Source organism: Neoarius graeffei, chromosome 14 (genome assembly GCF_027579695.1).
Source record: "Neoarius graeffei isolate fNeoGra1 chromosome 14, fNeoGra1.pri, whole genome shotgun sequence".
NCBI classification, from domain to species: Eukaryota; Metazoa; Chordata; class Actinopteri; order Siluriformes; family Ariidae; genus Neoarius; species Neoarius graeffei.
In genome coordinates, this window is record NC_083582.1 from 27,093,463 (window position 1) to 27,165,551 (window position 72,089).

Below are 72,089 nucleotides of genomic sequence, written 5' to 3' on the forward strand. Positions count from 1 at the left end.
GTGGCAGCGGGGGCATGGTCTAGCATCGGTCTGTGACAGGAGGGCGGAGTCGGGGAAGGTAAGTGGCAGAATCACTAGACCTGTTGTTAATTAATGTATTTGTGTGTCTTCCCAGTGACCGCACCCTATTTAAGGGGAGAGAGCGAGAGCAGAGGGAGCTCTCTCCACAACCAGACGGCTGATGTGTGTATGTGTGTCTGAGTGTGTGGGAATAGAGATAAAACCTGAAAAGCTGAATAAAGAAAAGAGTTTTGTGAAATCAGTTCTGTCCTGCCATCCTTCTGTGCTCCACCCACCTACACGAACTGCTACAATGACCTAAAACAACATCAGATTTTCACACAAGTCCTAAAAGTAGATAAAGAAAGTGTATCATGGCACGAACAAAGGAGATTTCTGAGGACCTCAGAAAAAGTGTTACTGATGCTCATCAGGCTGGAAAACGTTACAAAACCATCTCTAAAGAGCTTGGACTCCACCAATCCACAGACAGACAGACTGTGTACAAATGGAGGAAACTCAAGACCATTGTTACCCTCCCCAGGAGTGGGCGACCAACAAAGATCACTCCAAGAGCAAGGCGTGTAATAGTCAGCGAGGTCACAAAGGACCCCAGGGTAACTTCTAAGCAACTGAAGGCCTCTCTCACATTGGCTAATGTTCATGAGTCCACCATCAGGAAAACACTGAACAACAATGGTGTGCATGGCAGGGTCGCAAGAGAAAGCCACTGCTCTCCAAAATGAACATTGCTGCTCATCTGCAGTTTGCTAAAGATCACGTGGACAAGCCAGAAAGCTATTGGAAAAATATTTTGTTGACGGATGAGACCAAAATAGAACTTTTTGGTTTAAATGAGAAGCATTATGTTTGGAGAAAGGAAAACACTGCATTCCAGCATAAGAACCTTATCCCATCTGTGAAACATGGTGGTGGTATTATCATGGTTTGGGCCTGTTTTGCTGCATCTGGGCCAGGACGGCTTGCCATCATTGATGGAACAATGAATTCTATATTATACCAGTGAATTCTAAAGGAAAATGTCAGGGCATCTGTCCATGAACTCAATCTACAGGGAAGGTGGGTCATGCAGCAAAACAACAACCATAAGCACACAATTCGCTCTACCAAAGAATGGTTAAAGAAGAATAAAGTTAAATGTTTTGAAATGGCCAAGTCAAACTCCTGATCTTATTCCAATCGAAATGTTGTGGAAGGACCTGAAGCGAGCAGTTCACGTGAGGAAACCCACCAACATCCCAGAGATGAAGCTGTTCTATACAGAGGAATGGGCTAAAATTCCTCCAAGCTGGTGTGCAGGACTGATCAACAGTTATTGGAAATGTTTAGTTGCAGTTATTGCTGCACAAGGGGGTCACACCAGATACTGAAAGCAAAGGTTCACATACTTTTGCCACTCACAGATATGTAATATTGGATCATTTTCCTCAATAAATAAATGACCAATTATAATATTTTTGTCTCATTTGTTTAACTGGGTTCTCTTTATCTACTTTTAGGACTTGTGTGAAAAGCTGATGATGTTTTTGGTCATATTTATGCAGAAATATAGAAAATTCTAAAGGGTTCACAAACTTTCAAGCACCACTGTACCTGTACACCTACAGATTCATGCAATTAAACAGCCAATGGTGTGGCAGTAGTGCAATGCATAAAGTCATGTTGCCACGGTCCAGCAGCTTTGGGTATTTTTCACATCGACCATCAGAAGGGATAAATAAATGTAATTTCAGTGATTTTGACCGTTTCATGATTTTTGGTGCTCGAAATCTGGTTTAAGTATTTCTATAAAGCCTGCATCACAACTGGCCGTACGGGCTTCTACGAACGGTCTACGGGCAAAAAATTGGTAAAATTTTGAACAATTGCACGATGCACGCAGGTGATTCGTACGAAATTTCGATGTCGTAGGTAGGACGCAAAGGCCGTAGAGTGAAATTGGTCCGACCAATTCTTTTCTACGACCACTCTGTGTTTCACAGCCCGTGGCGAGCGCGCAATGAACACGTACAAACCCCACAATTGGGGAGTAGGAATGACGTGGATTACTTGCACGGCTCGAAACAGCCGCCAGCGGAAAAATGTGCGCTAGACTCGTAGGCAGTACGGACGAAAGACGCACGTGGGATTCACTCCACAGTTACGTGTGTCTTGAGTGCGACGTGCGTGGCAGGCGTGTTTGGGATCAGGGTTGAACAGTGGCATGAGCCACGCGTGTGACCTACATTACTCGTACGTGTCAATCAAGGCGCATGTGCTTCCTAATTACGGGCCAAACCCAAAGCATGTGCGTTGTCACGTGCACCTGAAGCTGGGGTAGTTATAAAAAGGTGGCCGCAAAAAGAATTTATAGCAAATTCTTGGAGTTTCTACAAAGGCGCCGAAATGTTAGATTTTCAAGTTTTAATATTATGGCGGGTAACAGAGGAAAAGGCAAGGCCCAGCGCGGGGCAAAGTCTCAGCGTGGGGCGAAGTGCAAAACTATTGCACCAAGAGATGTATCAGGGAAAGCTTCTCGCTCAATAGAAGAAGAGAGAGAAGATGGAGAGGAGAAGGAAGAACTGTCGGCCATGGAGGATGATGCATAGGACAGCGATGGCAGCACCAGTACAACAGCCAGTAATGCAACGGGGAAAAGACAAACTCAAGGCTCGTACAACTTTCAATCCAGTGTCGAACAGAGGTTCGTGGAATTCTTTGAGGCTCACGACTGCTTTTATAATAAAGCATCAGAGCAGTATTCAAACAGCATGTTCAAGAACAGGCTGCTGAAGGATCTGGCCAAGGACTGCAATACTGATGGTAATTACTATTTTTTATTCATCATTACATTTAATTACTATTATTCAATGAAATTTATTTGGAACAAGGTATACTTCCATTAGCCTTAAAATATATTTTACATCAGAATAAACATACCTGTGAAATTCATATTTGTGAAAAAAATTAGCACATAATCATATATATTTTATGCTACATTGACTTACATACTTTTATATTGGTTTAAATTTAATGTTTCTTAATTTCAGCACAAAAGATCCTTGGTTGGTTTAAAAACCAACGGACTGCAGTAGGAAAACTTTTGAAAACGAAGTCTGGTCAGGCAGCGGATACTCTCACAAGTCGCAAGAGGTGGCAGTTATCAAGCTTCAATTTCCTAAAGACATATATCGTGCCAAGATCCTACACCCAGGACACTGCAGAGGTAATAAGGGTTCATAACCTTAATTAATATTATTGCCATATCAGTTGATGATCTGCCAGTCAAAATTATTGCATAACTATTCCCATACCTTTTACAAATTATTACAGCTGCCTGTTGGCGAGAAGGAGGAGGAGGAGGAGGAAGAAGAGGTAGAGGGAGGGGGAGAGGGAGACCCCGAGGAAGCGGAGGCAGGAAGCAGTGCATCCACCCATAAAACAGTGTCGGTTGCCTCCGTTAAAACGTCTGCAAGAGGCTTAAAGAGGTGCCGGACCCCAAAACTCGACGAGGCCCTCATAAAGTTCTTGTCCAAACCCAGAGATTCCGAAACGGTAGCCAAAAAGGTATGTGACCCACAAAATTCGAATGATATTATTCAAAAAACCCATACACTTTTAAGACCCACATGTAACGATCGTTACCTTTTATTTCGTATTTAGAATTAAGAACCGTGGGCGCATTGATGTTAATTATACAGCATGTAGTTGTGTTTGGTTAAAATATCTTATCATTTTCTGATCCTTCCTTCTTTTTGATTAAAGATCCAGGATCTGGACGACGACGGCGATGAACGCCACGCCTTTGGCAAATGGATGTGCTCCCGCTTCAACAAGGTTCCCGAAGACCGCTGGGACGACTTCCAAGAAGAAGCCTTTTCGCTCATCAACAGATACACTCGTCCATTCCGTCCACCCACTTGCACCTCCGCATGCAACATATCATCGGGAAGAACTTCCACCTCAGCTTCTACAACCATCCCTTCAGAATCTGTCCCACAGCCAAAACCATCAGAATTGCATCCACATGAGCAGTTAGCTCAGCAATTTTTGTGGTTCCATCCACAGGTTTTGCAACAGCATCAGACGCAGTTGACATTGCAAGAACCCCAGCAGCAGCAGTTGTACTTGCAACAACCCCTGCAGCCACAGCAGTCTTGGTCCTTGGGGCAACCCTTGCACTCACAGCATTTGGCCAAACAGTATGGACCAGAGTTCGTGCAACAAGCGTCGAATCCCTCAATGCTGCCAATCAACACAAAGCAGCCTTCATCACACCAACAATTGCAACAATCGACAATATCTCGCTCAGCTTCCACGGGACAGTTCCATCAGCTTCATAACAATCAGCCAGATGCGGACAGTAATGCACCGAGGTCAAACAGTACTCCAATACTTCCGGGGAATGACTTGGTAAATATAATTTCCTTTGGTATGTTATTTGTTATTAAAAAGTACTACACATTATTGTTTGTTAATACATTCAAAACGCATCAATAACACCGGCGATAGGGTCTGTCAGTCTGTGTCCATCCGTCCGTCCGTCCGTCCGTCTGTCTGTCTATGTTAAGAAGTAACTAAGAAAACCCAGAGTTTCTACAAAGGAAGGTACGAAAGTGTTGCACCTAATGTTATAAGTGTATAATGTTTAAATTTCTTTTTCTGTGTAAGGTGCACCAACCACTTGGATCTTTAAGCTTGTGGGCTGGAGACTTCTCGTTGCCAACAGGAAGTGACGTGTCGACGTGTTCACAGAGCCAGAAAGCGCAAGAAAGAAATCAGACAGAGGAAACCAAGCTTTCCACACCCACCCGCCAACCCGCAGATTGTGATTTGAATTAGAGACTTTTTTATAATAAATAATAATATATATAATATATTTGAGACTTAATGTATAATATATTAGAGACTTCTTTCTTTATTATTAATGTACAATTACATAGCATCAATATACTACACTGTGGATTTTCGTTTATATATAATGATTTATTATGCCTGAGCATCTATGTGTCTGGGAGCATGTCATGTTAATATTAAATATTACATCCATGGCGACTAGCTCAATGTTCGGAAAACAGTTGTTATATGGTGGAATACAGTCTTGTTTTTCCATAATTATTTGATTGGTTATTATTATGTGCTATTGTCAATAAAGTTTAATACTGTTTTACATTTTGCTTATAATATGAATTGTGTTTTTTATTAATCCAATATTTTTTAATTGAATGTTATTCACCACAAATTGTATATTTCCTAATTAACTTTATATTTGACATTGCTAATTTTGTTATTAAATTTTTATAAATGTTATATCCCTATTCACATATTGACAATTCGGTCCTGCCATGGAAGCCGGCCCACGTCACTATTGTAATAGTCTGAAAGGTAGTTTCGCTGCCTTTTGCCCTCAAAGTTTGGACGCCCTGCACCACCATGTTGAGTGTATGTCAGTTGAACATTCTCTCGCCAAGCACCAGGAACTAGGTTTCCATCTCCGTCCTCTCGATCCACATCGTTGGCTCGGAGTCCAGGGTTACGTGTCCTAAGCCAGTTGTGTAGCATTAAAGTCCCCTTTACCACTTTATTGACATTGCATGGCTGCAGCTGCAGGCATGTCAACAGACATCGCCATCGATTAGCTAGGATCCCGAACGCATTTTCAACCACTCGACGTGCCCTGGACAACCTATAGTTGAACACCCTTTGCATGTGTGTGATATCTTTCCCACCATAAGGCTTCATCAACCATGTGCGCAGAGGGAAAGCATCATCTCCTATCAGGAAATAGGGAGTTTCCTGGTCGTCACGTGTTAGGGGATCCGGATCTGGCAATGGAAGTCTTCCTTCTTCGAGGGCTGGTCGTAGACGAATTCCATTGAAGACACCAGCATCTGATGCAGACCCTGGTGCACCAACACTGCACCAAATAAACTTGTAATCTGCGTCAGCTACTGCCAGAAGGACGATCGAGAAGTATCCCTTGTAGTTGTAATACAAGGACCCACTCTTCTTTGGCTTCTTCATCTCTATATGTTTGCCGTCGATAGCCCCCAAACAGTGTTGAAAGTTCCATTTGTCTGAAAACTTTGCTGCAACTTGACGCCATTCATCTTGGTCTTGAGGCAAGGTGAAGTGTTCATCCTTGTACTCTTCAAAAATGGCAGTACATACCTCTGGCACCAGAACCGATATTGTGTTGTGCGCAACTCTGAAGCTAAATTCCAGTGATTGGTAACTGTTGCCAGTGGCTAGGAATCTCAGCGTGATGACAAGTTTCAAACCGGGTTCCAAAGGTCGTCTGCTCCTTAAAATTAAGAAACACAGAAAAAACTCGCATGAAAACATTTTTCATCAATATAAACACATTCATAACAATTCAATATTGCTTTTAATCTCTCTCTCAAAACATTTTAATTGCTACTTACTTTGGACCTTTAGTGATGCGGGGTGCCACACGGTGTAGTAGCTCAGCGAACAGGTTCCGATCCATGCGTATAAATGACATGTAATCCCCATCAGATTCTCGGTCAAGTTCCTGAAACAGTGTGTCATATTGGCTGAAAAGTGCCCGCCTCTGAAGCCATGGCCTGACCCAATAACGTCTGCGTCTATGATCTCGCTCTTCCTCCACACGATTGTGAGCCACAAGGGCCACTATGGCATCACGCTCTTCTTCTTCTTCCTCCTGCATAAGAAGATGTAGAAGACGAAGCCGCATCTTCTTGGCATTGTCATCCTGCCTCACGTGGCTCAGATTGATGTATACGATGTGTTTGATCACGGATAATATTTTTCGCTTAAATGCAGAGGATGAAATAGACCACAAGGCGTACTTTCCCTGCACGGTGCAGGTACGTTCATTTTGCTTCAACCATACTTTGGACGTGAGTGTGATGAAAGTGGCTCTTACGTTTTCAAAAGACGCATGTTGCAATTGCATTGAACGTACGTGTACCTCATTGAATATGCACGAAGTGCGTACAAGTTGTAGTTCAATCGTACGTCGCACTTCCCTCAAATCAGCTTGCTAACGCCTTGCGTGACGCACGTTATTCACGAGATAAACTTGTTCCTTTCTTGCAAAGCCCTTGGAAATACGCTACTACTTCCACTTCCTCTGCGAACTGTCTACGTCCTTTCGAGTTTGAAAAAAACGCAGAAGTAGTGCGTCCTAAAAATCGTACGACCAGTTGTGACGCAGGCTTAAATGCTGATCTCCTGGGATTTTCACTTACATCAGTCAGGAGAGTTTACAAACAATGCTGTGATAAAGAAAAAAACATCCAGTAAGCAGCAGTTCTGCAGACAGAAATGCCTTGTTAATGAAACAGCTTAATGGAGACTGGCCAGACTGGTTCGTGCTGACAGAAATGTTCTGTACAGAGGAATGGGCTCAAATTCCTCCAAGCTGGTGTACAGGACTGATCAACAGTTACCGGAAACGTTTAGTTGCAGTTATTGCTGCACAAGGGGGTCACACCAGATACTGAAAGCAAGGGTTCACATACTTTTGCCACTCACAGATATGTAATATTGGATCATTTTCCTCAATAAATAAATGACCAAGTATCATATTTTTGTCTCAATTTTTTAACTGGGTTTTCTTTATCTACTTTTCGGACTTGTGTGAAAATCTGATGATGTTTTAGGTCATATTTATGCAGAAATATAGAAAATTCTAAAGGGTTCACAACTTTCAAGCACCACTGTATGGTGCCATATTCATTCCATTTTGCTATCTCCATGGGATATTCAAAGTTTGGGATTTTTTTTTTTTAAATCATCCAACCCTGATCCATACTTCTCCATAGCTTTGTCTCTGGACTGTTTGGAGTGCTCCTTGGTTTTTATGTTGCTTGCTTCATAGTGTTGTAGAATCAGGGTCCTTCCAGAACAGGTTGCTTTATACAGACATCATGTGACAGATCATGTGACACTTTGATTGCATACAGGGGGATCTTAATCAAATAATTATATGTGACTTAATAATTGTGACGTGAATTGGTTGGACCAGCTCTTATTTAGGAGTTTCATATGAAAGGGGGTGAATACCTATGTGCACTCCAGATTTCTGTTTTTCATCTTAATTATTGTTTGTGTCACAATAAAACAACGATGTGCACCTTTAAAGTTGTCGGCATGTTGTGCAAATCAAATAGTGCTAACCCTCCAAAAGTCCATTTTAATTCCAGCTTGTAATGTGACAAAACAGAACAAATACCAAGGGGGATGAATACTTTTGCAAGGTATGACAAGGTTATGTTAATGGTTTATTAAGTAGTGCGTCACTGGTCCTGACAACCTTATGAAAGTAAAGAGAGGCATTACTGCTCAAGATAACCTTAGAGAGCAGAGAGCAGATGTCCAAGCGAAGATAAATTTCAAGAATTTCATTAGAACTAGCCAAAACAAGTAACAATCAGACCAGCCAGTCAGTTTCAAACATGCCAAACAGATACGTCAATCAATGCCCTCTTATGGCCCTTTTCCACTACCCTTTTTCAGCTCACTTCAGCTCGCTTCAGCTCACTTCAGCCCGACATGGCTCGCGTTTCGACTACCAAAGAACAGCACGACTCAGCTCGCTTCAGCCCTGCTTAGCCCCTAAAACTCGCATGGTTTTGGAGTGGGGCTGACGCGAGCCAAACCGAGCCGAGTGAGGCTGGGGGCGTGAGCAGACACTCCCCTGTGCACTGATTGGTGAGGAGGAGTGTCCTCACATGCCCACACATGCCCCGCGAGCACGCTGGGATCTGTAAACACCGTTGTAGCGCGTATCGAGTGTGGGTGGAGCACAGAGGACGGCAGGACAATGTTTGGAGGCAGACAAGGCGATTTATTTTTATAACTTTTCAGTTTCAGTAATCTCATTCATTCATTCTCACACACACACACACTCGCCTGGTCCCGGGTTGCGCTCCCTCTCCTCTCTCTCTGCCTCCTTAAATAGGGAGCGGTTACTGGGCAAACACACACACAAACACAGGTTAATTATCCTCAGGTGTCGCGATTCTGCCACTCACCTTCCCCGGCTCCACCCTCCTGTCACAGACCGGCGCTTGACCACGCCCCCGCTGCCACATACCCCCACCGCCCGACTCAGGCCGGGCGCTCGTCCGGCCCGCAGCCAACTCCCCCCTCCCCCCCCCCCCCCTTGACGGGAGAGGAAGTCCGCCACGACCATCTGCGCCCCCGGCCTGTGGACCACCTTGAAGTTGAAGGGTTGGAGTGCCAGATACCAACGGGTGATCCGCGCGTTGGCATCCTTCATGTGGTGGAGCCACTGGAGGGGCGCGTGGTCCGAACAGAGAGTGAAAGAGCGCCCCAGCAGGTAGTAACAGAGGGCGAGGACCGCCCACTTAATCGCCAGGCACTCTTTTTCAATTGTGCTGTAGCGCCCCTCATGCACTGACAGCTTCCGGCTGATGTACAGGACTGGGCGGTCCTCCCCCTCCACCTGCTGGGACAAAACGGCCCCCAGCCCTCTGTCCGACGCATCGGTCTGCAACACAAAAGGGAGAGAGAAGTCAGGGGAGTGTAAAAGTGGCCCCCCACACAGTGCAGCCTTTACCTCAGAGAAAGCCCGCTGGCACTGCTCCGTCCACTGGACCGGATCTGGCGCCCCCTTTTTAGTGAGGTCAGTCAGCGGGCTGGTGACGTCCGAATAATTAGGTATAAACCTACGATAGTAGCCAGCCAGCCCCAGGAACTGCCTCACCCCCTTTTTGGTCTTGGGCCTCGGGCAGGCCGCAATCGCTGCTGTCTTATTAATTTGGGGACGCACCTGCCCGTTGCCCAAGTGGAAGCCCAGATACCGTACTTCCACCCACCCAATTGCACACCTCTTCGGGTTGGCAGTGAGTCCCGCCCGCCTCAGCGACCTAAGGACGGCCCTCAGGTGTTGTAGGTGCCGCTGCCAATCATTACTATAAATGATGATATCATCTAGGTAAGCGGCTGCATAGGTGGCGTGGGGCCGGAGGACCTGGTCCATCAGCCGCTGAAACATAGCAGGCACCCCAAACAGCCCAAAAGGAAGTGTGACGAACTAGTGTAAGCCAAACGGTGTGGAAAAGGCCGTTTTTTTCCCGGGATAATGGAGTCAAGGGGATCTGCCAATATCCCTTCGTCAAATCCAGTGTCGAGTAAAAGCGAGCCGTGCCTAGTCGATCGAGCAGCTCATCAATACGAGGCATTGGGTACGCGTCAAATTTAGACACCACGTTGACTTTTCGATAGTCTACACAGAACCGGACCGATCCGTCGGCCTTGGGAACCAAGACCACTGGGCTGCTCCAGTCACTGTGGGACTCCTCGACGATGCCCATTTCGAGCATGGCCTGAAGTTCTTCCCGAACCACCTTTTTTTGGTGTTCGGGTAATCTATAAGGACGGCTCCGCACTACCACCCCCGGGGGCGTCTCTATGTGGTGTTCTATGAGGTTAGTGCGACCAGGCAGGGGCGAGAACACATCCGAAAACTCGGCCTGCAACTGGGTGACCTCCGTGAGTTGGGTCGGGGAGAGGTGGTCTCCACAGGGGACCGGAGAGGTACGTGATGCCAATGACCCTTTTTGGACCTCCGGCCCCAGCTCCGCCTTCTCCGGAACTACCAACACCAACGCCACAGGGACCTCCTCTTTCCAGAGTTTCAGCAGATTGAGGTGGTAGATCTGTAGCGCCCCCTCCCTGTCCTTTCGCCTAACCTCATAGTCGACATCCCCGACTCGCCGTGTGACCTCAAAGGGTCCTTGCCACTTGGCGATTAATTTGGAGCTCGAAGTGGGCAACAGGACGAGTACCTTATCTCCCGGACTGAACTCTCTAAGGCGCGTGCCCTTGTTGTACAGGCAGGCTTGCCGTTCCTGGGCCTGCCGCAAATTCTCCTGAGTTAGGTGGGTGAGCGTGTGGAGTTTTGCGTGCAGATCCATAACGTACTGAATTTCGTTTTTGCTCGGTGAAGGTCCCTCCTCCCAATTTTCCCGCAGTACATCTAAGATGCCGCGCGGCTTACGCCCATATAATAATTCAAATGGGGAGAACCCCATGGAGGCTTGGGGGACCTCTCGCACTGCAAACAACAAGGGTTCGAGCCACTTATCCCAGTTACGTGCGTCCTCACTTACGAATTTTTTGATAATATTCTTGAGGGTGCGGTTGAACCGTTCAACTAAACCGTCTGTCTGTGGGTGATAAATGCTGGTGCGGATCGGCTTAATACCCAGTAGCCCATACAGTTCGCTCAGTGTTTGTGACATAAACGAGGTGCCTTGGTCAGTCAGAATCTCTTTCGGGATTCCAACCCGGGAGATGACATGGAAGAGGGCCTCCGCAATACTGTGTGCTGAGATATTGCGAATAGGCACCGCTTCCGGGTATCGCGTTGCATAGTCCACCAGAACCAATATAAAGCGGTACCCTCGTGTTGACCGATCTAATGGCCTGACGAGATCCATCCCAATTCTTTCGACCAGGGTCTCGATTAATGGTAGGGGGCGCAAGGGCGCTTTTGGAATGGCCGCTGGATTTACTAACTGGCATTCGCGGCACGCCGTACACCACTTACGGACGTCGCCGGGAATCCCCGGCCAATAGAATCGGGCCATTATCCGGGCGAGTGTCTTATCCTGCCCGAGGTGTCCAGCCATGGGATTAAAGTGAGCCGCCTGAAATATCAATTCCCGGCGGCTCTTTGGAATTAGCAATTGGGTGACTCGCTCTTTCGTCTGAGTGTCCTGCGTCACTCGGTATAACCTATCCTTCAAAATGGAAAAATAGGGGAAGGACGGGGTGACGCCTGGCTGGAGTGTCTGACCATCGATTACTCTCACTTGTTCAAACGCGTGTCGCAGAGTCTCGTCTCGCGATTGTTCCAGTGGGAAATCCGCGAGGGATTCCCCAATAGAAAGAGGAGGGGCCGGTGGCTCCTCACTCTGTCGCGGAGATGACGTAGACGGCTCTGCGACCGCAGCTCCAGCCAAAGCGACGCCGGGACCCTCCCCTGTTAACCGGCAGGACCCACTCTTTATTAGGCGTGCCATTAAACCCTGAAATCCCGGCCAATCAGTCCCCAAGATCAAAGAGTGGGTAAGGCGAGGATTAACCGCCACCTTCACTATCGATTTCTCCCCTCTGAAATGTATGTGGACCGACACCAACGGGTAGCTGTGAATATCCCCGTGCACACACAACACCTTCACCCCTTGTGCTCCCCCCAATGCCTCGTCTTGCACCAGGCTTTGGCGGATCGAGGTCTGATTGCAACCTGAATCCACCAACGCCTGATATGCAGCCCCTTGTACACTTACCGGTATGCGATACGCTCCGGCCCGATCGAGGGCAGCCTCTGGCGCGTCGGGGATCCGCACCACCGCTCCCACTTCCATCGCTGCACACTGTTGCTGCAGGTGGCCCGGTTCCCCGCAGCGCCAGCAAACCGGCCCGGGCCTTCCCTCTGCAGCTGTGTTCTGGGGCTCACTCACCTGAGGGGGGGAAGAGACAGACACAGAAGGGAGAAACGGGAGGGCACCACGGGTGCGGTGGGCTGGCTGGGGTGGAGCCGTCCCCCGCCTCCGCAGTGGGGGAATGGGGCAAGGACGGGACACAGGAGGAGGGGGGGAGAAAGAGAGAGAGAAGAGGAGAAAGAAGATGCTGTCGTCCGCTGTCCTGCTGCTGGAACAGCTGCCAGATGATCCTCCGCCAGTCCCATGGCCTGATCCAGCGACGCCAGGCGGTGGCACTGGACCCACTCCGCGGTTCCAGCTGGTAAGCGGGCGATGAACTGTTCCAGCGCCACCTGGTCGATGATTCCCTCGGCGTCGCGATCTTCGGCCCTCAGCCACCGCCAGCAGGCGTCCCGGAGCTGCTGGCCGAACGCGAACGGGCTGCCGACTTCCTCCATCCGCAGCGCGCGGAAGCGCTGGCGCTGCTGCTCCGGCGTGCACCCCACGCGTTGGAGGACAGCCCGGCGAAGGTCGGCGTAGGCCAGCCTGCGGTCGGCGGGGAGCTGTAGTGCGGCCAGCTGCGCCTCTCCCGTCAGGAGGGGGAGGAGGCGCGCCGCGCGCTGCTCCATTGGCCACCCCGAGGCTTCGGCGACCTGCTTGAACAATGTGATGTAGTGATGATATAGTGCCCTATATAGTGAGTAGGGAGCAATTTCGGACACAGGGCAACATCTGTCAATGTTGTCAAAAGACATGAGTGCCCTCTTTCGAATGCTGATGTAATCAAGCTGGAAGTTTTGTTTGTTTTGCAGTTTTCAAAATGGCGGCACTGACACCTGGCTGACACTTCATGTTTCGAAGTCTCGCACAAGTCTCATGATGATCGTGTGGATAAGCGACGCCTGACATGGACCAAACGAACAACATTCAACATGGCTAAAAACCGAATAGGCCGATAAGTATAATATTTAATTGCAATTAGTTGCCAATACGAGTCACGATATAAGGTTACTAAAACCAAAAACGTAATTGAATAACACAATTAAGAAATAAAGCAAGTTTAAAAATGACTTCAGTTCCCCTTTAAGTAGTTGCTTCATCCATCCACCCATTATCTGGAGCCGCTTATCCTGTTCTACAGGGTCACAGGCAAGCTGGAGCCTATCCCAGCTGACTATGGGCGAGAGGCGGGGTACACCCTGGACAACACCCTGGACAAGTCGCCAGGTTATCACAGGGCTGACACAGAGACAAACAACCATTTGCACCTACAGTCAATTTAGAGCTACCAATTAACCTAACCTGTATGTCTTTGGACTGTGGGGGAAAGCGGATTACCCGGAGGAAACCCACGCAGACACAGGAAGAACATGCAAACTCCACACAGAAAAGCCCTCGCTGGCCGCTGGGCTCGAACCCAGGACCTTCTTGTCGTGAGGCGACAGTGCTAACCACTACAAAACCGTGCTGCACCTAGTTGCTTAATAAGAGTCTTAAATGTATCAGATCGCTTGCATTGCATCGAGATGTGTACCACATTGACATCAGTTTGTTTAAAATGGTGCACAGGTAATTGTGACATAACTGATTTAATTCCAATGCCTGCTGCATGCAGGTACCAGTAGCCCACTGTACTGTAGAGGTCTGCGCGGGTCGGATTTTTCAGTCCCTCTCCCGCCCTCGTCCGCATTGTGCAGTCCCACTCCCACCCGCGCCCGCAAAGAATTATGATTTTTCAGTCCCGCTCCCGTCCGCGCCCACAAAGAATTATGATTTTCAGTCCCTCTCCCGCCCGCGCCTTCCATATTTTGTCCTGCTCCCGCCCGCAAATCCCGCATGATGCAGACGTTCGCGTTATTTCTCAGGAAAGTTCTTGTCTTGACACAGCGTGATGATGCCCCGCCCCCTACTTTGAGTAGATTTGAGCATAAATATCTACAGCTCACATTCACATTTGTTATTATTTACCTTGTTTCTGAATCCAGTATGTAGTGTCTCTAATAATAATAATTAGTGCTAGTTTTTGTTTTTTTTCTTTTTTATCAGACATCTAATTTTTGGGTTTGTTTACCTGACATGTTTCGACGTACAACTTCCGTCTTCCTCAGAGTGTCACCGGATGTTATTGGTGACGCATCTTTTATCAGCTGCTGTTTCTGAAGGCGTGGCCTTCCTGTCTGGTTTGACAGGTCGGTCACGCCTTCTACTGTCTGTTCGTCCCCTGCAAGATGTCACTCCAGGTATGGGAGAGCATGTATGCTCCCTCATCCCGGTTGATGGTCCTCGGGCTTCGCTTACGGATCTCCATGGCCTCCCTGATCCAGCGCTGATGTTTGTTATCTTCTGTGCGGATGACTCTGGCATTCCCCCAGTCCATAATGTGATTTTCCCTTTTGCAATGATCTGTTATAGCTGACTTATAATTTTCCTGTTGTGCCTTTTCTTTTATTGTTCGGGTTTGTCTTGTAGCTGTCTCCTTTTCGCACTCTTTCTTATGTTCATTTTTTCTTGTGTTGAAACTCCTTCCTGTCTCCCCAATATAAGTTTTATTGCATAATTGACATGGAATCTCATATATGGTGTTGCATCTATTGTCCGGATGTATTCTGTCTTTGGGATGAACCAGGATCTGACGGAGTGTTGTGTATGGTTTGACAGGTGTGTTAATGTTGTGTTTCCTCATTACTCTTTGAATGCGTTCAGTTATTCCCCTGATGTATGGTAATGTAACTACTCCCCTGTGTTCTTGTTTGTTAGTTTGTTTTTTCTCTTTCTTCTGTGTTTTGTTGTTCTTAACCTGTTCCGCCCCTTTGGATATTGCCCATTGTGGATATTGACATGCCTTCAGTGCGTGTTGTATATGTTGTTCCTCCTGTTCTTTGTCCTGTGGATCTGTAATTATTGCTGTGCGTTCATGTAATGTTCTAACTACGGATATTTTGTGCATTATGGGGTGTTCGGAAGTCCAGTTTAAATATTGGTCGGTATGTGTGGGTTTTCTGTGTACTTTTATTTTGATGTCCCCATCTTCTGTGTGATGTATTTTTAAATCCAAAAATGCTATTGACTGCTCTGTTTCTTCTTCATGTGTGAATTTTATATTGCCGGTATTGTCTATGGTGTTGAGATGGTCGGTGAGATGTTGAGTGTGTCCCCTCTTTACTTTTTCCAATATGTCGTCCACATACCGTTTCCAGAGTGTTGGTCTGTATTCCGCTGGTATTGTAGTGAGTGCTTTTTGCTCCAGATCCTCCATGAAAAAGCCGCACATGATGGCTGATAGTGGGTCTCCCATGGCAAAACCTTCCTTCTGTCTGTAAATTGTATTCCTGAACTGAAAGTATGTGGATGTGGCGATGAATTGAAGGAGCTGAGTGATGTCTTGTACAGTGAGGTTTGTGCGTTTCTTGAGCGTCCTGTCTGTTTTTAATTTGTCTTGTACTATCTGTATGGTGGCTTCCGTGGGTGTTCTGGTGAAAAGAGATATGACATCATGTGAAATGAAAACTTTGTCTTGCTGCATTTTGATGTTTTTTAGTTCTTCTGCCAGATGTTTTGAGTTTTTGCAGTGTTGGTCTGTGAGTCCTAGTAATGGTTTAATTATTTCGGTGAGTGCTTTTGATAAGTTGTATGTGACTGAACCAATGCTATCTACTATGGGGCGTAATGGTGTTCCTGGTTTATGTATTTTTGGTGTGCCGTAAATCCTGGGGATGACATTGGCTGTGGGTACTAAATGATTGTAATCCTGCTTATCTATTTTATTTTCATCAAGTAGTGGTTTTAGTAGTGCTTTAAGTTTCATTTTCTTGTCTTCTGTTGGGTCTTTTTTTAATATTTCAAATGCGTTGTCGCTGAGTAAATCATTCATTTTTCGTTCATATTCATCAGTGTCCATAATAACTGTTGTTCTGCCTTTATCTGCTGGGAGGATTGTGATATCTTTATTTTTAGCTAATGTTCTCATGGCTTTGGCTTCCTGTTTCGTGATGTTGCTAGGTGGTGGTTTGGCCGTTTTCAGTATACCAGCTATTGCGTTTCTTAGTGCTGCTTTTTGTCCCTGATCCTGTATTTTCTCACATGCTAATTCAGTTGCCAGAATGAATTCATCGTGTGGTATATTGTTCGGTGTGACAGCGTAGTTGAGTCCTTTTGCTAATATACTGCGTTCTGCTTGTGAGAGTTTGTACCTTGATAAGTTATGAATCCATTTGTCGTTGATGTGTGCGTGCTCCGGTTCTGCCTTCTTTTTCTGTGCGATGAGTTTGTCCAGTTTTCGTATTTGTCGGGTTTTTGTCTCTGTGAATTCCTGTTCGTGTATGTCTGCCAAGTGTCCGTGTATTGCCATTTCCATTTCCTTGTTTTGGGGAAACCGGCGTTTGAAAGTTTCCGTCTCCCTGTGTAGTTCGCTGTTGATATTATTTAGTTTATCCGTTGTGCACCGTATCCGTTCTTTTACCAGAGTCATCCGCACTTTCCTGATCATCTTTTCCGCGTTTCTGGTTGGAATCGGGTTCTTGATGTTCAGGCTGGCCGGTACGACTTCCTCATCCCGGCAGCGCAGATTGAATCTCAGGTGATTCCTGTAGCGTGCCCGTTTCCGTGTCAATCGCTCTAGGCGGCGAAACTCCTTGATGCTTTCGTCTCCGTAACTAATTCTTAATCTTTCGATTACGTTCATTATGTCTTATATTAAATATAGTTAGTTTTTGTTTTTTTTCTTTTTTATCAGACATCTAATTTTTGGGTTTGTTTACCTGACATGTTTCGACGTACAACTTCCGTCTTCCTCAGAGTGTCACCGGATGTTATTGGTGACGCATCTTTTATCAGCTGCTGTTTCTGAAGGCGTGGCCTTCCTGTCTGGTTTGACAGGTCGGTCACGCCTTCTACTGTCTGTTCGTCCCCTGCAAGATGTCACTCCAGGTATGGGAGAGCATGTATGCTCCCTCATCCCGGTTGATGGTCCTCGGGCTTCGCTTACGGATCTCCATGGCCTCCCTGCACTCTCCCATTCAAACTCCAATAAAAGTTGAATTTTTAACTTCTGAATTCATATAAAGTGTTACATTTCTAAAAACACAATGAGGTCTAAGGATTCAGAAAAATGTTGGTTGAGTGAATTTGGTTCAAAAATAAGGAAGTTATCACAGAAAAACAACCCGGCAAGGTTTCGTCAAACAGACTATAGGCCTAGAAATAGGATGCTATCATTTTATCATATAATTAAATTTTTTTTATCATTAGGCCTATTATTAATAATAATATTAATAAATCGTTTGCTATCGCCTGATTGCTATGATAAAAACATATTTTTATTTTATAATGAATGCGACATGTGCAGCTAGGCTTATTTTCTTACCAAAATCCAAGACTTTAGCTGGTGCTGTCTCTCCATTCCAAGGCACATCATAGATGTTCCCGACTGCTGACTGAAGCTTCTTTCCAAGGGCCATTAACTTTAACTCGGCACCACACTTTCCCACTTCTATTACATCCCATTGTGGTGGATCTTCAATCCATTGTAAGAGTAACCATGTTGTGGTAGACGATGCCATTCTCTCGGATCCACTTGATTTCCCACTGGGCACTGTATTATCACACTTTTCAAAAGATTCTTTAGAATATTTGTAATGCGCGCTTTTACCTTCCTGAGCTATTGACACACGTGGTGGTCAAACCAGTTATAACCGGATATAGCCAGCAGTGGTTCTTAGTCCTGATTGGTGCTTATTTACAATAACAGTGTATAAAGTGTCTAGTATTGTTATAGAAAATACAAATATCTATGAGGGACATTATTTTAATGTTATAAGCTATCTTGATTTGTCAAACTCAATCAGTATTCGAGTTATTTATTTTCTGCATTTCCGGTCCTGCATTCCAAGATGGCAGCCGCTATCCCATGTCCCACGCTACACTGAGGAGTATCTAATCAATAAGTACTGCGAAGAAATAACCAGTTTGAAGTTCATATAGTGATAATCAGAAGAGGAAATGAGCAAAAGGAAAAGGTACCACTCTAGTTTTGAGTCTTTAGATTTCGCTAAAATGTCAGGAAATGCCGATGAATGTGGCCATGATGGACGCGGTGGTGATTGTATTAGTAATCATGGTGCATCATCGTCTCTTTCTAATGAAAGTAGTAAGTCATCATTGTTCATGGACACAAGTTTTTCGTCTGACTGCAATGACGGTATAAGCGAAAGGACTGGCTCAGTGGTATCATCGCAAACATCTCTGACATCAAACGACAGTGAGTACTCTTTTGGACAGGATGATGAACTTCTAGGCTTACCCCAACACGACCGTGTCCGTGATGTGGAAAATAAAGTCAAAGATGGAGATGAAGTTGTTCCCAAAAATAATGTAGTGTTAAGAGGTAAGCACTAACATAATCAGAGTCAGTTGGATTGTGAAATTCACCAATTTCTCCCACCCAGTATTTAGATATCTTGTGTCTGATCAAAATAATAAAAGAGTAATAATAAATATTTCATTGCAGGTGAAGAGGGCAATGGATCGACAGACGGTGAAAGTCAAAGTGAAGTGTCTCTCTCTTCTACCAGTCATTCAACCCCTGAGGTGAGTTGCATTTTCCTATGGTTCTTGAAATAGAGATAAGTTAATATGACAAAAATCAGCTTGTTACTTTTGGTATTTTTGGAGAGGATACATGTAGGGTAAAAAGTTGGAGGATTGGCTTCTTAAGATGCTAAACCCATTTTGAATAGATATTAAGAGCCCAAATAGAAAATAGACATACCCGTACTAAAGTTGTTTATTAATTATTTAGAAATGAAAATAAATTAAACAGTTCACTGGATTGTATAGTTTTTATCCACGACGTTTCAAGCGATATCCATCACTTCATCAGGTGAAAGTTTGTATGATACTGGAAATATTCAGTTGCGTCATCCATATGACGTCATTGATTGCGTAGACCTGTCCTGGGTAATCCTATCTTATGTTGCAGTGCTGTATCCCATGTTCTAGATAATTTAAACCTTAAACCTCCATTCCGATTCAGTTTCGGGCAAAGTGCTCTTTCATAAACTGCTTCTTTTACTCCCCTTTCAAACCATCGTGACTCCCTGTCTAGTATGGAAATATTTTTTAATGTAAACGAATGTCCTGTAATGTCTGTGTGATTCGAAAACTGCTGAATTTTGTCCTGAGGAGTTGTAGCTCTTATGTTGTCGCTTGAAACGTCGTGGACTTAAAACTACAATCCAGTGAACTGTTTAATTTATTTTCATTTCTATATATTTAACCTGGATGTCTGATAATATTCATAAATTTATTAATTATTGTTTACAGAATCTTGAAAATGGTGAACTCGATCAATATGAAAGATATAATGATGAAGAACTGGCTGAGAGACTTAATGATTTGGTGAGTACAAAAATGTAAAATGAGTTGAGGACTTCCGATTGGGTCGTCCCGGTCTATGGATTGAAATTTGTGAGTGACATAATTAAGGATATTTCATTGTAGGAATTAAACTAATGATTTGTCAAGACTCGGCTGGTGGTGATTTGGGCCAATTAACAATTTATTTCCTCTTCTGCAGTAGTGGTGAACCAGTTGTATAATGATAATATCACGCTGCATGATTTGACCCCTTCACAAATTTTAAGTCAAATCTTGAAGGAATTATGGTAGACAGACTGAATGGCCAAAAAACAATATGTACATACAGATTTGCTCACACCGTATATTATTTTATATCTTCAGGATCAGAACCTCTATGATGGGTGCCAAATAACAAGGCGAGAGAGTATTCTACTCATAATGGGACACATCATAAGGAATCATGTGAGTGGAACAGCTCTGCAGAGCCTACTGACAGTCTTGGAGGCACATTTACCAGCTGGAACTGTATTCCCTGCTTCCCAATATCTTTTTATGAAGAACTTTAAAAACAGTGACATCACTCTAAGATTTCACTCATACTGCCCTTCTTGTATAACCTACATTGGAAGTAATGATATGTGGTGTGAAAATTGTGACACAAATGTGTCTGTAAGTGACTGCATAGATAATGGCAATTATTTTATAACATTTGATGTTAAAGATCAATTGTTATCTATGCTACAGAATGAAGATATTTGTAAACACCTACAAATTGGGGCAAAAAGGGGACTTTGTGATTCCTATGGAGGTCGATTATATCGTAAACTCCCTCTCGAGAATGATGACATTACTGTTTCATTCAACACAGATGGCGTTCAAGTATTTGTTTCATCAAGGTATTCAATATGGCCATTGCAGGTAATGGTTAATGAGTTACCTTATGCTATAAGAAGGAAAAACATTTTTCTTGGTGGCTTATGGTTTGGTGACTCTAAACCTGACATGAATACCTTCCTCAAACCTTTTGTCACTGAAATGAATACACTATCAGATACTGGCTTTAAGTGGGGTACAGAAAATGACAGCCACACCAGTAGGGTGTTTGTAACAACATGCTCTTGTGACTCAGTAGCTCGCTGTCTTGTACAAAATGTGACACAGTTCAATGGTTGGTGTGGGTGTAATTGGTGTTTGTCACAAGGTGAAGTAGTTTCAGTTGGTAGAGGGCATGCAAGGGTTTATAGTATGGAGAACCAACTACCAGTTAAGAGGAATAAAACTTCTCACATAGAACATGCGAGAACAGCTGTTCAGCAGGACAAACCTTGTATGGGTGTCAAAGGTCCATCAATCTTGTTTCTTTTAATGTATTTTGACATTGTAAACAATTTTGTTGTTGACTATATGCATTCTGTATGTTTGGGTGTTGCACGCCAGGTAGCAGGTCTATGGCTTGACAGTTCAAATCATGCCAAAAATTTCTACATTGGTAACTCCATAAAACACCTTAGTGACTGCCTTCAATGTATAAGACCACCAAAGGAAATCACACGTATTCCTGGTGCCTTGCAACACAGAAAAAGTTGGAAAGCTAGTGAATGGAGGGCATGGCTTCTCCATTATTCCTGTGTTGTGACAGTTGGGTTCCTAGGTAAACAATACCATGATCATTGGATGACACTTGTAACAGCTATGCATTTGTTGCTTGCAGACAAACTAGATGATGAATCTTTTCACCTATGTGAATCATTACTCATAGATTTTGTAGTTAAATTTCAACAGCTTTATGGAAAAGAGTGTATGACTTACAATGTCCATCAGTTGCTCCATGTAATGGATTGTGTGAAAAACTGGGGACAGCTCTGGGTGTATTCAACTTTTCCTTTTGAGAGCATGAATGGAAAGCTCACAAAAATGTTTCATGGCACAACTTGTGTGCATAAGCAGATATCAGAAAAGTTTATGTTGATTAAGTCATTACCATCATTATCAATTGGGGCCTTTACCAATAGCCCTAACCTTTTAAGCTTTTTCCAAAAAAATGTGTATGGTTTTGCTAAGGGTATTAAAGAGGCATATAATGAGACTGTATGTATTTTAGGCCTGCCTGTCAGACTTGCCCTCAACTTTGAACAGCTATGTTCATTGAATAATATTGGTGTAACATTAAAAGATAGAACTGTCCAGGCATACCCACGATTAGTTCTTCAGAATGGTTTATATTTCGTATCTGAACAGTTAAAGCATAAGAAACAAGAAAGAAATAATTCCTGCTTTCACTTAAGAGATGGTCAGATTGGGACCCTGCAGTTAGTGGTTGCAGTGTGTAAAAATGAATGTGAAGATGATATATGTAACTGTAAAAAAGAATTGTACTGTATATTTCGACGTTTAACATCTACTCGAATAATGTTTCAGTTAAATACAGGTATATATAAAGTTAACGGGCATCAAATTAGAGAGGTTGAACTCACTAATGAATTGATAGCATGTAATTTATCTGATATAGCAAATAAGTATATTTACATGAAAATACAAAGAAAGACGTTTGTTTCACTTCTTCCAAATGCCATTGAGCTTGACTGAAAATTAATGTATAGCGTATATCAGCGTTTATTTTGGAAGTACATTTATTAAATTGTCTTAAACTGTAATTTACATTTGGATCAATTGAGTTGTTGATCAGAAGTGTTATTATGTGAGATAAATAAAATAAAGAACATTTTTACTGGAGATAAGTACTGAAGTTGTTCTTTGGATGCAAGGCCTTTTGTCTCAGACTGGAATTTCTGTAGGGTCTTTAAAATCCACCAAATTGTGTTTTTATGGAAATAACCATTATGAAATGTATAAAATTCTGTTGGCCCTAATAAAGTACAGCTTCTATAGAACTCTGTATCAATTCTATAGAAATCATTTTCTATAGACTACTATTTATATAGAATTCTGTTGAGACTCTATAGAAGCTGTTTTCTATAGAGTACAACTTCTATAGAATTTATACTATTTCTATACAACTTCTATTGAAACTATTTTCTATAGAGTATTAGTTCTATAGCGTTCTATAGAGATTGTATAGAAAGAGGGGTTTATATAGGATTTTCTATAGAGTTTCTATAGAATTCTAAAAAACATTTTGACAAGGGATGTTCTATTCTGAATAAAATATGGAATTTTGAAACTTCCACATCATTGCATTCCATTTTTATTTACAATTTGTACTTTGTCCCAACTTTTTTGGAATCGGGATTGTATACTGGGAAATATGCCATTCATATTTTTCATATGAACTACATCCGGGACATGGAGAACTACATCCGTGACATATTTCTATTATATGTCACTCATGAGGATATCGATGAATTGTTTTGATAAATTTATGTGCCTTTTGATTGTAAATGTGTCTAAATAATAAAAAGAACATCACACATTGGCTTGAAGATATGAAGTTTATCTTCTCATGTTGAAAAACTCACATTTTTCATATGAAATACATCTCAGACCTGAGTGACATATTTAAATAATATTGGCTGCCATTGAGTGGTATATCAGATATATTCCATTCAGGTAGCATGATATTGAATTCGTTGAAGATGAATTCAGTATCATGCTAGCACATTTTATGTACACATTCCTTTCGGGTGTTCAACGCATCTTTCAAAATTCTCTCAAAAGCTTGTGTCAAAATATTGTCAAAACGTGGTGCTGTATTATCTGTCATTTCATTAACATTTTATTAATTCATTATGCATTAAATGGACCAATCTGAAGATGATGCAGACTACTGGGCCAGTGATTCCTGGGTCCTTGGATGATCAGATCTACATCAATTCAAGATGCAATGTTTTGAAATAAGTGAAATGTAGAAGGTGTGGTTATGTGTCATGTTGCCTAATGAAACTGGAGAAAGAACTGTTTAAAATCAATGAAATTCTAATTTGTATTGTTATATTCTGCAGTTTGATTTCTGTGAATCTTGATAATAAATGTGATGATTTCATAAATAGTGCATTATTTGTCATTAACTTATTTTGTGTCAAATACCACTTTTTTGTGTAGGGTTTTAGGCATTTTTTAACACAATATGTTTAGCCAAAGACAGCACATGATGTGTTAATATTACACATTTACACATCTTCATGTTAACCTTTCTGATACATACAGTGTGTTAAAATCATTTACACAGTGAATGAGTCAAAATTAACACAACAAGCGTTGTCCCAAAACACACCCATTGATGTGTAAGAATTTGGTATAGTTTGTGTAAATTATAACACATCCTTTCTAAGAGTGTGATCAGTTTTGATAATGGATGGTTGGATGTTTGCAGATGTTTGGATTCTGGTGCAGATTTGTTTGTTTATGCTGTAATGTCTTTATTTTTCTGAGGAGTTCAAGGCTCTGTGCCATGCTTATGTCACAGGGGGATGTTGCAATCATTAGCACAGTTATAGTGATGTTTAACAGGAGACATTTTGAACAAATTCAAGCACAAGATGTAACAGACAGGTTTCACTGTTTGCTTCTGAAAACAAAAGCAAAATCTTATTCTTTGACTCACCAGTTTTCAATGACATTACAAACTACTACTACTACTACTAATAATAAAACAAGTGAAGATATAGTGGAGACATCTAGAGCAAATCCTTGTGTCTACAGTATAACCCATTTCACAGTGCTGATATTGTGAGCATGGTGATTTGACATCACTCTGTAATCTGGGAAAGAACTAGGACTACCACAAGTTGATGAATAGGACTTCCAAATTGCAGGAATTGTTGTAAACCAAGACTAATATTGCATTCATGTTGCCTTGTGGTAATTTTTAATTTGAAATAATGTCATTTCCCACTTTGGGGAAGTGGAGCAGCAGGTAGTCGTATAGCATTGTGGGTAATGTAGGAAACATGAATATAGAAATATTTAAGCTAAAAAAAAGTAAATTCAGAATTTCATTACAAAATAAATCTTGGATATGAATCATATATTAATTATAAAGATTAATATATGCAAGCATTCACAGTGGATTTTTCCTTTAACATTGTATCTCCTGGCCACTGTGTCCAGTTGTTTCATAAATGTAGTGCTAGGCACTTTCTTTCTCACAAAGGAGAAAGAAAGCCCTGTGACAATGGAGTAAATGCAACAGAAACTGAGTTGGCAATACTAAATGTAGCAGTCAGAATAGTCCTGGGTATGACTTTAAACTGCAACCATTGGTGAGTTTAAGGTCCAGGAAGACTTGAGTATTGGGGAAAGTGGAGTTACACCTTAATCACCATTGCTCCCAGGTCCGCTCTGACCTAGCACCTGCCTGGGTTCCAGCTATGGGTTAAATAGTACATCAACAATAAGCCGCTGGCAGCAGGGTGCTTTTCGGTGCAATGTGGCAGATGAACCCAACAGGGTCAATGGCACACCACCTGATGACATGTGGAAGAGCCACTCAAGTGGCCAACAGATGGCGTCACTTGGCAAGTCAGTTGTCACTGCGGGACAACTTCCATACCTGTCAGGTCTGTGGCACTTTTGTGCACCACTTGGCATCAGGTCTGGCGGTCCAGAGAGACAACACGATGGGCCCATGACATAATTACAGACAGAAGGAAGGTTTTGCCATGGGAGACCCACTATCAGCCATCATGTGCGGCTTTTTCATGGAGGATCTGGAGCAAAAAGCACTCACTACAATACCAGCGGAATACAGACCAACACTCTGGAAACGGTATGTGGACGACATATTGGAAAAAGTAAAGAGGGGACACACTCAACATCTCACCGACCATCTCAACACCATAGACAATACCGGCAATATAAAATTCACACATGAAGAAGAAACAGAGCAGTCAATAGCATTTTTGGATTTAAAAATACATCACACAGAAGATGGGGACATCAAAATAAAAGTACACAGAAAACCCACACATACCGACCAATATTTAAACTGGACTTCCGAACACCCCATAATGCACAAAATATCCGTAGTTAGAACATTACATGAACGCACAGCAATAATTACAGATCCACAGGACAAAGAACAGGAGGAACAACATATACAACACGCACTGAAGGCATGTCAATATCCACAATGGGCAATATCCAAAGGGGCGGAACAGGTTAAGAACAACAAAACACAGAAGAAAGAGAAAAAACAAACTAACAAACAAGAACACAGGGGAGTAGTTACATTACCATACATCAGGGGAATAACTGAACGCATTCAAAGAGTAATGAGGAAACACAACATTAACACACCTGTCAAACCATACACAACACTCCGTCAGATCCTGGTTCATCCCAAAGACAGAATACATCCGGACAATAGATGCAACACCATATATGAGATTCCATGTCAATTATGCAATAAAACTTATATTGGGGAGACAGGAAGGAGTTTCAACACAAGAAAAAATGAACATAAGAAAGAGTGCGAAAAGGAGACAGCTACAAGACAAACCCGAACAATAAAAGAAAAGGCACAACAGGAAAATTATAAGTCAGCTATAACAGATCATTGCAAAAGGGAAAATCACATTATGGACTGGGGGAATGCCAGAGTCATCCGCACAGAAGATAACAAACATCAGCGCTGGATCAGGGAGGCCATGGAGATCCGTAAGCGAAGCCCGAGGACCATCAACCGGGATGAGGGAGCATACATGCTCTCCCATACCTGGAGTGACATCTTGCAGGGGACGAACAGACAGTAGAAGGCGTGACCGACCTGTCAAACCAGACAGGAAGGCCACGCCTTCAGAAACAGCAGCTGATAAAAGATGCGTCACCAATAACATCCGGTGACACTCTGAGGAAGACGGAAGTTGTACGTCGAAACATGTCAGGTAAACAAACCCAAAAATTAGATATCTGATAAAAAAGAAAAAAAACAAAAACTAACTATATTTAATATAAGACATAATGAACGTAATCAAAAGAATAATTAGTGCTGTCAAGCAATTAAAATATTTAATCATGAATCGCACATTTTTATCACATGAGAAACCATTGTAAGTCTCTGATCAGCATAAAAAAGTGAATGGGCTTGCTTTGTACCATGAGTGTAGTGATTTACTGCTTGAGTTAGTCTACAACTTTAATCAGAGAGACAGGTTACACAGTGACGGTAGGCTTGACTCAATGCTATCCCAGAAATCCTTCCTGTAATATGCAAATTTGGCCGCCTCTGATTGGACAGCCAAATTTGCATATTACAGGAAGGATTTCTGGGATAGCATTGAGTCAAGCCTACCGTCACTGTGTAACCTGTTTAAAACACGTTTTTAGTTAGCGGGACTGCAGCTTATCACCGCTCCCACCCGCGCCTCCATATGTGCACTCTCGCTCCCGCCCGTGCCTGCATATGTGCACTTCCGGTCCCGCCCGTGCCCACAATGAGCTTTCAAAATTTGTCCCGCGCCGCACTGCTTTGCGGCGAGTCCTGCGGGAGTGCAGGGCTCTACTGTACTGTTGCACAATGGCTGACTGCTGCTAACTGCATAGGTTACGGTATGCAATGACCAACTGATGCTGCGGTTGCAATCACATTCACATTTTCATGTGGAAATGCATATCTAATTTTATTCTAAGCTTTTTTATTCTAACAGGGAAAACTGTTTACTTGATTAAAACACAAAATGTGATGATGTAATGAATGATACTATAAATGGATTCGAATTTCTAGTGCTTTTTAAAGGTCTGGTAAATACTGTATTTCCAAACATCATGAAGAATTTGCTATAAACCTTGGCTGCTTTTTACTTCTGCCAATATTGTTGGAGGAGGTTATATTTTCACCTCTGTAATATTCTCTGTTAGTGACATTAAATTGTCTTAAACTACACAGAAAACCAGCAGGCTCATTCCAGCTTATCTAGGCACTGCCATCTTTATTCTTCACATGTACCACCTAGTGGCGCTCCTGATAGATGTCATCAATCAAAATATTTGCAGGATATTACATCCTCCTTCTTTTGAAAAACAAAACGTGGGCATAACCATTTGAAAAGTAGCTGACTCTAACCTTTATGAACTATGGCATTCTTATGAATAAAGTAAATGCATCTCATGTGTACCATATTCCTAAGGGACAGTTTGAGATTATCTTACCAAAATAAACATTTCTGTAACATATAACCCAATATGATGTAGAACATCACTTCTTAATCAAATATCAAGTTTCACATGAACTGCCAAGTATGATTAAAGCATCATATGCTGGTCTGACCTAACTCAGCTGTATTGCCTTCAGCTATGTGAACATAACCATTTCATGGCCTGTAACATAAACATTTTCATTTTCAACATTCCATTAGTAAGGTAAGTATTACAAACCCTTTTTTTTTTACATTTTCTTTTTTTTTTTACATTCTTTTTTCTTTCTCTTTTTTTTTTCTTTCGCATCTCTTAAGTTCAATATCGCTCTTGGTCGTACAGTGCGACCTGATCTCGTGGTAGTGCTGGGTGATGACCCTGTGGGGCCTGGTTGTGTTCCTTGTGTGAATTCTGTGTTATGCTGCAAAGTCTCAGGCTCAGTGTTTCCAGGTTCTAGTCCATGACCATTTGGTGGATCTTCTGGGCTGGTGTCACCTTCAGGAGACTGGAGGAGGTGACACCGGTTGTGCCTGAGCATTTGACTTTCATCAGTGCAAATGTTGTATGATCTCTGAGTACCTGCAGGTTCGACGATGGTTGCAGGTTTCCACATCCCAGCTGGAAGCTGGTAGCGGATGGTGGCACCCATTGGTAAGGCAGGCAGTGTCTTGGCTGTTCTGTTGTAGTACTGCTTTTGCCGGCATTGGCACAGCTGTCACCTGTTGCGGACTGTGCTGCAGTAGGCAAGTCCTGGTCGCAGTTGCTGTTCAGTGGCCGGGAGAATTGAGCGCAAATGCCTGCTCATCAACAGCTGCACTGGCGACTTCAGTCCATCAACTGGGGTGTTCCTGTACTCCAATAAACTGAGGTAAGGATCCGTTCTCTGTGTATGTGCTTTGTCCATGAGGGCTTTGGCTGTTTGGACAGTTCTTTCAGCCAGCCCATTACTCTGTGGGTACAGTGGGCTGCTTGAAGTGTGCTCAAAGTCCCATGCATGAGCGAATGCTCGGAACTCCTGTGAACTGTAACAAGGTCCATTGTCGCTGACCACACACTGGGGTATTCCAAGCCTAGCAAACCTGGCTTTCAGCTTTTGGATGACAGTTGAAGATGTGGGGCTAGTGATCTTTTCTACCTCAGAGTATCTGCTGTAGTAGTCAACTACCACTATATAGTCAGTGTTGTTCCTTGTGAACAGGTCTGTAGCTATTATCTGCCAGGGACATTTGGGAATCAGGTGTGAGAGCATTGGCTCCTTCTGGGTAGAGTTGCGTCGTTCAAGGCAGATGCTGCATGATCCTACTAGTGCCTCTATCTGCTTACCCATTCCAGGCCAGAATAACACATCTCTCACTCATTGTTTACACTTTTCCATCACTAAATGTCCTGAATGTATGTCTGTGAGCATTTTGGCCCTGAGTGTGTGTGGAATGATGATTTTCTCACTTTTTAGCAGGATACCCCCTGTCTCTGAGATCTTGTCTCGATGATTCCAATACTCTGTGATAGCAGGTGGGCAGTTTTTTTTCTTGACTCGGGCCATCCTGACAAGTTGACCTGTCTCAGCACTGAGAGCTGATCATCTTGGGTTGTTGCAGCTCAGCTCTCTTCCATTTTTCAGTCACTCATCAGGCCACTGCTGATCACGGTGTGTTTGTGAGTCCATACCTTCACTCAGTGACATGTCTGAGCATTCAATTGGCTTTCTCGACAGAGTGTCCGTGACTGGGATCTGTTTTCCAGGCTTGTGTATAATGTTGATGTCATACCACTGTAGCTGCAGTATCATCCATTGCAGCCTGGGCAGTGCAGCTGCCAGTGGCTTTTGCATGATTGCCTCTAGTGGCTTGTGGTCCGAATCGACTATCACCTGTTGACCATACAGGTACTGATGGAACCTTTTACATCCATAAAGCACTGCATAGAGTTCCTTCTCGATTTGTGCATAGTTCTTTGCAGTCTCATTTAGTGCCTTGGAGGCGTATGTGACTGGTTTCTCTTCCTGGAGTAAGACTGCTCCTAAGCCACATTTAGATGTGTCAACCTGTAGTTTCACTTCTTTGGTGTGGTCAAAGTAAGTGAGGACTGGTCCCAGCTCCTGTGTGAGGAGGTCTTTCACTTGCTGGAATGTGATGTTGAGGTTTGAGTCTCACACAAACTCAGTGTCCTCTTTCAACAGCTGTCAGAGTGGGTCAGTGGTCTCTGAAAGCTTGGGGGCAAATCTGGAGAGGTAAGTGACCATGCCCAATATGGTCTCCAGCTCTGCTTTGTTGCATGGGGGAGCCATTTCTTTTATGGCCTTGAGCTTGTTGGGGTCAGGTGTGATGCCTTCTTGTGTCAGCTTATACCCAAAATAGCTCACCTCCAGTACACAGATGATGCGTTTGTCTTTGTTCAATTTAATGCCTCTCTCTTGTTCTCTCCAGCATGGCCCATAGGTTGGCATCGTGCTCCTGTTTAGTGTGGCTGTACACAAGGATGTTGTCCACAATGGCGGCAACACCTGCCAGTCCCTCATATGCCTCATCCACTCTTCTCTGGAACTTGTTTTGGGCTGAAATTATCCCAAAGGGCAGCCTCTTGAACCGGTATCTTCCATAGATAGTGTTAAAAGTGGTTAGCATGTATGACTCATGGCTGAGCTTTATTGCCCAATACCCAGACCTGGCATCTAAGATGCTGAAGAACTGGGCACTGGCTAGTCTAGGCATGATGTCATCCAGAGTGGAAAGTAGGTAGTGAGGTCTCTGAATGGCTTTGTTCAGCAGGCAGGGGTCTAAGCACACTCTCAGCTTACCTGTCTTTGGCTTTTCTACCACTACAATGCATTAACCCACTCAGTAGGTTCTGTAACTTTCTAAAGAATGTCCATTTTTTCCATTTTGTTCAATTCATCTTTGAGGCGGCTGCGCAGGGCGACTGGGATGCAGCGAGGTGGACACACCACTGGTGTTATGGAGGGTTTGAGATGAAAGGTACAGTCCCCAGGAAACAGTCCAATGCCTTCGAACATGTTGGCAAACTCCTCTATGATGCTGGTGTTTGGCTGTGCATTGACCATGTGTACCAGCTTGACCATGTTCAAATCGAGACATGCTCGCAGGCCCAAAACAGGAGGTACATTTTTTACACATACTATGTCAAAGTCCAGCTTAATTATTTTTCCTTTGAACCTGCATGTGAGCCTGCAGGAGCCTTCCATTGTGAGCCTCTGTCCACCATATCCCAAAATGTTTCAGTCTGGTGGGCTCAGCACAATGTTCCCGAATAGCTTATGGAATTTATCGGTTGGGATTATGTTGGCCTGGGCACCTCTGTCTATCTTAAACTTTAATTTGTGCCTCATTTTCCCTAATTCTACCTCTGCAAAAGCCTGTTCTCTAACTATGTTTTCGTGCAGTTTTGTCTCATCTCATTATCTCTAGCCGCTTTATCCTGTTCTACAGGGTCGCAGGCAAGCTGGAGCCTATCCCAGCTGACTATGGGCGAAAGGCGGGGTACACCCTGGACAAGTCGCCAGGTCATCACAGGGCTGACACATAGACATGGACAACCATTCACACTCACATTCACACCTACGGTCAATTTAGAGTCACCAGTTAGCCTAACCTGCATGTCTTTGGACTGTGGGGGAAACCGGAGCACCCGGAGGAAACCCACGCAGACACGGGGAGAACATGCAAACTCCGCACAGAAAGGCCCTCGCCGGCCACGGGGCTCGAACCTGGACCGTCTTGCTGTGAGGCGACAGCGCTAACCACTACACCACCGTGCCGCCCCGTGCAGTTTTGTGATCGTGTCAATAAACAGTTCATCTTGTGACTGCTCTGCACTTTCTGAAATAGAATGCACTGTCTTTGGCTTATATTTTGTCTTGTGCTGTTGTGTTTGAGTCCTGCACATCTTAGCAAAATGATTTGGTTTCTTACATTGGTTGCAGAAACGTCCTTTTGCTGGGCAGTCCTCTGTGCGTCCATGTTCTCCCCTGCATGCTCCACATTCTTTGTTCCATGTAGCGTTTTTACTGTCTGTACTGCTTGTTGTACGTCCGTGGCGTGTTTGCTCTGTTCTGAATGGTTTTCTGCTAACTGCATGAGCAGACTGATTAGCAGAGCTTGCTGTGGGGCTAATAATAGTCTTTAGCTGCTGTTGAGACAGCTCATATGTCCGTGCAACATCGATAGCATTCTCTAACATCAAACCTGGACCGTGACAAAGTAGCTTCTCACACACTATCAGGGAATTTGTGCCAAAAACAATTCTATCTCTTATCATTTCATCACTGTTAGGAAAATTACAGTCCTTAACTAGCAGCCTTAGCTCTGTTGCAAACTGGTCAAAGCTTTCGTTTTCCCCCTGTGTTTTCTGATTAAATTTGTACCGCACAAAAATGAGGTTTGCTTTGGGTTTTACATACGCTTCAAACTTATCATAATATGTCTTCAGAGCCTTTCTTTCACCTTCAGTGAGTGTCCAGCTGCTGCAGATATCCCTGCCTTTTTCGCCGATCCATAGTAGTAGATAGCTGCACTATTCCTCCTCCCCTTTGGAGTTCAGTGGTCTGGAGAACATCAGTTCAACGTGCTGGCGAAATTTCATCCATGCGTTGGGGAGGTTTGATGAATCCCAGTCCATCCGTGGCATGGGGACACCTGTGTGCTCCATCTTCCGTCGTCAGGTCGATGCTTAACACTAATCTGACACCATGTAATATTCTCTGTTAATGACATTAAAGTGTCTTAAACTAAACAGAAAACCAGCAGGCTCATTCCAGCTTATCTAGGCACTGCCATCTTTATTCTGTACATGTACCACATGGTGGTGCTCCTGATAGATGTCATCAATGAAAACATTTGCAGGATATTACAACCTCCATTTGTTTTTGTTTTTTTTGTTTGTTCGCCTTTTCCCAACATAACTAAAAAAAGTAGTGAATGGATTTGGATGAAATTTTGAGTAAAGGTGGGCCATGGGCCAAGGCACAATTGATTAAATTTTGATGCAAATCTGAATATGTGGCTAAGTGGAGGTATGAGCTCTACCGAGTGCCTTCTAGTTCTATCTGAATGATTCCACACAGTTTTGTGCATAATTTTATATGATAAACAGCCCATCAGACTTTTTCATGCAGTTGAAGTTATCTGGTGCTATAAGGTTTTACCAGATGATCCAGTGTGATGGATGAGGCAGTACTTCAACATTACAGATCCATAATTACATAAAAGTTTCTGTTCCTGGTTGTTGTTCTTTATACAAAAAAAAGTTCTTCAGTACTTCCATTTGCCAGCACTGCCCTTGGTGTCAGCTGAATCTGCTGGATGTTTGTTTGGCATTCTTTGCCCCTCAGGTCTATTGTCCATTAAGATATAAACAACTTTTGGGCTTTTCCACACCATTTTCTGGCCCAACTTATTCAGATTTGATAAATGTTTTTCTGTTTACAGTTTGTACATCATATTTGTACATCATCCAAAAAATAGTTTATTAGTTGATGCCATCCAGGACTTACTGAAGAATTAATTTGTTAAACTATTTCTTTTTAGTAGTATTTTTCTTCTCTGCATTGAAATATAGTATGATTTCAATCCTCTTACTAAGGCTCACAATGTAAAACACTCATATTTCTTAAATTCTGCCACATATACACCTGCTTTGGCCAGTCAATTTAGCAAATACATGGAATAGCTGGACTACCTCTGAGAACAAAACCCATGTTCCCCTATCTATTTCACATGATCTTACATCAATAACTTACAATTAATTCCTGTTACTGATTGCTGCTTGCTGATTGTTGGTACGTTAACAGAATATTACACGAGGTGTTATTATATTATTTGTTCAGTTGGCACTAGAACTTTCTTGTCTAGAAGTTCAGCACTTCTCGTACCTGACTTTTGCACTTGCACATCACTCTGGATAAGAGCGTCTGCTAAATGCCTGTAATGTAATGTAATGTAATGTTACTTTGAAACAGGCTTAAAGGCCCGGTCACACAGCGCTTTACGGCTTTATCACGGCCAAAACCCGTCAAAAAGTGCTCTCCCGTGAAGCAGACGATATTGTTCGTGTTGATGTCGAAGTTAAGACGTGTTACAGTCGATATACAGACGTGACAGGACGCAGGGGAAAATCGGAACGGCGTCGGACGCGGCAAAAAGTTTTGGACTGCTCAAAACTTTAGACCGCGGACAACCACGGCCGGCACACGTGGTAAAGACGTGCAACACAGGTGAAAAACACGTGATAATCAGTGTCCCGGCCGTTATTAAAACTTGGGGAGACGTGGTAAGACGCGAAAGTTTGGCGGTCTATCACGGGCAGAGCACGGTCATCGGACGGGTGTTACGCGTTGGTATCACGGGATATAGCGTGTGTTTAGCGGCTTATCACTGAGAAATGGATTTTTCCGCGTACATAGCACTGTCTAAGCCCGTTAAACGACGTCTCAAACAAGTTCTAAATTCGATTGATCACTGTCTAATCACTTCTGCATCACTTCTGATTTGCGGCATGTAAATACCGTAATTTTCTGAGACCTCGGCACTTGCAGTCTAGATGTCAAGGGGTGAACATGAACCCTCAACGCTGTGATGTCCTCATCTTAATGCTCCAGCACCAACAGAACCAACTGATACAGGCTCAACATATCCTACCGCTTTTATATGCGCAGCAAGCCGCTCTTCCAACGACGCTGAGCCGCGGTTACCCGTGATTTGGCAGTGCTATGGCAGTGAAACAGCCGCCGATGGCCATACCCCGTACAAAGCACGGCAAAGCCAAAATTGACCAAAAATTACCACTTACGACCACGTCCACCAGATTTTTGTATCTTTTTGTACATGATATAGACGCGGAGTGCTGTGTGACCGGGCCTTAAGATATTTGCACAAGCATACATACAAATTCAATGCTTGTATGATTTATATCCAGCCATTATTTCACAGGCATGTTAATGAATTATTGTTATCCTTTGATTTACCACAAGCACACAAGCTATTTGTGAGCACTTTTCCCACTGTGAGTTTCTGCATCTTCTTCAAAATTCATGTACAATATTTTCTATACTGGAAAAGTATTTAATAGTATGTCTAATTTGATGGCTTATCCAGTATACTTTTCTAAAGGAGAAATTACATGTCCAATGCTCACTTAAGCATCCTTTAGCTGTGGCCTATTCATCATGATGAATGAATTCATCATTCAAATTTTATCTATTTAAACTATTTAATTTTTTGGATGTCATCAATTTTGCATAAATTCAGGACATACATTTAAGGGTAGCATTTTCTCTTGAATATTGCAGTCAGAGACTGATAAAGTATATGCTCAATTGTCTTTAGGCCACAGCCTCTGTCTTCTTCCCCAACTCCATCTCTACTTAAGTCCTCTTCTTCTTCTTCTTGTCTTTTGGCTGTTCCTCTTAGGGGTCGCAACAGGGGTTAATGTCCCTCCATCTCCTCCTGTCCTCCGTATCTTTTTGTGGAGCACCAACCATCCTCATGTCCTCCTTCACCACATCCATAAATCTCATCTTTGGTCTTCCTTTTTTCTTTCTACCTGGCAACTCCGTCTCCAGCATTCTTTTCCCCATATGTCCTGGATCTTTCTTCTGTATATGTCCAAACCATATCAATCTTGCCTCTCTCACTTTGTGTCCAAGCCTTCCTACATGTGCTGTCCCTCTAATATTTTCATTTCTAATCCTGTACAACTTTGTCACTCCCAATGAAAATCTCAGCATCTTCAGCTCTGGTCCCTCCAGTTCAGCCTCCTGTCTTTTTATCAATGCCACAGTCTCCAAACCATACAACATAGCTGGTCTTACTACTATCTTGTATACTTTCCCTTTCACTCTTGCCGGTACCCTTCTGTCACAAATCACTCCTGATACTCTCCTCCATCCAGTCCAACCTCCTTGCACTCTCTTATTCATTTCTCTTCTGCACTCACCAGTTGAGCCCGGATATTTGAACTCATCTGCTTTGACAATCTCTATTCCTTGTATATTCCGATATTATTCCACTGTCCTCACTCTCATTCATGCACATCTACTCCTTCTTACTTCTACTGACTTTCATTCCCTTTCTCTCTTGTGCATACATTCATGGCTTCAAGTTTTCTTCCTCTTGCTCCCTGTTCTCACTACAGATCACAATATAATCTGCAAACATGATTGTGCATGGGGCCTCTTGCCTGATGTCATCTGTCAACCTGTCCATTATCATTAAAAATAAGAAAGGGCTTAGGGCTGAGCCCTGGTGCAATCCAAAATCCACCTTAAATGCCTCCGTCATTCCCACTGCACATCTCACTGCTTTCACTCTGTCCTTATACATATCCTGCACCAATCTCACATACTTCTATACCACTCCTGATTTCCTCATGCAGTAGCACAACTCCTCTCTTGGCACCCTATCATATGCCTTCTCTAACCATCTGGGGTCTGAGGGTACTTTCTGGCACTAATGATTTTGGCATGCTCTGATGTTGTCAATTTCAACAAATCTAAGCAGTATTTTCAAAGTCATATGACTTTTTTTATATTCAGCACAAGTTCAGCTACAATAATATCAATGTAGTATGGATGTCATGATTATACTTTTATAAAAAAAAATAACAGCGAAATGAAGATGTAAAAAGCATTTTTCGAACTGTGTTGGAATGTATGAAAAAAACATTACTTTATCCATTGTGACAAACCATTTTGATCACTTGAGGTGATTCTGTTCAGTCTTAGGAATGTATCAAGCACAAAAACTTAAATCTGGTCCATTGATTTGGACAATTAACTGGCCATCAAAAATTTATGTCCTATTGTTTTGGGATAAAGGGTTGGCAGTGGGAGGGGTATTCAATGAGAAGAGTAAAAAATTTCATTCCATTCAATGAGAAGAGTGACTACCCATCCCACTGTTATCTCTTAAGCCCATCAGGTCAAGTGATCAAAACGGTTCATCACAATGGGTAAGGTAATGCTTTTTTCACACATTCCAACACAGTTCTAAAACTGTTTTTTACATGTTCATTTGTCTGTTATTTTTTAAAGTACAATCATGATATACAGTGTAAATGAGTACACCCCCTTTGAAAAGTAACATTTTAAACAATATCTCAATGAACACAAACAATTTCCAAAATGTTGACAAGACAAAATGTAATATAAAATCTGTTTAACTTGTAACAGGAAAGTAAGGTTAATAATATAACTTAGATGACACTTTTTTTACAGTTTTACTCAAATTTGGGTGGTGCAAAAATGAGTACACCCTACAACAAAAACTACTGCATCTAGTACTTTGTATGGCCTCCATGATTTTTAATGACAGCACCAAGTCTTCTAGGCATGGAATGAACAAGTTGGTGAAATTTTGCAACATCAATCTTTTTCCATTCTTCAACAATGGCCTCTTTTAGTGACTGGATGCTAGATGGAGAGTGATGCTCAACTTGTCTCTTCAGAATTCTCCAAAGAAAATAATTTCTTTACACCACAAAGGTGAAGGCTACAAGATGATCAGCAAAGCTTTAGTTATCAGTCAGAATACTGTCACAAAAGTGGTACAAAAATTTAAGAAAAATGGAACTGCAACCATCTCACAGAGACGTCCAGGTCATCCACGGAAGTTAACACCTCAACAGGAGCGTCTTCTGATCAGAAGGGTTGAAGAAAATCGGCGTGCAACTTCACTGCAGTTATCTAAAGAAGTAGAAAGCCAAACTGGTGTGACTATTTCCTGTGACAAAATATGGTGTACACTGCAGAGGAATGGCATGCATGGATGCCGTCCATGAAAGAAGCCTCTCCTAAAGCCCAGGCACAAAAAAGTCTGCCTAGAGTTTGCCAGGGTCCATGCTGACAAAGATGAAGACTACTGGGACTCTATACTCTGGAGTGATGAGACCAAGATAAATGTTTTTGGAACTGATGGCTTCAAAACTGTATGGCATCACAAAGGTGAGGAATACAAAGAAAAATGCATGGTGCCTACAGTGAAACATGGTGGTGACAGTGTCCTTATGTGGGGCTGCATGAGTGCTGCTGGTGTTGGGGAGCTACATTTCATTGATGGCATCATGAATTCACAGATGTATTGCTCTATACTCTGTGCCCTTGGTTGTTGTGGACTTTTCCAGCATGACTAAACACACATCTAAGTCCACTGTTGGATTTCTGAAGAAGAACAGGGTGAAAGTGATTCAGTGGCCAAGTATGTCTCCTGATCTGAACCCAATCGAACACCTACAGTATGGGGAATTCTGAAGAGGTAAGTTGAGCATCACTCTCCATCCAGCATCCAGTCACTAAAAGAGGTCATTGTTGAAGAATGGAAAAAGATCGATGTTGCAAAATGTTGCCAACTTGTTCATTCCATGCCTAGAAGACTTGGTGCCATCATTAAAAATCATGGAGGCCATACAAAGTACTAGATGTAGTAGTTTTTGTTGTGGGGTGTACTCATTTTTGCACCACCCTAATTTGAGTAAAACTGAAAAATGTGTAATCTAAGTTATATTATTAACCTTACTTTTTCCCGTTATAAGTTAAACAGATGTTATATTAAACTTTGTCTTGTCAACATTTTGGAAATTGTTTGTGTTCATTGAGATATTGTTTAAAATGTTACTTTTCAAAGGGAGTGTACTCATTTACACTGAGCACTGTACATACTTTATAGATATTATTGTAGCTGAACTTGTGCTGAATACAAAAAAGTCATATGACTGAAAATACTGCCTAAAATTGTTGAAATTGACAACATCAGAACATGCCAAAATCATTAGCGTGCCAGAAAAAGACAAAAAGAGAGCAAACAAGTGGCAGTGTGTGTTTTATATACTCAAGAAGCATGCAAAGATTATGCACTACAGCGCACACATGTCAACCGATATGCTCATAAGAGATCTCATCTCATTATCTCTAGCCATTTTACCCTGTTCTACAGGGTCGCAGGCAAGCTGGAGCCTATCCCAGCTGACTACGGGCGAAAGGCGGGGTACACCCTGGACAAGTCGCCAGGTCATCACAGGGCTGACACATAGACACAGACAACCATTCACACTCACATTCACACCTACGGTCAATTTAGAGTCACCAGTTAACCTAACCTGCATGTCTTTGGACTATGGGGGAAACCGGAGCACCCAGAGGAAACCCACATGGACACGGGGAGAACATGCAAACTCCACACAGAAAGGCCCTCGCCGGCCACGGGGCTCGAACCCGGACCTTCTTGCTGTGAGGCGACGGCGCTAACCACTACACCACCGTGCCGCCCCCTCATGGGTGATAGAAGAAATATTTACACTTACTCGAGTTGATCTTCGGCTGGATCGAGTTGAAGTTCAAAATGACACTGCTCATCAATAGTGTCACAATTCTCAAGATTGAATTCAATTGCTGTCCTGAATCATGAATTGAATCATGAATTGAATCACTGTCCTGAAATTGAATTGCTGCCCTGAATCATCCGATGCGTCTCCTGAGCATCAAATCACCATGCCATCTCACGACAAGTTTTTCCTCCAAACAGGTAGTCTAAACAATGGCTGACATATTTTATCCTGTTTACAGTGGCCGTTCTCACAGCAAAAGAGAAACCAATTGAAACCAAAACAGTGAAAGTGATTACCATACCTTGACCATGTGAATAGTCTTTTATGAATGCATAAGTGGGCACTCAGTGCTCCAACTCAAGTGACAAGTTTTATGTTTCTTCTAATTTAGATAATTTTAAAAACATATTACTTGGCAGTGGTCACATAGGAAAGTGTAAAGTATAATGTTTCTGTCAATATGTTTATCATGCTTGTATGATAAAAACTTGCAAAGATATTTATCTAAATACATGACCTACTCACTCTAAACCTGCCGAGTTTGTCAGCAAAGCTCTCAACCCCAGGGGGCTAAATCCACAAAAACACAATGCAGCTCCTTCTGGCCTTCTCAATACTTTTCCATCAACATTCTCAGGGCAAATATTGCATCTGTAGTACTCTTTCCAGGCATGAAACCACATTGCTGCTCACATATTTCCAACTCTCCTCTTTGCCCAGCTTCCACTACTGTTTCTCATAACTTCATGCTGTGGCTGGCCAACTTTTTTTTGCCTCTATAGTTACTGCAGAACTGAACATCGCCCTTGTTTGTGAATATTGGTACCAGTATACCATACGACTTCTCCACTACTCAGGCATCCTCCCACTTTCCAAGATCTTGTTAAACAATCTGTTCAAAAAGTCAATTGCCATCTCTCCTAAGCATCTCCATGCCTTCACTGGTATATCATCTGGGCTGACTGCCTTACCACTTTTCATTCTCTTCATAGCTCTCTTTACTTCCTCCTTTCTAATCTGCTGTACTTCCTGATTCACTAACTCCACCTTGGCCAACCTTCTCTCGCTTTTATTTTCTTTATTCATCAGCTTCTCAAAATACTCCATCCACCTTCTCAACACACTTTCTTCACTTGTCAGCACATTTCCATCTGCATCCTTTATCAGCCTAATCTGCTGCACATCCTTCCTGGCTTGATCTTGTTGTCTTGCTAATAGGTATAGGTCCTTTTCTCTATCCTTAGTTTCTAACCTTTCATAAAGTTCATTATATGCCTTTTCCTTTGCCACTGCTCTCTTTGCTTTTCTTCACATCTCCTTGTATTCTTGTCTGGACTTCCTCATCCCACCACCAAGTCTTCTTGTCTTCCTTTCTTTGTCCTGATGTCACTCCTAGCTGTTTCCCTCACCAATTTTGCCATAGCTGTCCAATCATCTAATCCCTCTTCACCCAATGTCTGTTTCACCATATCCCTAAATTCTGACTTACAGTCTTCCTCCTTCAAATTCCACCATCTGGTTTTTGGTTTAGCTTTCTCTTTCTTCCTCTTTTTTACCTCCAAGATCATCCTCCCAACCACCATCCGATGCTGCTTAGCTACGCTCTCCCCTGCTATCACTTTGCATTCTCCAATCTCCTTCAGACTGCATCTCCGACATAAAATATCGTCCACCTGAGAACACTTTCCTCCACTCTTATACATATGTTACTCCATGCTCTTCTTTCTTCTTCAAGTATGTATTCACCACAGCCATTTCCATCCTCTTTGTGAAATCCACCTCCATCTCTACTTAAGTATGGCTCAAAAAGGTGGCCAAGTGTCTGAAGACATTTACAGGACATGTAATCTATTTGACTCATTGGTCACAAGTTATCTGCCATGTTCAAAAACTATCAAGTAGCTTGCTAAATAAAAACATCATGGAAATTGTCTTTTTCTGCATCACTGATCACCCAAATATCAATCATTTTCTCTCTTTTATTGTCTCTAATTCAGGAAACCCTGACTACACAAACAACATATCATGCAGCATCTAGACACTAATGACTGAGAGAGATTTTAAAAGTACCGTACATAAAATGTAAAATAAATATAACTGAAACTCACAACCATGTGTTGTCAGAAAATGATTTGCCATATACACTCACCAGCCACTTTATTGGGTACACTCATACACCAGCTGTTTTATGCAGTAATCTAGTCAGCCAATCCCTTGACAGCAGCATAATGCATAAAATCATGCAGCTAGAAATCAAGAGCTTCAGTTAATGATCACCTCAAACATCAGAATGGGAAAAATTGTGATCTCTGTGACTTTCACTGTGGCATGGGTATTGGTGGCAGATGGACTGGTTTGAATATTTCAGAAACTGCTGATCTCAGGTTTTCACACACAACAGTCTCTAGAGTTTACACAGAATAGTGCAAAAAAAAAAACCTTGAGTGAGCAACAGTTCTGTGGGTGGAAACACCTTGTTGATAATAAGAGAGGTCAGAGGAAAATGTCCAGATTGGTTTGAGCTGCCAAGAATGATATAGCAACTCATAGCAACTCTTTACAACTGTGATGAGCAGAAAAGCACCTGTGCATGCAACAGCAGAAGACCACATTGGGTTCCACTCCTCCAGCCAAGAACAGGAATCTTAGAATCCAGAACAAGTTCCTATTAAGGTGGCCAGTGAGTGTAATATACACATGAAAAATTGTTTGATAAAAAGCTAATATTATTTTGCCTATTGGCTGTTTTGCTACTGCAGTCTTTAAATTTTCATGAGTTCTACAGTATAATTTATTGGTGCCTTTTGCCAAATGTTTGTTATAATGAGCTCATCTCATCTCATTATCTCTAGCCGCTTTATCCTGTTCTACAGGGTCGCAGGCAAGCTGGAGCCTATCCCAGCTGACTACGGGTGAAAGGTGGGATACACCCTGGACAATTCGCCAGGTCATCACAGGGCTGACACATAGACACAGACAACCATTCACACTCACATTTGCACCTACGGTCAATTTAGAGTCACCAGTTAACCTAACCTGCATGTCTTTGGACTGTGGGGGAAACCCTGAGGAAACCCACGCAGACACAGGGAGAACGTTATAATGAGCTGAGAAGAGTAATAGATTTTTCATTTTATTATTCAGGTTTATTACACATTACATATTACATATGTTTCAACAACATTATTCTTGATTTTAGACTTCTGTCTCTTTGGTGTTCCTTCTATCGTGAAGTATTAACATCATAACTAAGAGTTTTTGTCAGCCAAAATTGTGCCCATTTAAAGCTAATTTCTGGTTACCTTATGAGAATAATGACCTTTTTCAGCAATAGATATGAATAAACAGTAACACTTATGGATGTTTTGCACAGAAATACAATACATACAAATGTGGTTACCTACAGTGGTTGAGTGGCATTCTAAATGTATCTTCATGATTGTAATTTAAAACTCAGTCTCACAACCTAAACTAGTCACTTCTCTGAGACCTAGAACATTCAGGTCTCATCAAAATATGTTCACAAATATGTTGAGAAAAAGGGTAGCAGTCCTTTTCAAACTGAATATCATCCCTCTTCATAGTCAATATTGTAAATGGATTTTGGGCATCTGAACAGATTTAAACATGTTACTTATGGGTTAACCATTCCTGTACATTTTTTTGGGTCTCTCGAAATCAAGTACAGTGAAATTTCTGAGACTGAAGTATTGTGATCTTCTATCCTAATAAGAATGATCAATTTCAATAAGAACGGTCAATTTCTTCTATCCTTTATAGTAGTCATGGCTGGCCTACGCGGACCTTCGCCGGGCCGTCCTCCAGCGCGTGGGGCGCACGCCAGAACAACAGTGCCAGCGCTTCCGCGCGCTGGAGGACGGCTCGGCGAAGGTCCGCGTAGGCCAGCCGGCGGGGAGTTATAGCGCGGCCAGCTGAGCCTCTCCCGTCAGGAGGGGGAGGAGGCGCGCCGCGCGCTGCTCCATCGGCCACCCCGAGGCTTCGGCGACCTGCTCGAACAATGTGAGAAACGCCTCGGGGTCGTCCTGCGGGCCCATCTTGGTCACGGTGAGGGGAGACGGGCCCGCGGCCTGGGCGCTGGTGGACCCCGCCGACGCGAGGAGATGCCGGAACGCCTCGCAATCTTCCTGCTGGGCCAGCACCAGGGCTTCGAAGCGCCGCTCTTGCTCCTTTCGGAGCGTGACGAGCGCCTGGTGCTGGCTTTGCTGAGCCGTGGCGAGGGCGTGGACCAGGTCCGCGAACGGGGAGGATTCCATGGGGCTGCGAGGTTGGTGCTCCACCTTGTCCCCGGTTTTGGCACCACTCTAGAGCTCTCTGAAGTGTGGGTGGAGCACAGAGGACGGCAGGACAACGCTTCAGATGCAAATAGGCTTTTTATTGCCAGACTTTTCAGTATAACCGCCAGTTTTAATCTGATAGAGAAACACACACTGTGTTCTTGTCCCGGGATGAGCTCTTCTCTGCTCTCCTTAAATAGGGCGCGGTGACTGGGAAAACACACAACACAGGTTAATTACCGTCAGGTGTAATGATTCTGCCACTCACCTTCCCTGGCTCTGCCCTCCTGTCACAGACCGGCGCTTGACCACGCCCCCACTGCCACACCCATGTTTTAAGTGTTTCTATGTATCAGTCATTAATTGTACAAAATGATTTTCATACATTTATGTATTTGTCATATCTTTCTTTGTCACATGAAGTGTTGTCTTGATAACACATGTGGCACATAATTTTAGCAAATGGATGACAGAAGATTAATTGAAAGATTTATGCCACAGAGCTGCCTTTAACTAATAATTATCACTTATTACTGACGATTGTACGTTTACTAAGCAATACAATACAAAGCTCAATACTCCCAGCCTATAACATACTGAATATCAAGTTAAAATCAACCGCAATAAAAGGAAAATGATGAAAACTGGAATATCAATGGGTCTACTGTATCAGAAGGCCCACTGCATTTTGCGAGATCGCAAGCTGTCAAGTTGCTAGAATTCAATCTTTCTAGCTATACTTTCACCCCCTACAGCTATCAGTATTACACATAATCATAGATTAATCACACAGCATTCTAATTCAAGTGAAAATGGTCTTTAAAAATACACATAAGTAGTGATTTAGTCAGAGAAACCAACCAAAACAAGTCTTCAAGTCGCCGGTCTTCAATCTCGTCTTCGTTTCTGTCGTCGTCAGAACTGTCCTCATTTTCTTCTGAAGATGAGCGCTCAGGTTCAAATCTGTAAGGCTGGATACCACCAGGACATTCAGCTGTCAAAATCTCTACTTGTGGGCCATTTTCTTCTTCTGTATCGGTAAAATCAAAGCTAATTTCCTCAGCATCGCTCCTATTTTCTGGTGTGTCCGTCATTGCAACTGCACCGAGTGGTTACTGGTATGATGTCACGCAGCTGTTCCATTGACCGAGAGGGGGCGCTGCGAACGCGGAAAATTTCAAGTGATGGGCATGATCAAATAAGGACCGATTACAACCGCGGGAAGCTTTTGAAAAATCGACGGTCAATTTATTTCGAATCTCGAAAGCATTCTGGTGAAGAATAATGCGACTTTTATCGCCACTGCGTGACGCCTTTAAGTAGGGCAGCATTTTGAGTCTCTGTGATGATAATAATAATAATAATAATAATAATAATAAGTTCAACTTATATAGCGCCTTTCAAGAAACCCAAGGATGTCATTGACCATCCGTGTCCTGTCCTGCCAGCTGTCACTATGTTCAATTTCATCCAGGCCGCCCACTCTCCTGAGGCACAGAACATTTTGGAAACTCTTCTTGAAATTATCCGACAAAAATGCATAGAGAATGGGGTTGGCACAGCTGTTGGCGTATCCCAGTACCACGACGAAATCAAAGGTGCTTTTCAGCACTGGTGTAGGGATGAGTGTGCCAGTTACAGATGCTACATTAAACATGTAGAACGGTAGCCAGCAGAGCACAAACACAACCACCACAATGGATACCATGCGGGTCACTTTGCGCTCAGAGCGCTTTCGCTTGCTGGAGCAAACCCTCACACCTGAGGACTTCACCTTGATCACAATGAACAGGTAGCACAGGCAAATAACAATAAGCAGCAGAAAGAAGCCCAAGATAAATGTACAGAAGATGAATGCAGTTTCGTAGGTATTTTGAGGTTCTGGCCACAGCATAGTACACGTCCGTGCTTCATTCTTATTAGTGTTCAGACCACTGAAAATCATAATGGGCAAATTAACCAGCAGTGATACCCCCCACATTGCAAGGCTGATAGTTTTGGCTACTCGTGGCTTGCGCCATTTAGTGGACTTGATTGGATGTACCACTGCAAGATACCGGTCAATACTCATCACAGTCAGGAAGAAAATGCTGGTGAACTGGTTTAATGAGTCCATGGTTAGGACAATTTGGCAAATGGCAGCACCAAAAGGCCAGTGAATCAGTGCTAGCTGAATTGCAATAAAGGGCAAGCTAAGCATGCACAAGACATCAGCAACAGCCAGATTAAGGATATAGATGTTGGTGACAGTCTTCATCTTAGCGTACCGAAGGATTATATACTGTACATGACCAGTGCATTGCCACAGAGTCCAACAGCACACACCACAAAGTACACAAAGGTGATAACCACAGAATTTGTCTGATCAAAGGCATCATGAGAGATGTTTCGAGGATAATCATCTGAGTCAGACTCATTGAATGGAAAGAAGCTGTCATACAGAAGGGGCTCAAGAAAGGAATGGTTTGGGGAAGCAGGGAGTAATGTCCATGACTCCATTTTTACCATGTATCAGTTTGGAAGAGCTTTTTCATTTATGATATAGAAGTCCATACCATCTTGTCAAACCTGTAGGTTGGGGTAAGAAAAAAAAAAGATTAGTGAATAATAAAAATAAATTATCATGAAAACTTCTAACTGCCATTGGTTAACATTTAACAGGAGGGAATGATTGAGTACAGAATCTCAATTTAGCCAAACTGGGGGGAAAAAAATGCTGAATCATATGGGGGTTGGGAGGAATCGTCACTCTTGATTTGTTTGTTAGGACCTTTTTTTTAATAGCTTAATACCAAAAGCAATGTTTTACTTTGGACAGTTAATCAAAGGGAATTGTACTGTAACTCAGTCCAAAATTAGGATTAATCACTATTTAAAAAAAAAAAAAACTGTCCTGAATGATTAAATATTCAGGGCAGCTAGAGAGCCCATTTGAAAGTATATTTCTTCTCGGGTAACTTGATACTTTGGACATGTAGGACTTTACCCAGAGTGTCTGACCTTTTCAGCAGTGTGGCAGCTTGCCTACAATGCTGTGTCAAACGTTGGTTTAATCGATCTGCATTGAGCAAACGAGTCAGAGTGCCCCAGAATATGCTTTTATGTAAATGTGTGGCCAAAAATGCTGAGGCAGAATAAAATTTCATAACCACATTGCATATTTTGACACAGTTTGTGTTTCAGTTACAACCCCGATTCCAAAAAAGTTGGGACAAAGTACAAATTGTAAATAAAAACGGAATGCAATGATGTGGAAGTTTCAAAATTCCATATTTTATTCAGAATAGAACATAGATGACATATCAAATGTTTAAACTGAGAAAATGTATCATTTAAAGAGAAAAATTAGGTGATTTTAAATTTCATGACAACAACACATCTCAAAAAAGTTGGGACAAGGCCATGTTTACCACTGTGAGACATCCCCTTTTCTCTTTACAACAGTCTGTAAACGTCTGGGGACTGAGGAGACAAGTTGCTCAAGTTTAGGGATAGGAATGTTAACCCATTCTTGTCTGATGTAGGATTCTAGTTGCTCAACTGTCTTAGGTCTTTTTTGTTGTATCTTCCATTTTGTGATGCACCAAATGTTTTCTATGGGTGAAAGATCTGGACTGCAGGCTGGCCAGTTCAGTACCCGGACCCTTCTTCTACGCAGCCATGATGCTGTAATTGATGCAGTATGTTGTTTGGCATTGTCATGTTGGAAAATGCAAGGTCTTCCCTGAAAGAGACGTCGTGTGGATGGGACCATATGTTGCTCTAGAACCTGGATATACCTTTCAGCATTGATGGTATCTTTCCAGATGTGTAAGCTGCCCATGCCACACGCACTAATGCAACCCCATACCATCAGAGATGCAGGCTTCTGAACTGAGCGCTGATAACAACTTGGGTCGTCCTCTTTAGTCCGAATTACACGGCGTCCCTGATTTCCATAAAGAACTTCAAATTTTGATTCGTCTGACCACAGAACAGTTTTCCACTTTGCCACAGTCCATTTTAAATGAGCCTTGGCCCAGAGAAGACGTCTGCACTTCTGGATCATGTTTAGATATGGCTTCTTTGAACTATAGAGTTTTAGCCGGCAATGGTGGATGTCATGGTGAATTGTGTTCACAGATAATGTTCTCTGGAAATATTCCTGAGCCCATTTTGTGATTTTCAATACAGAAGCATGCCTGTATGTGATGCAGTGCCATCTAAGGGCCCAAAGATCACAGGCACCCAGTATGGTTTTCCAGCCTTGACTCTTATGCACAGAGATTCTTCCAGATTCTCTGAATCTTTTGATGATATTATGCACTGTAGATGATGATATGTTCAAACTCTTTGCAATTTTACACTGTCGAACTCCTTTCTGATATTGCTCCACTATTTGTCGGCACAGAATTAGGGGGATTGGTGAGCCTCTTCCCATCTTTACTTCTGAGAGCTGCTGCTGCTTCAAGATGCTCTTTTTATACCCAGTCATGTTAATGACCTATTACCAATTGACCTAATGAGTTGCAATTTGGTCCTCCAGCTGTTCCTTTTTTGTACCTTTAACTTTTCCAGCCTCTTCTTGCCCCTGTCCCAACCTTTTTGAGATGTGTTGCTGTCATGAAATTTTAAATGAGCCAATATTTGGCATGAAATTTCAAAATGTCTCACTTTCTACATTTGATATGTTGTCTATGTTCTATTGTGAATACAATATCAGTTTTTGAGATTTGTAAATTATTGCATTCCGTTTTTATTTACAATTTGTACTTTGTCCCAACTTTTTTGGAATCGGGGTTGTATATAGCATTACTTATATATTACATTTGAAATGTTTCGCTGTTATGTCTATGGAGATTTAGATTTTGAGGTGGTCACACTTCAAGATGCATTTGCAGGTCTTCAAAATCTGTTGTATTGCACTTTTCAATACACAATGTTTACAAAGGTCTTACATATATAATGCATTTGTCTCTGTTTTTTAAAGGCCTGCCAGACTTGGCTGGAGTGGCATAATTTATTATGCTTAACACTTAATTTCTCAAGGGAGTATGGCCAGTTGCTTTTTGTTTTGGCCTAATTATAATGTCTTTAAATACTCAGCTGCAGGTCAAAATAAAAAAAAAGGTTAATTGTAATCAGTGGTTGAACGTGTCTTTCTTAAAAGCTACAACATGAACACAAGCAAGAAGAACCTACAAAAAACTGAAGAAATTCTAATTGGAGCAACTCAATTTTTTTAAATGGTTGCTACTTAAAAGGTTTTGTACATTATTTTAGTTATTAACTAGACAACAGGTAAAATTACTTTAAAATAATATGATAAAGCTAGTTGTAGCAACATAATTTTTATGAGTTATCAACTTAAAAACTTGCCTTTAGTCTAACAGCTATTAAGTAAAGAGTAATCAAAATAATCTTTGACTGAAGGGGAAAAGCTAATTCCCCCAAAGTTATGAAGTTTGTTGATTCAATGTAATTTCAAACAATGTTGTCATAACTCAAAAAGACTAATGCAGACTGTTGCGTTGATTTTTTGTTGAGCCTAAACATTTATTTTTAGTGTGTATGTTTTCTTTGTTTTATTTTGTTAACCGGAGCACCTGGAGGAAGCTCACACAGGTACGAAGAGAACATGCAAACTCCACACAGAAAGGCCCCAGCTGGCTGCTAAGTTTGAACCCAGAACCTTCTTGTGGTGACAGTGACCCATGCCTATTGACTGATAACTCAAAGATTCCACTGTACTACTTGTTTCTATGATGTATACAACTGACCGTACTCCTTACAGGCTCTTTAAAAATGCATTTATGTTTTATTACAGTTTACAGAGTAAAAAGAAGTGGTGTTCTTATTTCCATTATCTCCACTCATTTTTATCAAATCGTAGAAATCTGATATCTGATACTATGGCCCTTGTGGCAGCGGGGTCATGGTCAAGCATCGGTCTGTGACTGGAGGGCGGAGTCAGGGAAGGTAAGTGGCAGAATCACTACACCTGATGTCAATTAACCTGTGTTTGTGTGTCTTCCCAGCGACCACGCCCGATATAAGGAGAGAGACAGCAGAGGAAGAGAGCTCTCTCCTCAACCAGATGACTTGTGTGTGTGTGACGTACCTGTGATGGCGCCAGTGTTTCCGGCTTGCCGTCCACTGCTGTCAGCGTTGGCCTCTGTTTGTGCGTCTCTTCATCTGCTCATGCTCCTGCTCTTTGTTATCGCTGACAATGCATTTGCTCTACGGATATACGATCGCCAAACTCTGCTTGACATCCGATGGTCTACCGAGAGGTTGGCTTTTCATGAATTGGGCAGAAAGACCTTTCATTCCCCTCCATTCCTCTCGGATATACCTGCATACCTCCTGCGCGCTCCTGCACTGCCAAGCCATAAGCGCAAACGCCGCCGGGGAAAGCGCAGCGGTCTCCTGGTAAAACTCAAGATCTATGGCCGGTCACGATCATCGAGAACACCTCATCAGGCTCTGTCCGTGCCCGGACCGGATTACTGCAGTTTCCAAACCCGCTGTTGCTTGGAACCTGTGCGGTCATGGCTGCAGCCCGTTGTTGGACCAGTAGACTACCATCCCTGGCTCCTGCGCTCACTCCGACCCCGGAAAGGAGGGATTAACCTCGGTAACATTCGGCCCCTTGGTCGGGCACCCCGGAAGGCATGTGGCTCGATTTCAGCCAAGATTGCCTTGGTCAATGCAAGATCGATTGTCAACAAGACTTTCATATTGAATGACGTTTTTAGAACTCATGGACTGGATCTGCTTTGCGTAACGGAGACGTGGCTGAATGTGGGTGAGTCTGCCCCTTTCACTGAACTGCTGCTGCCTGATTGCACGTGTTTTAGTTCACCTAGGACTACAGGAAGAGGTGGAGGCGTAGCCTCTGTGTTTAAAAACAGCCTGAAATATACGCAAACATCAGTCCAGAATTTCTCTAGTTTTGAGCTAACGGCATTTGAACTCAAGCACTCTCAGCCAGTTTTTTGTGCTGTGATCTATCGGCCACCGAACTACAATAAGGACTTTATCAGTGACTTTTCCAATTTCCTGTCAGAAATTTTGCCAAAGTATGATCAAGTTCTAATAGTGGGTGACTTTAACATACATGTATGCTGTCCATCAAAGCAAATGGTTAATGACTTTCTGAACGTTATTGATTTGTTTGGTCTTATACAGTCTGTGACTGAATACACTCAAGTGCACGGTCACACATTAGATTTGATACTCTCCTGTGGGTTATCTGTGTGCAACATTAATATGTGCGATGCTGTCTTTTCTGACCATAGGCCTGTATTATTTGATGTCTCCCTCTCTTGTGAAGCTGAGCGTTGTGCCCCCGTGCGCTACCGCCACATTTTAAATTCCACCACTGCTGCTCGGTTCTCGGCGGCTTTTTCTCCTGCCGCTGATAATCTTACAGAACACTCAAGTCCAGATAACCTAATCCACTCATTTAACTCTGCTTGTCTCAACATTCTCGATGCAATAGCTCCAGTCAAAAAACTGCGGCCAAGAAATAAAATAGAGCCCTGGTTAAATGATGTTACTTGCGCGTGCAGACGGGAATGCAGAATAGCTGAACGCAAGTGGAAAAAAGATAAGCTGCAAATTTCTTTTGATATCTTACAAAGCAGCTGGGTCAAATATCAAAGAGTTGTCAAAAGTGAGAAAACAAAATATTTCTCTAATGTCGTCCAACAGAACAGCAACAATCCACGCACGTTATTCAAAACTATTGAGAGTGCCTTAACTGCACCTCAACCTACCGGGAGTGATGCTACTCCCTTAAGATGTGAAGGATTTTTACATTATTTTGTGGAAAAGATCTCTAATATCAGATCTATTATATCTCCTCCCTATGCTGATCCGTCCTCCTCTGTTACATGCCACAAGGTGTTTAGTGAATTTGAACCTGTGTCTCTCTCTCTCCTCCTGGAAACCATTGGGCAGCTGAAATCCACACCTGGGCCCACAGACACTATTCCTCCCCGTCTCATTAAAGACACTATTGACACTACTGGAGCCAGTATTTTAGCCATAATAAACTCCAGTCTTACATCAGGCATTGTGCCCATGCACTTTAAGCATGCTGTTGTGCAGCCTTTAATTAAGAAGCCAAACCTGGATACCTCAGTCTTCTCTAATTACAGGCCTATATCTAAGCTCCCATTTCTATCTAAACTGTTGGAAAAAATTTTATTTAAACAGCTTCAATCTCATTTAGATGCAAATAATCTTCTAGAGCCTTTTCAATCTGGTTTTAAAGCTCGGCATAGCACAGAGTCAGCACTCCTTAAAGTCTTTAATGATTTGCTGCAAATTACTGATAGTGGTGATTTTGTGATTCTGGTACTCCTTGACCTTACAGCTGCATTTGACACAGTAGATCATAGCATCCTTATTGATCGCTTAGAACAGTGGGTTGGCTTAAAGGGAACAGCCCTGGAATGGTTCAAGTCGTATCTTGTTGACAGAAGTTTTTCTGTCAGCATTGGAGAACACACCTCTTCCTCTGCACCCCTCCCCTATGGGGTCCCCCAGGGGTCAATTCTTGGCCCTATCCTCTTCTCCCTCTACCTTTTGCCATTAGGTTCCATTTTAAAGAAATATAACATCTTTCATTGTTATGCTGACAATACCCAGATTTATATGCCACTGAAGCCCACTAACCCCCAGTCAGTTTCTAAGCTCATTGATTGTCTTGAGGACATTAAAGCCTGGATGTCCTTGAATTTTTTAAGTTTAAATGAAAACAAAACTGAGGTTTTGCTCTGCAAACCCAGCAAGGCCTGCAAAAATAACTTGGACCTTGGCCTTCTGAGTCTTTTTGTCAAAGATTCAGTAAGAAATCTAGGTGTAATTTTTGACTCAGACTTCAAAATGGAGAAACAAATAAATACTGTTGTCAAATCTAGTTTCTTCCATTTAAGACTCCTATCAAAGGTCAAACCTTTTCTATCTCCTAGTAATCTGGAGACTGCTATACATGCTTTTATTACGTCCCGCCTTGATTACTGTAATGCTTTGTATGCTGGTCTTCCTCGTCAAGGCTCCAACTAGTTCAGAACGTTGCGGCACGGTTCCTGACCAGAACATGCAAGCGTGAGCACATCACACCTGTTCTGAAGGCTCTCCATTGGCTCCCTGTGCGTTTCAGGATACATTTTAAAATTCTGTTTGTTTTTAAGTCTCTGAAACATTTAGTCCCATCCTACATAGCAGACCTTCATCATCATACACCCTTGAGATCACTGAGGTCCTCTGACCAACTACTGCTAACTGTCCCACCCTCTAGACTAAAGAGTAGGGGGGATTGCGCTTTTGCAGTTATAGGCCCCAAACTATGGAATGAACTCCCACTGCATGTAAGGCTTGCCCCCTCAGTGCCCATCTTCAAGTCCCGCCTGAAAACACACTTTTTCTCCCTGGCGTTTGACTCTCTATGAGTGGTGTGATGTTATGTGACTTGGTATAGTGAAGATCCATGTCTGTTGTCCATGATTTGCTTTTAGGGTCTATGTGTGATCTTATGTCTCTGTCCTTTACCTGCTTTTTGGTCTTATATATGATTATGTATATTCACTTAATTCTTACTTATTTATCTATTTAATTACTGTTATCTTAGATGGACTGTACAGCACTTTGGTCAACTGTTTTTAAAGGGCTTTATAATAAACCTGAACTTGTGTGTGTATGTGTGTGTATGCGTGTGGCTGGGAGAGTGTGTTTGCGACTGAAAAGTGCAAATAAAGAGTTTTTGGAAATTCAGTTCTGGCCTGCCGTACTTCTGTGCTCCACCCACCCGTGCAAAGTTCTACAGCCCTATTCTTGTTAAGGGGTTTTTAACACATCTGTGATGTATATTGGGATGTTACTGTTAATTATATATAAAATAAAGAAAACTGAAACTCTGACCTTCAAAAAATGAATACATGCTCATAATGTTAGCCATACCCCTTAGCTTCAGATCTCCTCCCATATCCCCACACTATAAAAAATCTTGCATTCCAAACCACATTCACAACCTTGTGAGTGGACTTCAGCAACCAGAGGAAAAGGTGAATATAACTAATTTGTTTAATGTTTAAAGATAATTTCTGAATAGTTGATTTCTTACATGTAAGCAATGGAAAGACCATCCGCTAAGCCATATACAAACTTGTGTGCACAACAGTGACATTATTTTCATTTTTAAACCTTTATTTTACCATGAATTATCCCATTAAGTTTGACTGGCATCCTAAAAAAGAGGCTGTTGTTACAATCACCTGGCTCAAGGGCAATGTAACAAAAGGAAACCACACGCAGACAAAAAAACATTTAGAATATTTATTAAATAAAGAATAAAGTAACATGTATGCAAGATCAGTTGTGTGTACATGTTGCAAAGAATGTCTAAGGGTGTTTAAACTAATGCAAAATCGGCCAAAGGAGGAAGGGGAGGCCCTGCCAGAATGGACCACTGGTCTTTTTATACCCTGTCTAATTATAGACGCGCACCTGCGCTAGATCACCTAGTTGGACAGGGAAATAGGTTAACCAGGTAGGCGGAGCTACCAACAATAAGCAGAGCATCACACCCTCTCCCTTAAAACAGAGGCCCACTAATCTACACAATTACACCAAAAAACAAGCTAAACACAAAATAGATACAAATGGGCCTTACAAAAAACACTATATTCCACAACAAAATGTACACCATTTTCCAACAATAATACAGCCATACAATAAATGCATCCTCAAATGTATAGCCATACCCACGTACACCATCTCCCCCTGCAACCACCCCCAGTGTCCTGAACTTCAGCAACACCGGTGCCTGGGAAGCAATTTAAGAAGAACAGAGCACGGGAAAAAGCAGAAGAGTGTGAGACTGTCAGCACATGACTACAACTCACCACCCGGGGTGCGCGACAAAGCATCTGCCACTACATTATCCACACCCCAGATGTGTCGGATAACCAGACTATAAGGCTGCAAAAGCAGGGCCCACCTCATCAGACGCTGGTTTGGGCACTGCAAAGAGTGTAAAAAGGTTAGTGGGTTGTGGTCCGAATATACTACCACTGAATGTGACCCACCCCCAACATAGACATCAAAGTATTGCAGAGCCCACACCAGTGCCAGGGCCTCCTTCTCAATTGTCGAATACAAAAGTTGGTGTTTATTAAATTTTCGCGAAAAGTAACTGACAGGCCTACCCACACCCTGGTCATCCTCCTGCAAGAGTACAGCACCTGCACCAACATTGCTGGCATCCACCTGCAATTGAAAAGGCTTGTCCGGCCCCGGGCCAGCCAACACTGGTGCGGTGCTCAGCAACATCTTCATCTGCTCAAAAGCCTCTTGACAGGAAGGGGACCAGGTAAAAGGGACTTTGTCCTTCAGTAGGTCAGTAAGGGGAGACACAACAATAGAAAAATTAGAACAAAACCCCCTATAACAACCTACCATTCCCAAGAACTGCCTCAACTCCTTTTTGGTACTAGGAGGAGGAAATTTATCGATGGGCAACACTTTTTCTCTCACAGGTCTCACCTGCCCCTGCCCCACAACCTTCCTAAGATATACAACTGTTGCCCTTGCAAACTCGCATTTTGCCAAATTTACAGTTAGATTTGCTTCAACCAAGCGAGTGAACAAGGCACGAATCTGACTGATATGCTGTTCCCAAGTGTCAGCTGCCACGATACAATCATCCAAGTACACACCGCAACCATCTAGACCTACAATAACAATTCATGAGTCTTTGGAAGGTAGATGGTACATTCCTAAGACAAAAACTCATGACATTATACGAATATAGGCCAGATGGTGTCACAAAAGCTGAGATCTCCTGAGCCCTAGGTGTTAAAGGTACCTGATAGTAACCTTTCAGGAGGTCTAATTTGGTGACGTATCGAGCAGAACCAACAAGATCAATACAGTCGTCAATCCTGGGGAGTGGAAAGGAGTCAGGTTTAGTTACCATGTTTAATTTACAATAATCAGTACAGAAACGAAACGTACCGTCTGGTTTTCCTACTAAAAGACACGGCGACGCCCAACTGGAATATGAGGGTTTTGCCAAACCGTTATCCAGGAGGTATGTTACCTCTGCGTCCATAAACCTCTTTTTATCTGGTGAGATGCGATAAAAGTGTTGCCTGATGGGCTTAATATCACCAACTAATTCAATGTCATGCTGTATCCAATGTGTGCATGTAGGTGTATCATGAAACAATGAGGGAAAAGACAAAATGACAGATTTCAGTTCTTCACGCTGTTCAGAAGACATGTGGATCAAAAAAAGCATCCAAACCTTTCAACATTTGGGAGTTTTTAAGTCTAGGCAATAGCACAGAATCGTCGGGAGCGCCCTCATCCTCCCCAGCTACCACCTGAGGAGACTCGCAACGCAACCCGTCTGCAATCAACGCAGATGAAACCTTACCATCAGATACCTCCGATTTCACACCCTGAGTGTAATACGGTTTTAACATGTTAATGTGGCAAAGCTGCAAAGATTTTTTTCGATCTGGCGTTGCCACCAAATAATCCAGCTCGGTGACCTGCCGAACAACGGAATAAGGACCAGAAAAACGTGCTTTAAAAGGTGAGCCCTGTAACGGCAACAGCGCCAGCACTTTATCACCAGGGCTGAAACCGCACTCCACCGCAGCACGATCAAACAACCTTTTCATTTTGCCCTGCGCTTTGGACAAATTTTTATTTGCCAGCTCACATGACAAACAGTTTTCGTCGGAAACCTTGGACATACTCAAGTAAATTAACTGGAGGCTCAGCCTCATTAACACAATCTTTCAAAACAGAAAGGGGACCCCGAACTTTGTGTCCAAAAACTAACTCATTAGGACTGAAACCCGTGCTTTCTTGAGTGACCTCCCTGGCTGCCAGCATCAGCCAGGGAAGGCCCTCCTCCCAGTCACGATCCAGCTCCAAACAATAGGTGCGCAATAATGACTTCAAGGTGGAATGAAACCGCTCGAGTGCGCCTTGACTTTGGGGATGATACGCACTACTCAAACTATGTTTCATGTGTAATTCCTTCAACACCTGTGCAAACATGTTCAAGGTAAAGTTACTCCCTCTGTCACTTTGAATACCTTTAGGAATACCAAAGATAGAAATGAATTGTGCTAGTGCTTTTACAATCAACCTGGTGGTAATGGATCTCAACAGGGAGGCTGCGGGATAACGTGTAGTCAGGCACATTACAGTCAACAGATCAGCGGAGCCACTTTTCAATGGAGGTAATGGGCCGACACAATCAATTAGCAAATGCTCAAAAGGGCGACCCACTGCCGGAATCGGATGGAGGGGTGCGGGCTTAATGCCCTGATTTGGCTTACCCGCTATCTGACAAATGTGGCAGACTTTAATAAATGCAGCGACATCCTTCTTCATACGATGCCAATAAAAATGCTGCAATAACCGGTTATAGGTCTTGCGAACACCAAAATGGCCAGCTACATCCCCATGAGCAGTCTTCAACACTACAGTTTTAAGAGAGTCAGGTACCACAATTTGGATAATATCCACCTCTAACTCCCCATCGTGCTGCACCCATTTACGCACCAGTATGCCATCTTGCATAAAGTACCCAAGGTCTGCATTTTTCATATAGTCAGATGGCAAAGCACTTGCAATTAACTCTAAGATACTCATCTTTGTTCTGAGCTGCAATCAACTCGTCACGAGTTAAACAATCAGGTAAGACAGGCAACTTTTTAACAGTATGCATATCGACCAAACCCAGTGACATATCCACCCCAGTGGCAGCTGCTGGTTTTTAAAACAGGGGAAGCCCATTTTACGCATTCATCGTAAAACCTGTAGGCCAGATATCAAAGCATAAAAAGGTGTGCCCCATTAGCATAGTGAACTAGACAACCCTACCTAGTGGCAGAAAGTATTTTTGCTTGTACATTTCATGTTATAGTCTGGCTTGCCAGGCTAGTGCCTCATATCCTTAATCAAAAATATCAAACATCCAAAAATCACTGGCTATTCAACAAAGAGCCTTGAACATCATACCCTGATATGCAACAGAGTCTTTAACACAACACCCAGCTGTGCAACACATCCTTGAACATCTTCTGCAACACAGTCTGGAAATTCATAACCAGGTAGGCTATGCAACACACAGAACCTTGATTATACCCAGGTATAACCTATAACACAGAGCCCACCATTCCCTTAACATTACTGAACAATATACACACTTCAGATTCATGAACATGAACACTACACAAATTCTGCCCTCCGCTCCTTTTCCAGAAAATGGTCTGTGACCCTGTCATACCAGCTGGTTGTGCTTTCCAGATACTTCACCAATTTCTGTTAGCAGCTAGCACTGCAGATCCCAATAAGGCTCAAGCTAGCCTACAACCAGATTGAACTACAAATGAAATAAACGAGTGAATTCACGAATGATCAAACTGATAGAATGGATGAAAGTTAACAGAGCACAACGAGTAATATTTACATTTATTTACAGAGTAATGTACAGAGACATCAATGAGAAGAACCGTTTATATGAAAAATTCGGACAGCACTTTGGCACACGACTACACTTTCTCGACATCCGCTAGGGACTGACTGATCATGCTTCCATGTTCCTCGCCGAAGTACCACCCTCCTCATGTCTTTCAAACACTACCTCCAATAATCCTTTATCAGCCCGGCTTCTTGTCCCTCCCACCGTCTCGTTTAGTCCCAGAGAAGCCCGGCTTCCCTGGAAGTGACGATTTTGTTGATTTTAACCAATAACTAGCCGAAATTGGCTGTTCAGAGCCATCTCGTAGACTGCAACGGATACCCGGCTGCCAATCAGTGTTGCCAGATACTGCTGACGTTTTCCATCCCAAAATATGTTCAAAACCAGCCAAAATGCACTTAAAACCGCCTAATCTGGCAACACTGCTGCCAGTCCATAGAGCCAATTGAAATAAGAAAGGTTACAGCCTGGCAGCAAAGGTGATTCTCGTAGCGAACTGCAAGTTCATCAGACATCACTCAAATAAGTTACAGGATAGTTATGAACATAAATACAATCTTGGGCATATATTATGTTATGCAAGTTATTGTTTTAATGAGAATTCAACGTCGTAGACGCTGCATTTTGGGGAGAGTATTTTAGGGGAAGCTCGGTTTCCCTTGTTGTCTGAGAAATCGCCCCTGATCCACCCCCTGTGCGCGACTTTTCACCCTTGTTACAGCGCACGCACTAAAGACATCAGGGAAATCTACAGCGCAGTCATGCTCCTCTGTTCCAACAGGAACGGCAGCCACTACTGGCGGAGGTGGAACAGGCCACACTCGTCCACCAGCCAAGTTGTTTCCCAAAATTACATCCACCCCCTCTACAGGTAACGATGGATGCACGGCAACAACTACTTCACCCTGTACCAGATCTGAATGCAACACTGCCTTATGCAGAGGGATCGATAAAGTAGTCATGCCAATCCCCCGAATCAAAACAAATTTCCCCGTGCTGGAGCTACAAGAAAAAGGCAAAGCAGACTGCTTACCCTAGTAACAATTTTATGTTCCCAGAACGTTCTGGGCACGTACGCCTTTGGTTGCCTATACGGTGCATATACGTTAGGTTTGGTTGCCACTTGGTTGCCATGGAAAGTTTTTCTGGCGTTGCCCAAACGTTTCCTGTTGGTTACAACAACAACCTTCCCCTGCCCTTCCCCTAACCTTGCTGGTTGCATGTTTGGTTCCCTGAATGTTAGCCTAACGTCCCCCTGACGTTGTAGAATGTTATGTTTTGGTTAGATTTTGCTTTCAACTAATTAGCAACATCAACACAACTGCTAGCATATCTACATGAGAAAACTCAGTGATGAATGAACAGACAAATTTGGCAGGTCTTGAAAGTTTAATGAGAAAATATCAATAACAAATTTGAATAAAAAAAATGTTTGAAAATAAAAAATAAAATAGAAAAGTTTCTGAAAGTGTAACAGTGCATTCAATAAAACAATCATATATACAAAACAGAATAAAATAGAAAAGTTTCTGAAACGGTGCATTCAATAAAACACATTCAAAACAGAATAAAATAGAAATAACAGTTTTTTAAAGTGTAACTGTGCATTCAATAACAAACAAAATAGAATAAAAAAAAATCACTTCACAAAAAATAGAATAAAAATCACTGTTCACAATTCAATTGTCCATCCGTTGCTGCTGACCAGCTGATCTGAAAAGAAAAAGGAACAAAATGTTCTTGTTTTTAAACAATGAGCACATGTCCACAAAAGCATGATAAACCACCCTACTACCAACCACGAAATTTCTGTGATTGCACCAAATTAGAGAGCAGAAGTATACCGTCTGTGTGGTGCAAATTTTAGAGTCTGCCCAAGGCATTCCTCCACTTCAGCTTCCGTATGGCCAGGAAATTTTTTGACACATGCAGCTAGAAGGCAAAATAAAGGAAAGTTACACATCAAAACCTAGTCAGTCAAGCATGGCATAAAAGTGATGTGATCAATATATAAACACTTACCCTTTATAATCTTGCACAGAATGAGGTCATCAAAGGACATTTTGGCCCGTCTGCCCCGCAAGCTGTACTGGGCGAGTACCTCATTATTTGCCGCTCGGCGTAGCATACGGTGAATGGCTGCCCCTAAACCTGCCCCTCTGACAGTTTCAAGAAAATGTTGCTGTAAAAAAATAATTATACAATGAAAATTACTGTAGCGAGCTTATTCGATAGATAGCTAGCTAGCTAGCTAGCTAAAATTACCATCTTGTTCCTCTTGTCTGGTTGTTCCAGACTCCTATCCAACTCCAGCAGCTCCATCACCATGCTGCATGGTTTAGCCAACACCACATCATCTTGCTGGAGTTGAGGCGTGTGTGTCGGGGCGTTGGTCTCCACCAATGACTCGATCTTGTCAAACCTAGCCTCGAGCCTCCGCATCAAGCGACTCATGTGGGCCTCTGTGACTATGGGGACAAATGTGATGGAAGTTGTAATTTATAATGTACTTTCCTGAGTGAGTGAACTAGTTAGTGTGTATAAAAGTACTTACTTCTCTCAAACATGGCTGCGATAGCCGAGACACCCTGTCCGTCATGAAGTGCCCGGCTGCTGGCTGAAGTTTTCAAAAAGAAAATATTAGTTTTCCTGTTCATGATTTTGTATTCCAACATCTGTAAATGGGAACTTGAAAGCAACTGTACCTTGAACAGAGTCAAAAGAGGTTTCCAGTGATTCTTGGAGGTGCCTGGTTGACTGAATTGGGTGTAGTGCCCGGCTGCTGGCTGAAGTTTTCAAAAAGAAAATGTTAGTTTTCCTGTTCATGACTTTGTATTCCAACATCTGTAAATGGGAACTTGAAAGCAACTGTACCTTGAACAGGGTCAACAGGACTTGGGCTAGGGTGGTGAGGACTGGCTCCAGTCCCAGCTGGTGTTGACCCTGAAAAGATGGTGCATATGGATGTTAAGTCATTTATTGGGGGGGGGGGGGGTGTCTTATACATGGTATTCGCAAAAGAAGAACCTATGATAATACATTAGACATTTACAAATAAATTGAAAAACACTTACATTGTGGTGGTAAGGGCATTGGGTCCTGCTGACCTGAAAAGAGCACACAAACATCAGATCAGTCATGTAATATACACCGGTTATTCATCATGAATGTTAGCTCCAAGCTATGAATGATGATTTGGGAACTGTTAACTTACACACAGGGCTTCCAGCCACAGTCCGAGTCTTGGGTTGCTTCTTGGTTGCTGCTACCACTGGAGCAGAATCATCTGGAAGGAAAGACCATACAATGTGCAATGTAAATTTCTTGTAAATTACTTGAAAATGAACACTGAATTGAGTAACTAATGTTGTCATTAGTGAAGAGAGCTTACCATCAGAGGATTCGGAGACAAACCTCCTTGGGCACTTACGCTGCCTTATTGCAAAAGTGTTCACATCATCCTCTGTCTCAACACTTGAGGACTCCATCAATTGCAAACACTTCTGTTCAGCTTTGGCGTATGAATCTATGGAAAATGACTTAGTCAGTAGCACAAAAAAAAAAGTGCTGCCATAGAGAGAACAATTCAGTATATTCTATGTAGTGCATAGCAGCGATAGCTCACCTGTTTCGTACCAGGTTTTCTTAACGGGATGTTTGGCCCAAGTTGTATTTGGTGCTCGGCACTTCACAACATGCAATCGCACATTGTGTGTCGTCCAGTAGCAGACCATGCTAAAAAAAAAAAAAAAATATATATATATATATATAGTGCGATTTGCTGGGGGGGATGGTGGGGATCATCCCCCCCTCTGGTTTTTATCTCTGCTGAAAAAAATCCTCGGGGACAACCCCGTCAATAAAACAAACAAACCAAAAAAAAAGTTGACATGACAGGCATGTTGTGACACAGTTTTCTATGGTCTACATTGCACTCACTTTCAAAATGACCTGAAGTGGCAGCTTTGACGTTCATGAACGTCTAGGGTTGCCAACCTTCCCGTATTGGGCGGGACATCCCATTTTTTGGGGTAATTTTAATTTGTCCCGTCAGGTACAGATCCTGCCCCTCACTCCAATGCTGTGGTGTAAATCGCGTAATTGCCGTGAGAAGCGCTATTACCGCGAGTCGCGGTCATCTGCGATTTAAAACCATTCACTGTTGCCATATCCTGAATTTTTAAGCTATACTGACAAAATAGGCATCAAATTAAACTAGAGCAGATGGTGCAGCCAGTGGATATACAGCCTAACTGTTCGATAAGGATAGCAGATAGCTTAAAAAAAAAAACCTTCCGAAACAGGATAGACCTCAGCCTATAGTAGGGGAGCTTTTCTGCCTCACTCCTGCCTTTGTGATGTCTTTCTCTCTTCTTCTTCTGCTATGAAGCATTGCAGAAGGTTCTTAGGGTTTTCAAATGGACAATTAAGCAAATATCAGGGTTTTACAGCTACAGCAAATACTTTTTCAGTTTGACATTGCCTTCATAAATATGGCCTGATGAATTATTTGGCCAAAGTTTAAAATAGAAAAATGAGACAATAATATTAGAATTGTTTGTTATTTTGCATTAAGTTACTTAAAAATATCCATTAATTGGTCTATTAATTTTTAAAAGCTCTATTTTAGAAATGAATTTGTAGTGGCCTACATTTGAAACCCTCACCTAAAGGCGAATCGGTACTGTAACTATTTTGGGGCGCTGGGGTGCATGTACAGGGCCTGTACCGGTACTTGTCTGCACCCGGAACAAAGTGTCCCTCATTTGGATATGAGAAAGTTGGCAACCCTACGAACATCCCCAGCAAATAGATATATTGTAGATAATCAGAGTGTGAACGTGGATTTAGCGCCATGAATCACATCCTGACTGATGAGCGCAACAGAATGAATGTATCCACACTGACAGCCTTCTTTTCCTCGCTGTCAATGGGCCAGACGTGCGTTCCTTCCCTGCTGAGAAATTCGCAGAAATGTGGATTAAAGAAGGGCGAAACGCGGCGGATAGCGCACCGACGGGAAAGCAGAAAAGGCCACATGAACTGCGCCATCAGAGCAAACTGTTCATTTAGTATTCATGTATTTTAGTGATTTTCGAGTCACTGTCCATTTAATCCGGAGGGAGAGAAACATCACAGCAACGCGACAAGCAATGCGAACTTTGTTGTGTTAGTGTTCGTGTATTTAGTCAGAGAGATAGGAAGATGAATTTACTATCTCTGGTTTAGTGTTCGTTTTCATTTAGTGTTATTCATTTGATATCATTGGATGTTATTGAGCTGTTAGCCTATTGTTACCTTAATTTTGTGACGTTTCATGATTAAAAAAAAAAAATCCCCCCCTTCTGGTTTTTTGACAAATCGCACCCTATATATATTTTTTATTATATATATATATATATATATATATATATATATATATATATATATATATATATTTGCTATCAAAAGTATATAGGCATATATGTAAGCATACATATTTGCTATGTATCGACAAAAAAAAAAAAAAAAGACTCGTACCTCAGAAGTGTGTCCAAGCCATGAAGATGGCACAACCTCAATAGCATTGTCTGTGAACTCATCTGTGAAAACAAAGGCATCATTAGCAACTTTCCTTGACCACAAACGTTTGAGACATATTTGCAAAACAGACGGAATTCTCCTTTAAGGTATAACCACAACCAGAAAGAAATCACAAATTACCTTTTCCAAAGTAGAGTACTTGAACAGAAGCAGGCTTCAGTACTTCCAACAGAGACGTTTGCTTCCAAATCCAAGTTCCGGGTAGTGACTTTACTACACGCACCTACGTCCTCTTATCCATCTGTCCAGCCAATGAGGAGTGTTCGTTTTGCATCACATGCCGTTGCGTCAGGCAACCTGACCAATCAACAACTTACAGTGGCTAGGTCTCGTTTCTTCCTGTAGACCCCATGGGAACAAATCCAATGGATAAGGGAATCTGAACTATAAAATAAGTTACTTATTTTATAGTTCAGATTCCCTTATCCATTGGATTTAATACATGATGATTATTAACTTTTATGACAACCCTTCACACCAACAAAGTGTTGTTTTTCAACAGACAGTAAAAGTTACGTTACGTTTTCTGTGCAACCTCTGAACTACAGTGCTTGTCTCGTGCTATATTCTAAACTCTAAGCAGTGTGGTTTGAGTGAGCTAGGCTAACAGAGTACTGCAGTAAACGTGTTGCTGATCTTTACAGCCTACAAAAGTAGGCCATCACATGAGGTTTTATCCACCAACATACTATATTTCGTCAAATAATACATGGGGAAATCCGTACTGCTGTTATGCCGCTGTTCTGAGGCACAAATACACAGACATTTTAACAGAGAACACCGTCACCTACACGACATGTATATCGATATGGGGTAATCATGCGTAACCTCGGTGCTATGGCGTTAGCCATGCTAAGGTATGCTACATAGCATTATATCAGCGTGCTAAATCACAACAAAGGTGAAAGAATTATGTACAAGTTCTTTGTCAGATGGGAGACTGGAAAAGACGTGTTTTAGAGATACCAACAACGATTCACTTCGTATAATGTGACCGGAGATGGTTGCACGCATAGCAGCTAACTGCTAGGTGAATACTATTCACATTTATACAGAATAAAATAACACATTACCTGATCGCACGTACTGTAAATCCAGATAACGTACACTGGCGCTGGTAGTTCTAAATCCAACAAGGAGACTCAGTGAAATTTTCAAATGGCTAAATAAAAGGGCTATCGTAGCATCCATTAAGTCCGCCATTTTGTTATTTGCCTTAGAGCTGTTTGAAAGCACAGAGAATTCTGGGTAATGTGCAGGATGATTATGCATCGAAGCTACCTAGCTGGACTTTTATTTTTAGAAAATAAGAGAAGAGAAGTGGATTTTTGTATTGCAGCAGATTTTGTTAGTGGTACAGGGTGGATTTGGTTGTTGTTGGGACAAAGTACAAATAAGTTGATCAATGGAGCTGGGTGTGAGTGAGTTGGGGCAACAATAGTACCAGAAGTATGTGCATGAGAAAATGTAGTTGGGGCAACAATAGGGATAATGTACCAGAAGTATGTGCATGAGAAAATGTAGGCATTATTGTAATGCAGCATGTTTTGAGGGCGAAATGTGTGACCACAACTTAAAGGTCAAACTTTTGTTGCTGCTCTGCCATATTATCAGGAGCCAATTTGCACCACACAAGACTGTGCACCAAGTCACAACGACCCATTGCCAAACCATGTTCACCCTCTTCATATGATATATGCTGCAGCCTGCTCATTACAGATCACTTGAATTCCACAAAAAACATCACCACTTACAATCCAAACAAATTTAGCCTACAAGTTTATTTCTGCAAATCAGCCACACTCTGCCCACATTGCACTAACTAGAAAAACATTTAACCTGTCCATTTTTGCTTTCACCATTCCCTTCTTGCCCAGTAAAATCTTTTACATTTAACACTCAAAATGCTTCCTTTCCTTCGTTCTTAATGGGGTCTCCTGGAATTGAATTGGAGTCACCTGAAATAACCAATAGAAGGAAAATACTGAAAATAAAAATGTTCAACTAATTATGTTATATATTACAAATAAAATGCTATATATCAGCTTTGAAAAGAAAACATCCACATAACTGAAGGCTAGGCTGCTGATCAAAATATAGAATGTGACACTGTGCAATCTCTATAAAATCTAAAAAAATGTGTATGGGGTCAAAATTGGTGATGTAAAAATGGGGTCCCAGGCCAAAAAAGGTTGGCAACCACTGCTTTAGACAGTCAAAACACATTACTCAGGAATGTACATGGGTTTGTCGCCTATTTTTGTGAAAATTTCCTTGCAATATATCTCACAACTCAACATAGACTAGCCTATTTATCTGGCCTAGTATGCACACATTTCTGTTGACCATATGGTGTTTTCAATGTGTGAGGGTTGGATTCCAAACCAAAATGGCATGACATAATGCATAACAAAAGGAAAGTTATATGTGACAGTTTACTATGGCAAAAAAAAAAAATAGGCTACAAGTACAAAAGAGGTTGAAATAAAAGATTAAAAGATAATTTAGCCAGCATCAGGAAAAGCAGATAGTATAGTTCTCAGAACAAAAAAACAACCAAACATAACGTTGTGTGGAGGTTATAGTGTAACCAAATGATAACGTTTCAGTTGGTTAGTTACCTCAACGTTTCGGGGACGTTTGGCTTCGTTAGGTTTATGCATAACCATGAGGAAACGTTCTCTAAATGTTAGTTGTTGGTTACGTTCTAACAAACCTTTAGAGAACCATAGGCTAACGGTACATTAACGTTCTGTGTTACTAGGGTAACAAACGTTTCAGAGGCTCCAGTATCATGTAATATTTTTACAGCTACCTTCTCCGAACCATTTGAAAGAGAAACAAACCCGTCCGTCAAAAATGGACCATAGTGGTCTTCCACCCATTCATTACCGGCATCATTCTCCACAGAAGGCGGAGCATCTGCCAGCGCACCAGATACCTCACCACCTGCGGACGCACTCCTACAAGACGAGACATCAATTTCAACTTCACAAGAAACAGAACGAGCAACAGGCACCGCACACATCGACGGTTTAGGGGAAACAGGGCGATTTTGATTTTTCTTCCTGTTACGCAACACAGGACATTCATTAATGACCAAACTCTAAACAGTAATGACATTTGTTCTGCGAATCCTTACCGCGACCTGACTGGTCCACCCTGGATAGAGGAGAACCGCCTTTGCCCCACTGATAACGACTTAATCTGTAATCAGAATTCTGTCCATACTCTTTTCTCTTGTGAATTAAAATAAACTCGTCTGCCAATGCAGCAGCATCTGCAGCCGTTTTTACCTTCTGTTCATTAATGTAGGTAGCCACCCGTTCAGGCACAATATTTTTAAATTGTTCCAACACTACAAGTTCACACAATTGTTCGAACGTTTTTACTTCTGCCGCTGCCAACCATCTATTAAAGAAACTGGTAAGTTCTCTCAACTTCCATGTGCGTTTGTCGCTCACCTTTTCTCCAGTTCCTGAAACGCTGTCTATACGCCTCGGGAACCAAGGCAAACGCACGTAACACAGCTTCCTTAACAGCAGCATAATCCTTGCGCTCAGATGCGGATAACGCTATGAATGCCTCCTGGGCTTTCCCCGTAAATACACTCTGCAATAGCAGAGTGCGCTCCGCATCGGTCCAGCCCCGCTCAACAGCGACATTCTCAAACAACAACAAAAAAATATCAGGGTCCCTTTCATTAAACTTGGGCAACAATTTGACATTTTGAGATAAATGTCCATGCCCAGCAAGCCGTTTCTCATGCTCAAGCTTCTGGGGCTCCAATTCATTTACTCGTTCATTCTGACGCAATTTTTCATACTCTAATTGCCTTTCCCGTTCACGTTCCTGCATCTGCAACAGCTCCCTTTGCTGCTCAAAAGTCAGCGCTGCAGAACGCTGCGGAGAACCCATTTTTAAGGGCATAGATGCGGCTGCCATGCCTGCACCCTCGGAAAACAGCTTAACCAATAAAATGCCCAACTCAATCAACTTATTTTTCACTGACTCTTTCAGTTCAGCTTTCCTAAGTGCCTTAGGCAGATCCAGATCCAATTTATATTCTTCAGCAGTCTTACACAACTCATCCTTACTCATTCTATCCAAATCATCCTCAGATAAGGTCCCACGGCTCTCAGACAACGACATGTTTAACAACAACAAATCCGATTTTACCAGGACGAAGTACAATATCAGTTACCAAAATACAATTACCAATAGCTATTATCACAAAAAAAAAAAAAAAAACAAGTAAAATTTGTGGAGTCCAAACGCACGGTGCAGGTAATCTCAGCATGCAACAGGAGAAACAAAACACACTTGAGCTGCCCCGCATCTACCTACAGGACAGAAAAAGAGGCCCTACTTATTTTAACCTAGTCTTCGTGTGCCCTCATACGATTGAACTGAAACAGTCCCCCCGCGTTCGACACACCAGAATAACAAAATAAAGGCAAAATAACAACCCGCGTTAAGCGCGCTTACCTGCGGCGGGGGTTCACGTTAGCTCTGGCGGATCTAAACCCGCCCTAATTACTCCAGTGCACAGAGACACCTGCAACCTGCTCTGACTTCCACCACAACAAAAATAGCGGCCCAAAAGTGTCCTCCCCTCTCCTTGGCGAACAAAAAACGCACCGAATCAAAACAAAATCTTAATATGCCACGCCAAAACAAAAATCTGCTCACGGCTTCCAATTAAAAATGCACTTCATCTAAAAAGGTAAGTACATCCCACGGATTTAAAGACACCTCCCGGACGAGCCTCTAATTATGTTACAATCACCTGGCTCAAGGGCAATGTAACATAAAAGGAAACCACACGCAGACAAAAAACGTTTAGAATATTTATTAAATAAAGAATAAAAACGTGTACGCAAGATCAGTTGTGTGTGTGTATGCTGCAAAGAATGTCTAAGGGTGTTCAAACTAACGCAAAATCGGCCAAAGGAGGAAGGGGAGGCCCTGCCAGAATGGACCACTGGTCTTTTTATACCCTGTCCAATTATAGACGCGCACCTGCGCTAGATCACCTAGTTGGACAGGGAAATAGGTTAACCAGGTAGGCGGAGCTACCAACAATAAGCAGAGCGTCACACTGTCCATATAGTATGGACAGTTGAGTAGAACTGCATAGTTGGACTAGATTTGTGCAGCATATTTAAAAGAGGAATGTCTGTATCTTATTCATAATGTGTCCACAGGGGCGCTTTATCAACACCCGTGGCCCAGGGGCTACTGGGTTTTTTGAGGCCCCTCATAGGCTACCTGTCAACCCTACCCTTACCGTTGGCCAGGAAAACACTCTTATTTTATTTGCAATACGTGTCACGCATTTACAGTATATAGAGCCTCTGATTTTCCGTTTAAAAAAAACAGCAAATTCCGTTTCGGAGGATAGTGAATTCTGTTTCAATTCCATTTCAGATAATTTGATATTTAACTTAGAAAATAAAATAAAATTTAAAAACTGTGACATTTAGCCCACTTTGTTATATGTTACAATAAAATTATATTTTATTTGATGTTTATATCTTTGATTTTGCTACAATTAATAACTCGTATGCTTTCGCAAATGCTTTTTTTGGCACTGAAAACTAGGTTTAAGATTATTTCAAGTACATTTTAACATATAAAGTTATTGTTTCAGGTATCTGGTGGTGGGGAGGCTTCTGCATAGCTTTGTTGTGGCTGTTTGAATGTTGCTAGCACCAGCCTCTTGTGCTCGAAATGTAGTTTATATTTAAAGAAGCCTACTTGACAGCCAGAGACCTCTGCCCTCTCCCCAAAGAACCAGCGTGGGCACGGTGCGCCAGCCTCGCGCCTCGGGACGTAATTCGCCCCGAGGCGCGCCGCGGGGCTCCGCGGGGCTCCGCTTAGGTTTCGTTTCTATCCAGGGCCCGCTAGCCCCGCGCCTCAGGACGAAGAGCCACGGTGCTCGGCTTTAGTTTCGTTTTCCCATCGGCGGCTCCAGCCCCACTTTGGACGCCCGTAGCTCGGGCAGGGGAGGTCCCAGCCTCCCCAAGCTTAGAATGTGTAGATTCCATTTCTGACAATAAATTCCGTTTCAGATGCATAATTCCGCGATTTCCGTCCATTTTCCGCGATCGCGGATTTTCAGTCCCTCTAAGTGTAAGCGCGTAATTAGCCTAGAAGCCTACGATAGGTTACGTTTGGCTCAGCGTAGCTGCGCAAGGCCCACGCTCACATCGCTCAACACATCCGACCACAGAGGGAGAGAAGAACGCGCGCATTATCATTACAGAGCCGGTTCTGATTATTACCACGGACAGGACAGTGATACTGCGTAACTTTCACGCAGTAAAAAAGTTAAAAAGTTAGAAAAAAGTTAAACATGATGAACACGGGCATACTGTTTTGAGCATACGATTTTTTAAAAAGAAACTAGCTACATCAAAGTCCTTCAATAAACCCATCCTTTAGCGCAAATGAGCTTAACCTAGTTCAAAGCATGACGCTAGCAGTAGCTGCATAAGGCAAAATCATGTGGGCCTTTTGTCAACAACAAGCCACGGTGGGCAAGCATTAATAATCAAGCGTCCTTACCTTAAAGCGTTGTCTTGACCACAGAACTTCTCAAGTATTTCACTTAAATCCACACGGGTTAACAACACACCCAACACAGCTAGCGAGAAATGTGGATATGCGCTAGCTTTGTATTGCTATTCCCCTCAGTATGCTTACTCTGTCTGCTGCCTGAACTGTGAAAATTATAGGCTACAATCTTTTCATCAATTTCTCACAAACGTAAAAAACAGTACCTTAATGTAATAATATGCTATCCGTTACCTCATAGCATATCTAGCCTAGCTACACATAGCCTAGCTGCTGGGACGGCTGATAACTGATAAGTAGCTGATATTCTGAACAGATTGGTGATCCTTACCTTAAAAAAGTCTGTGACTTTAGGCAACGATTCTATCATTACCTGCATCTCTCTCTTTTTTTCCTTTTATGCGCCCCGCTAACATGTGAACGCTTCATCTTTCAAAGCCTCTAAATTTGTGTCTCAGTAGTCTGCAGTCTTTGGCGCGCTTTCGTGCGTGACGTTACATTTTGTTACATTTTATTCTGGTACAGTTGTGGGTGTTCGTTTCGCGAACCACATCCACCATGTCTCTTACAGCAGGCTACTGTGCGCTCATTTATTTCTAACCTTATTTCTATCCATACATTAATGTAGGCCCACGATTCCGACAGTTTATTATTTTATTAATATTACAAGGCCCCTTTACGAGGCCACTGATGCTGTGGCCCAGGGGCTTGAGCCCCCCGAAGCCCCCCCCCTTAACCCTTTGGTGACTGACCCCTTGAAAATGGTTCCTCCAGGAACGATGACGTTTCAGTTGTCAAGACAACGGAAAAACTAAAATACAAAAACAGAAAGATACGTCACAATGCTCTTGTGCACAAAACAAAATGCTCTTGTATTTGTATTTTAGTTTTTCCGTTGTCTTGACAACTGAAACGTCATGGTTCCTGGAGGAACCATTTTCAAGGGGTCAGTCACCAAAGGGTTAAAGCGCCGGTGTGTGTCCACATGTCCATATGCTAGACTATACACAACTAAAGACACTTTAGAGTTATATGTTTGTACTTGTGTGTCTTGTATTGATCATTTATGGCTATATTTCTACCTTTACAGATGTCTCAGAGCAAACCTATCCAACGGTAAATGCTCTAATGTTCTATCTCTTTTTACGTGTTCACAAATGAGAATATATTCTGGTGACCTTTTTTTTTAAATCATTTTTGTTACGTGTATCTATCTTTTGTTATCCCCCACTGGCCGAAAGGCCCGAAGGGGGATTATGTCGTGGCGATGTCCATCCTTCCATCCATTCCGGGAAGGGTGCTCACCTTCTGAAATCAAGTCCTCTCATAATTTTTGGAGGAATTTCATGAAACTTGACAGGATTCTTTGTTATATGTCAGTACTATGCAGATTGTAATTTTGTTAAATTCAGTCATATTTTACCAGAGTTACAGCCCCTGATTAAAAAATTATAACTTCACAGTTTCATGAGTGTGTTTTCCTTTTGAAATCAACTTCTCTCACAATTTTTGGAGGAATTTCACAAAACTTGACAAGAGGCATTGTTATATGTTGGTAGTATGCATATTGTAATTTTGTTCAATTCAGTCGTATTTTACCAGAGTTACAGCCCTTGATTAACAAAATTATACTTTGACAATTTCATGAGAGTATGTTCATCTCATTTTGTCTCATTATCTCTAACCACTTTATCCTGTTCTACAGGGTCGCAGCCAAGCTGGAGCCTATCCCAGCTGACTATGGGTGAATGAGAGTATGTTTTCATTCTGAAATCAAATCCTCTCACAATTTGTGGAGGAATTTCATGAAACCTGGTAAAAGGCATTGGTGTATGTTGATAGTACGCATATTGTAATTTCGTCAAATTCGGTCACATTTTACCAGAGTTACAGCCCTTGATTAAAAGAAAATAT

The 72,089-nt window shown here is 42.5% G+C and overlaps 2 protein-coding genes and 1 pseudogene across 2 annotated transcripts; 1 reads left to right on the forward strand and 2 right to left on the reverse strand.

The window, feature by feature from the left end:
* Positions 1 to 19,585: 19,585 nt before the first annotated feature.
* LOC132897570 (uncharacterized) lies at positions 19,586 to 23,866 on the forward strand. Its single transcript, XM_060938826.1, has 3 exons — positions 19,586 to 19,838; positions 20,181 to 21,243; positions 23,859 to 23,866. Exons 1-3 carry the CDS (start codon positions 19,722 to 19,724, stop codon positions 23,864 to 23,866), a joined length of 1,188 nt encoding a protein of 395 aa, XP_060794809.1. The 5' UTR covers positions 19,586 to 19,721.
* A 5,645-nt stretch (positions 23,867 to 29,511) lies between these two features.
* LOC132897571 (somatostatin receptor type 2-like) lies at positions 29,512 to 46,018 on the reverse strand (annotated as a pseudogene).
* A 13,470-nt stretch (positions 46,019 to 59,488) lies between these two features.
* Positions 59,489 to 61,747, reverse strand: LOC132897523 (uncharacterized). The gene is made up of 11 exons (XM_060938788.1): positions 61,639 to 61,747; positions 61,405 to 61,539; positions 61,228 to 61,299; positions 61,088 to 61,120; positions 60,888 to 60,956; positions 60,719 to 60,799; positions 60,568 to 60,630; positions 60,279 to 60,481; positions 60,036 to 60,195; positions 59,858 to 59,945; positions 59,489 to 59,726 (listed from the first exon to the last, which is right to left on the reverse strand). The coding sequence occupies exons 1-11, from the start codon at positions 61,745 to 61,747 to the stop codon at positions 59,693 to 59,695; spliced, it is 1,047 nt and encodes a 348-aa protein (XP_060794771.1). The 3' UTR covers positions 59,489 to 59,692.
* Between the last annotated feature and the right edge of the window lie 10,342 nt (positions 61,748 to 72,089).

What these genes read in the sequence shown, in the direction of transcription:
- LOC132897570 (XM_060938826.1), top strand. Translation starts at nt 19,722, where the DNA reads ATGTCTGATAATATTCATAAATTTATTAATTATTGTTTACAGAATCTT. An exon ending in CTGAGAGACTTAATGATTTG is followed by an intron (nt 19,839 to 20,180) that starts GTGAGTACAAAA and finishes TTATATCTTCAG; the next exon opens with GATCAGAACCTCTATGATGG.
- LOC132897523 (XM_060938788.1), bottom strand. Translation starts at nt 61,747, where the DNA reads ATGGTCTGCTACTGGACGACACACAATGTGCGATTGCATGTTGTGAAG. An exon ending in CGCAGCCATGTTTGAGAGAA is followed by an intron (nt 60,482 to 60,567) that starts GTAAGTACTTTT and finishes TTGTCCCCATAG; the next exon opens with TCACAGAGGCCCACATGAGT. An exon ending in AAATTTGCACCACACAGACG is followed by an intron (nt 59,727 to 59,857) that starts GTATACTTCTGC and finishes TTTTCTTTTCAG; the next exon opens with ATCAGCTGGTCAGCAGCAAC.